The sequence below is a fragment of the Typha latifolia genome, chromosome 8 (assembly GCF_019914945.1).
Source record: "Typha latifolia isolate L0001 chromosome 8, TyphaL0001v2, whole genome shotgun sequence".
Classification (NCBI taxonomy): Eukaryota; Viridiplantae; Streptophyta; class Magnoliopsida; order Poales; family Typhaceae; genus Typha; species Typha latifolia.
Window position 1 is genome coordinate 5,085,180 of NC_133093.1, and position 72,089 is coordinate 5,157,268.

General features: G+C 35.0%; 1 protein-coding gene across 9 annotated transcripts; it reads left to right on the plus strand.

The window, feature by feature from the left end:
• The first annotated feature begins 8,627 nt into the window (after positions 1–8,627).
• LOC140793827 (histone-lysine N-methyltransferase TRX1-like) lies at positions 8,628–52,012 on the plus strand. Of its 9 annotated transcripts, none has more exons than XM_073145554.1 (28): positions 8,628–9,313; positions 9,425–9,476; positions 9,555–9,629; positions 10,022–10,235; positions 11,852–11,975; positions 12,199–12,303; positions 17,799–17,998; positions 18,154–18,246; positions 18,455–18,552; positions 20,237–20,386; positions 26,187–26,312; positions 26,459–26,506; positions 26,578–26,695; positions 26,773–26,838; positions 26,909–26,970; positions 27,253–27,309; positions 27,453–27,521; positions 27,636–27,831; positions 28,174–28,440; positions 34,789–34,850; positions 34,930–35,007; positions 37,800–37,895; positions 45,269–45,372; positions 45,449–45,592; positions 51,066–51,118; positions 51,363–51,405; positions 51,508–51,644; positions 51,749–52,012. In XM_073145554.1, exons 1-24 carry the CDS (start codon positions 8,775–8,777, stop codon positions 45,588–45,590), a joined length of 3,141 nt encoding a protein of 1,046 aa, XP_073001655.1. In that variant the 5' UTR covers positions 8,628–8,774; the 3' UTR covers positions 45,591–45,592; positions 51,066–51,118; positions 51,363–51,405; positions 51,508–51,644; positions 51,749–52,012. The 9 variants fall into 9 exon arrangements, with proteins under 9 accessions (XP_073001655.1, XP_073001651.1, XP_073001650.1 ...); XM_073145550.1 differs by having other exon boundaries at positions 51,566–51,644; XM_073145549.1 differs by having other exon boundaries at positions 51,566–51,640.
• Positions 52,013–72,089: the final 20,077 nt, after the last annotated feature.

Consider the following 72,089-nt stretch of genomic DNA (forward strand, 5'->3'; position numbering starts at 1 on the left):
AGGTGGATCAATTGGTGTTCGTTCGAGCTCAACCGTATCGGCAATCCACATTGAGACCGATTTTGAACCCAAAGTTGGGTTACAAGTACTACGGTCCGTACCGAGTGCTACAATGAATCGGTCCAGTAGCTTACCGATTGGACCTACCTGAAGGAACCAGGATACATCCGGTCTTCCATGTATCAGCATTGAAGACCCAGATCGGGCCTAACCATGTGGTGGGTTCGGCCTTACCCGAACTAATGGAGGAAGATGGCCCCACTTAACCGGTTCGAGTATTAGGCCGCAGGAGAAGACGCCATGGGACCAGATTAGAGACTGAAGTGCTAATTGAGTGGCTGGGCAAACCTACTGACAAGTCTACCTAGGAGCTAGAGTTAGATATTATGGATCGCTTTCCAAACTTCAAACCTTGAGGACAAGGTTGTGGAAGCATGGTGGATTGATACGATTCGGACTTCACCGACGTCGTCTCGAGCATGGATTCACTTTAGGAGAGTTTTTGCTTCATGTTTTAGTGTTTAATTTCCATTAAAATAAGTTTTCTGTAAGTCGCGTTCGAACGTGGGTGGAGTGAGTTCGAACGCGGTTTGTGAACGGGGTTGTGAACGTGGTGAGGAGAATGTACTGTGCGTTCGAACGCACTATGAACGCCTGCATCGCGTTCGCAAATACCGACAGGCGCGTTCGATCACGCGTTCGAACGCCTGCATCGCGTTCGCAAATCCAAAAGAGCTAATTCGGTGCGTTCGAACGCGGTCAGGCGAGTTCGAACGCTGTCGGCGAAAATTGTGTTTTAGGGTTAATGTGAGTTGTTGGTTAGCCTATAAAAGGATGTGTAGGGCAACCAAAATTATTATTGATTATTGAGATTGAGTTTTGCCTTGCCTCCTTCGTCTTCTTCGCTCCCGTTCTCTCAATCCCCGGCGACGCCGCTTCTAACCTCCCTCGTCCGTCTAATCACCATAGTCCCTTAGGGGTGGCCCTCTTCTCCCCCTTCGTCCAATCTATCCAACACTTGCCCTAATCCTTCCATCAACCACAACCGTTCCACCATCAATTTTCACCGGTGCCACCACATTAACGCCGGTCCACCACCATCCACCATTACCCAGGATCTCGTGCCTCCATCCACGAATCCAAAATAAAGCAACCTGACGTTCGTCCACTAAACGAACGATATCTTGAGATCCCCAATTCCGATTCGCCTATAACTAGATTTGTTGGAAAGCTCTTTTATGAGGCTACAACATATCAAAATCTCACGTCGATCCGACGACAGTATATTTTGGGATCTAATTTCAAAGTTCCGTGCCAGATCATATCAAGCTGGTATCAGAGCCTTAGCCTCAAAGAGAAGATCGTATCAAAGATCCCAAAGAAGAGGGAAGACTCGATAGACGAGGGAAATTAGAAGTTAAAAGAGACCTTGCCAACGGTAGAAGTGGTAGGTTGGTGAAGAGGGAGAAGGGAGATTAGGGTAGAGAGAATAGAGGAAAGATAGGAGGCAAGAAATCAATACTCCAAGAGCATAATGAATTTGGCTATCATCCATACCTTTATAGAGGCTAGCCAACAAGCCCTAATAATAATAATTAACCCTAATCCTAATGGAATCCTGTCGATCGCGTTCGAACGTGCCCGATCGCGTTTGAACGCGCCCGATCGCGTTCGAACGCACAAAAGGCGTTCTTTGTATGTGCGAACGTGATGCAAGCGTTCGAATGCGACGTTCGAACCTGCCCGACCGTATTTGAACGCACATTTTACATTCTCTATTTTTGTGAACCTACCTGATGCAGGCGTTCGCAAGGGCATTTGAACGCGACCCCTTCCGCGTTCGAATGCAACCTACATAAGTTTTATTTGAATAAAAATAAACAACTAATGCAATAAGAAAAGACCCTAACTAAATATATCACAAACGCGCATTTCACGTTCTCTATTTTTGCGAACCTAATGCAGGCATTCACAAAGCCATTCGAACACGCCCCCAACCGTGTTAGAGCACGACCTACATAAAATTTATTATAATGAAAATAAATAATTAATACAATAAGAAGAGACTCTAGTTAAGTATATCGGTGGAGATGATGGGTGATGGTGATGATGGTGATAAAGGTGGTGATAATGGTGATGGATTTGGTGGCACGTGGTGTTGAAGGGATAAGAATGAGGGGGGAAGAAGTTGATCATGATCCTAATGAGGAGGGAGGACTCGATAGTCGAGGGGGATTGGAGGTAACCAGCGACAAAATGACACACGGCTAGGGCTTGAACGAGGAGGGAGAAGAGAAGAGTTAGGGTAGAAAAGGAAGGGAAGAAAATTCAATGATAGGGCCTACAAAATGATTCTTTAAGATCTAGATTGATTGTAGAAAACAGTTCGTGCAACTGAGGAAAACTATTCACCAAATATTCTTTCATAGTCAAAAAATTATGAAATTAAGTAGGATCAATCCGTAACTCTCTGATCTATATTTTTGGTATTTACACCCGCTCGTAGATTTGAAAATTAACTAAGACAAAATTATGATATAGTGAGGATGAAGGTAGTGGTGACGGGTGGAGTGGATGTTAGGATTATCGAAGATAATGGAGATGAGGGTGGATGGTTGATGTTGTTTAAGGGATAAAGATGAAGGGGAAGAAGTGGTTGAGATCCCAATGAAGAGGGAGGACTCGATAGACGAGGGAGATTAAAAGTTTGGAGAGACCTTGCCAACGGTAGAGGTAGTGGTTAGTGAAGAGGGAGAGGGGAGATTAGGGTAAAGAGACTAGACAGATGATAGATAAGGCAAGAAACTAATATTCATTAAGCATAATGATTTTGGCTTCCATCCACATCTTTATAGAGGCTAACCAACAAGCCAAAATAATAATTATTAACCCTAATTCTAGTGGATTCCTGCCGATTGCATTCAAACTCACCCGACAGCGTTTGAACGCACAAAAAACATCCACTATCGATGCGACCCTGATAGAGGCGTTCGAATATGCCCGATCGTGTTTGAACGCACATTTCGCGTTCTTTATTTCTGTGAATCTGATGCAGGCGTTCAAACGCGACCTATAGAAAATTTATTTTAATGAAAATAAATAACTAATGCAATAAGAAAAGACTCTAACAATGTGTATCATGATCCCTTAGGTTGCCATCCACATCTTAAGGAGCTAATCTAACCAACCAAACTAATAAGTAATAATCTTAGAAATAGTGTATTCTCGCTGGGCACGTTCGAACAGGGTTGAGCGTGTTCGAACGCGTAATTCATATTCTCTATCATTACGAGCGTATGTAGGCATTCGCACCCATGTGTTCAAATAAGGTCGAGCGCATTCGAACGCACAATTTGCATTCTTTATCGATGCAAATGTATGCATGTATTCGTAAGGTACATCCAGAATTCTTATTTTCTAAAGAAAATAACTAAAACAAAATAAGAAATAGGCCCGACCCATAGTGTAACAACCCAATCCCCCCCCAAAAAAAAAAAAAAAAAAAAAAAAAAAAAAAACCTAGTTACATGGCACGACGTGACCAGCCATAGTGTAGCCGGCCTCATGCCATGCAATGGCAGGAGGGGAGCGTGCCACGCCCCCCTTGCGTCGCTGCAGCCACCGCCAAGACCCCCCCCCCCACCGCCTCTCTTTCTCCCACTCTTTCTTTTTCGGTCTTTCTCTCTCTCTCCTCCTCCCTTCAAACTCTCTCTCTCTCTCTTTCTCTCTCTCAAACTTTCTCTCTCTTTTTCCTCGTGCTGCCGCCGGCCTGCCACCACCGGGGTAAGTTTTCCACTTTCCCTCTCCCTCCCCCTCTCTCTCTCTCTTTCTCTCTCTATCTAGCTCTTTTTCTCTTGCCTTGGGCTCGGGCTCGTCAGAGTCGAACCGCCGGCGAGAGGCCGGCCACTGGATGGCCACCAGCGGCCGGTGCCCTCCCCGCCGGCCCAAGTCCGCAACCCACTCACTCACATCCTCTCTTTCTTCTCTTCCTCTCCTCCTCTTCTTCTTCTTCTTCTTCTTCTTCTTCCTTCTTTCTTTCTTTCTTTCTTTCTTTCTTTTTCTCTTTCTTCCTCAGCTCCTTCTCTTTCTTTCTGCACAGTGCTAGGCTTGGCCCAGCACTGATGGCAGATTTAATTAATTTATTAATTATTTATTTTATTTATGTTATTTATTTAGGTATTTTTCTTCTTAATTAATGCAAATAGATTATTTAGACATTAACTATTTTAATAATATTATATATTCTTCAATATAATTATTATTAATTATAATTTGTATAGCTAATGATTAATTAGGTATAAATATAGGTAATACTTATATTTATTATTTATATCCCTATTAGAGTAATATATAAATATGTAAATTATAATTATCAAATTTATATACTATTATTCTTATGAGATACATTTTAAATAAATCTAATAATCTATTATACATTATTATTTTGTAACAAATAAAATACTAGGCTTATGTTTTTATTTATTATTTTATAAAGTAGTGATTATATAGTTCTAATTAATCAAGATATAATTATAATTAGTTTTTTTTATCTATATTTATAGTTTTATTTTTAAAATCTAGCTAGTTATAAAGATAAGTAGAAATTCTAAAACCTACTAAATCATCTTATATTACATGAACGGATTTTAATTAGATGAACGGCTAACTTCATGCTACTTAAATATTTTCAGACCTCGAACCCCCTTATTTGAGACCCCGTGGATCTTACTAGCGATGAGTTGTCATTCGGTTGATTGGCGGATACGAGGGATACGTGGTTTGCGTCTTCTGATCAAGGGTGAGTAGTCTTATCCCTTAGACGTCTTTCTCAAATTAAGTTATATTATATATTTATGAACATGCATGTTTTGGCCTCCAGCATGATTATATGATTTTATCTAGAGATGATTACAGTCGAGCATATTTTATCATATATTCAATTATGCTAATTTGGGATATGAGTACATTGGTGATATATATAGAGATGATTAGAGATGATTCTATTGTTATGATTATTTACCGAGTTGATTTGTACCATGAGTATGCATGTAATAGATTAGCATGAGTATACATGTGTTGACAATACAGTTGGAGATTATATTGCATCATTTTCTCTTGATTCCTATGCTACCTAAATTCCTGTTATTCATTGACTTGTTATCGTACTGGATATATGCATCTGATCTGTCATTTAGAAGGAAAGCATGAAATGTGATTGATAGGATAATTGATAGAAAGCGTGAGGATACCCGAGTGGACGCGAGGGTTAAGGCATGCCTAGAGATGATTGATTGCTCGACATAGTAGTGATCCTGTTGGCCTTACATCTAAGGTCGTTAGTTTGTGTGCGCTGCAGACATTCGGACACATGCCGTTTGCTAGGGCATACGTGGCGAGTTATCCTCACGATGGATGGATGTTGATACCCTAGCGGGTGGCAGGGTATGGTTATATTAGAGATACTCTCGCGAGTGGCAGAGTATGCTCTGAACCTTTGGACATGATGTTGAGACTGAGTACCGGGTATTGACTATGCAGAGTGGTATAGTATGATGATATTATACCGAGATGTCAGTGATGATCGTGATGTTGAGAAATGCATATGATTTCATTATTATCTAACATACCTGATTATTGAGTGGTCAATATACATCACATATGATTGCATTTGATATCATAGCATTATCATGGTCGGCATGTATCATATATCATATTTGAGAGAGAGTTATGATGATCATATGACGTGGTGACCTGTTTATTCATTGTCGAGGATTATGTATTCTTATCAGTTATGACATGTTATCTATATTTAATTTATGTATTATTGAGGACACATTTATTTATTCATTCATGACATGATACTCTTTCTGGTCCATATTATCCAATACTTGATTTACTCTCTATTTGACATCATTGATTCGGGGTAAAGTCTATTCACTGAGCCTTTTGCTCATGACTCTCTTTATTTATTTTCTAACCCCTCAGATTTGTGGTACGTGATAGCGACCTGAGATATCTTGAGAAGATATTTTAGAGTGATGATGAGGTGAGCTATTGATGCGAGACGATATAGAAGATAGTTTAACCAGACATTGAGTTGTATCGTTGTTTGTTATATTTGTACCTTATTATATCAGATGATGATTTGTGTAGTATATATCAGATTTTATAGCAATCGTGTATCAGCTGTTTAGTTGTATCTTGATGGTTTGTTATGGCCTGTGTGGGTCCTACCAAATTATATAGTAGTCTAGTGTATATTATTATGGACGTGGATATTCATATGTTAACAGATTTATTTGGTTGATAGTATGATTTATTTGGCGATAGATTATGTGATCATGGATATGTTAGCAGGTGTTATTTGATGATGTCATGATTGTATGTGCACATGCGTGTATCTATGCGTGATGGGCCCCGCCCGATCTGTCGCGTGCGCGTGCCGTGCGGGCGTGTGTGCATGCACGTGCCCGTGCCAGGCGGAGGCGTTACACATAGGTTATATCCATGTATGAAATAACTTAGTGTGATCCAAATCACATCATCAGCATGTATCATATGTAGCATATTTACGAGAGTTATGATACATAATTTTATTTATATATTATTGAGGATACATTCATATACTCATTCATAATATGATGCTCCTTTCTATTTCATATTATTCAGTATATGATTTACTTTTTATTTGGCGTCACTGATTCGAGGTAAGGTCTATTTACTGAGCTTTTAGCTCATGACTCTTTTTATTTCTTTTCTAACCCCCTTAGATATGTGGTACATGATAACGACTTAGAATATCCTAAGAAGATATATAGACATAAGACGGTATAAAAGATAGTTTATCTAAATACTAAGTTGTACTATTATTTGATATTTGTACTCCATTGTATTAGATGATAAATTATATAATATATATCAGATTATATTATACTTGTGTATTAGTGGTTTTAGTTATATCATGATGATTTATTATGACTTGTGTGGCCCCTGCCAGATTATGTAGTTGTCTAGTATGATTGATTTAGATTTAGATATGAATATATTAATAAGTTTAACTTGATGATATCATAATTTATTTTTTGATAGATTATGTGAGCCCAAGGGTGTATCAGTCTGTGGCGACCCCACTCATCTTGTCATACGCGTCGTGAGTTATGGTTCTAATGGCTCTAGTTTTACCTAAATCGGAGGTCGGGATGAAAAGTTAAAAATAAAACAGTGGAGATAGATCATAATAAGCCAAAATGGTAAATATCCGACGTTGCGGCAGTCGTCGGAGGATAAGGGATGGCCAAGGGTGGTGGTGGACGGCCGTAGAGTAGGGTGGTTGCTGGAGGAAGGTGGTGGCTAGGGTTTGGAAGTTTTGAATGTTCTACGGCTATGATCTACTCCTAGAAAAATAAAGACGATCTAATATGTACGATAAAACGGTAAATACGATAATAAAAATTAGCTAAACTCAATTAATTCCTCAATACTTAGATGCTTCACAAGGAGCCCAACCCCTCTATATATAGAGGTAGGTTATAACGAGTCCCATTAGAACTAGCTCTAAAGGCTCACATAACTCGAATTAGAATTGCCTTAAAAGGCTTACATGACTTAGTTGGACTTGCCTTAAAAACTTTCTTGACTTAACTAGACTTGCCTTAATGACTATCATAATTTATTTCGACTTGCCTTAATAGCTCACATGATTAAACTAAACTTACCTAAAAAGCTTAAATTATTAAATAATTAAAATATAAATAGACTCGATCAATCTACCTCAATGACTTGTATAATTCTTTGTTTATATAGGATGAATAATTTTGATGGAAAACAATGAAGATAATTTGACGAGGTGTGTTGCTGCTAGAAAATAGGGGAAGAAAGTATTTATTTTTAAGAACTCTATTTTTAATGTTCAGTTACGAAAAATAAAATAAAGAATTAACTTCTTTAGCTACAGAAATAACTTTACTTTCTCTTTTGACTTTATCTGAAAAATTAGTCACTTTGCTGAAGTGAATAATTTACTCTTTTTTTTGACCTTTTTTAAACCCCTATTCACTTTTGTAAAATAGGAATAAGCTTATTTTAAAATAAGTCTCCTTATTATAATATAGCAATTAAACAATTTCCTTATTCTAATTTATACTTTCTAATTTTAAAAACTAATTTAATAATAGCTCATAGTTATTATTTTACCTCTAAACTAGACAATATTTAATTACATCTCAGCTACAATAGAGATTATCTCTTCTCTTACTATCTTTTCTCTTAAATACCTATCATCTTAGTCACTTAGCCACAATTTAGTTTTTCTCTCTCATCTATCTCTTTTTCTAAATATAGTCATTTTACCTATAATTGAGATTCAATCTTTTTTTGTTGAATTAGTAATTCTATAAAAAAATATATTAAGCTGCACATTTTTCTAGCAGCGTGGGCTTATAATTTTATGTTAGGTTAGCAGTGTCAGTTTATAACACCCTATTACTGCAATGTGTCTTTATTTTCTCTAAAAAAGCTTATTCTTATAGCTAAGATATTGTTTAGTTTAGATTTATTTATTAGTTACTAGCTTACTGTACCAGGAGGAATAAGCTTTAATTCTCATTTGATGAAGGGAACTAGGGCCAAGGGAAGAGGGGTTAAAAGAATCCCCCCTCCGGCGGGAAAAAGGGCAAAATTTTGTCCCCTTTCTCAAAAATTTTTCCGCTCCTCGAAACCCTAGGTTACCTTTTCGATCAAAACCCTAGAGATCTCTCTCTCCTTCGATCGCTACTATGGCGCTCGCCATGGAGGGGTTCGTCCACGAGGAGGAGGAGGTCGACCACCCTGTGCGTTACCTCCCCCTCGGTCGTGTCTACTCCTCCACCGCCCCCTACTCTAAGGTAATGGTTAAAGCTCGGATGATCACTGCCGACCAAGGGGATTGCGATGATGGCGACGATGGTGATAAGGAAGGTGAATGCAAGAAGAGATCGTTCGATTGTTATGATTCTGGCCGTTTGGAGCCCCGCATGGACAATGCTGCGAAACCCATCTTAGTTTACCGCAGGAGGAAGAAGAAGGTGCGGTTAGAAGAGCCTCCGCGGCAAAGTTGGGATGGAGATGGTGGTCAGGATGGTAAGGGTATGAGGAAAAAGAATGTTATGAAGTATGAGTTGCTAAGGTTGGGCAACGGATTGGGAGCTGAGAACGGCATTGGCAGGTCGAGACTGAGAGGATTGGAAGGAGTTAAAAAGATAAATTTTGCGGGGGTGAAGAGGAGAGAACGTGGTGCGGCTAAGGATTCTTCATGGGTTGGGAATAGATGGGTTGAGTAAGTATTCTTTGTTGCTTCTTTGCTGTATGGAAAAAAATATCGGTTGCTGTAGGTCAAAATTGGAAAAAAAAATGATTCTTTTTGGTTTTTTGGTTCAATCTGTTGTAGATTGGAAATTGAAGGTGCAGATCCTCAGGCTTTCATTCGCTTGGCATGCAAGGTAAGTGGGGATCCTCTGAAGGTCTTCTTTTTGGGATCGCACGGCTTCTGAACCTAAAATAACGGTGTTGAACTGCAGGTTTTCTGGCCAATGGATGACGACTGGTATAAGGGTTCGGTGACTCAGTACAATTCAGCCAGCAAACAGCACTGCGTATGGCTTCTCATGAACCTTTTAAAAGCTCTAAATATATGCCGATTTCTTCAGCATAGTTTCCAACAGACTGGATTCTACTTTTCTATTTGAGGCCTGAAACAGCTTTCACAACTTATGTGTTGAGTCAATCGTTTGCAATTCTATAGGTGAATCTTGACATGTAATTATGCTAAATTTTTATGAGAAGTGCAAGTATGTCATTTGTTGTAGTAATGATGCATTATGAGTTCCCTTGTGCACACATAATTCAGATGCTTTCTTTGTCAGACCGATTTGGCTCAAGAACGTTGCAAATATATTTTACATAGTCTTCTTTCCAAGCCATTTTTAATATGGACTATTTCCCCTTCCTAAGGTTGGTCACCAAAAAGTTGGTGTCAATATTGCAGGTACAATATGATGACGGTGATATGGAATTTCTGACTCTTGTAGATGAGAGGATAAAATTTCATATTTCTTATGATGAATTGCGAAAATTGAACTTGAAATGTGGTGTTCCCAATGTGGAGAAGAAAGGATACAACGAATTGCTGGCACTGGCTGTCAGTTTTCATGATTGCCAAGATCTTGACCCTGGGGATCTTGTATGGGCGAAACTTACAGGTTGGCTTCCTAATCTAACCAAGATTGGGAGAGTACTGATTGGGTTCTTGGGTTTATCTTTTGTGCCTTCATGCATTTCTTTAGCATAAATTGAATTCTACTAGTATGCTGCATATGAGAACTCTTCTTTATATCTTAGAAATGACTTAGCAGATCAAATAAACGTCTTTTACTGTTGTCAAAGCTGATGTCTAGAGAATATTGTTTTGTCATTTTAGGTAAATTTTATGTTCAAATGACTTTAAAAGTGAAGATGACTTACCTATTTTGTGGTAAGCTGATATCTTTTTTTCCCTTGATACTGATATTCAGAATACAGTGACAGAAATTTGGTGCATAGTCTGACTATCACTATGACTAAAATAATCTGATCTTCTAAATATTCTTTTTGGTACAGATGATTTGTAAATTATTAAACCTAGTCAGAGATTAGCATGTAGGTGCATAATGTTTCATGTTTCATCCATGATTGGATGGGATTCTTATGCCAACACTTGTTACTTTTCTAGTGTTAGATTGTCATGCCATAATTTATGGTATTAAATTTGTAGTACCATTGGTTTCAGGACATTATCCATGATACACTACTGAAGCATACAGAATTTTGGGTGTTGTAATATATTGACATATTATGACCATGCAAAGTTTAATATCTCGAAACCAATCATATTTTCATATTTTTTTAGGGGATTGAACATATGATATTGCATAAACCACCCTATGGAAGTTTTTCTAGTGGCTCTCCTTATGACTGATGTTTAAAATTAAAATTATGGCTCTCTACGTCCGATCTTTTACTCTTGATTTGCTTATAATAGATGATTTTTAAATATGAATATTGACTTTTTTTGTTGACTCGTTTGAAAACTTCCCAACAACCAAATTGCAAACTTAATCCTAGTTCATTGCCATGGGTTGACATTGTCATTTTTGACATAATTTTGGGATTCATGTTTTTGATTTCATGATATGATCAACATGGCCGTAAGCCTTTTGTATTACTTATTTGGATCTTGATCAGGAAAGAATATCAGATTTATATCCATATCATGAATAGAAGTTACCTGTAAATGACAAGTTTCAATGTGATTGTTGACTAACAAGCAGCAATAACGGCAATCAAGCCTTTACTAGGTCAGCTCAATGATCCTTTTCCTCTATTCACCTCTTTTTAGAGGAAGGGTTGAGAATCCATGTTCATAGTTTCCTGTCAAAAGTTTTGCATTGGCTACCAAGCCACCTAACACATCCCTTCTCCTTTATCTGGGTTTGGAACCAACAGTTGAAAGATATCACAGCAAGCTTGGATTGGTGGAGGTAACTGTTAGCAGTTTCTAAATTAAAAGTTTCTGACTTGGAATTCTCTCAGCAATTACGTTACATTGGGCATCCTACCTTGCAGACGTCGCCTTTACATGGAGTTTTCCCTCAGGAATCTATATAAGATCTTTGTATTTTAAAAACTTCAAATCATTCTATATGATGAATTGAAAAAGATGTGTAACATGTAAATTTAGCTTCTAACATTTTCATGTACTTTATTTAGTATATTGTTTGGCACTAGAAATTTTACTTGCTCAACAACTATTTTATTTTTCTGGTGTTATTTTCAACAGGGCATGCAATGTGGCCAGCAGTAGTTGTTGATGAATCAGTTATTGGTACCAGGAGGGGTTTGAAGTCAGTTCGGGTAGATCAATCAGTTCTTGTACAATTTTTCGGAACACATGATTTTGCAAGGTTCAGTGCTTTTATGAGAGATACACTAGGATTGAGTTAAAGTAACTTAAGCCTTTGTTTGGTTCATATAGGATGTAGTTTGATCTTATAAATTCCATTATTAGAATTAATGGATGAAATTTGTGGTCTAGAGATAAATTCTAGCTTATTGTGAACTAACTTCTATTTTTTAGGTAATGAAATATATGTGTCTTCTGTAATCTAAAAGTAACTGGTCTTGCAGGATTAGGTTAAAACAGGCTGTTCCATTTCTCAATGGTTTGCTTTCCTCTTTGCATCTGAAGTGCAAGCAAGCACGGTTTTACCGAAGCTTAGAAGAAGCAAAAATGTATGTCATCCAGAACAATAGTACTTTCTTAACAATATAATGATTGATGATTTATCCTTCATTCCTGCAAGCTGATGCTCTTAAATTACTTTGTTTTGATGTATGTGACCATGATTTTCTCTTGCATCTCTGCTCATTGCTACATGCTCCCTTCTGAACAGTAGTCAAGCTTGCTTTTTGTTCAGTTTTCTTTAACATATATGATATTGTTCCTATTACTATGAAAACGGATTGGATACGAATCAAACAATGCTCAACTCACATCTGGATCCATATTTTTAGTTTGAATATGGATAATTTTCGGATAAACAATCAAATCTTAACCAAATTATGACATTTTTTAGACATAATTAACACAAAATACTGAGTTAATTTTTTCTTACGTGTCAAATACATATAAAATTAGCAAAATCAAACTCTACAAATAGTATATAACACATCATTAGTGACAATTTCAGTATTCACCATTTAAATAAGCAAATTAAACACTATAAATTATTAAAAAATATGCAGTAAATGAATATTTGTATTCGTATTTGTATTTGAAAAATTAGCCGACTTGTATTCATATCCATATCTGAGTTTTAGAAAAAATTTATCCAAATCCGTATCCGCATTTTTTTTCAAAATCTTATCTGTATCCAAATTTGCACTCAATTTAGTAGAAATTTTTTTACTTGAATTCGATTCTGATCGTGTCGGGTAGCGGGTTGGAGTTAATCTAACCTGTTTTCACCCCTAACAATATATGGTGGTCTTACGTCTTACTTATAATCTTTGTTTGTGTTGGTTTTTTGTGCTTTTGTTGCAAGCATATTCATGCTTTTTTTTGAGGTGAGTGCATATGGTGATAATGGTGGTTCTTTGTATGATTGAAGCCATTATACCATACAACATGGTGCTCTGTCATGTATTATCACAAATTCATGTAAAGTGTAACTCTTGTGTTTCACCTCTTCCTATAGTGAACTTTGTTAGATTGTGGTATATTTGCTCGTTGTCATTTAGTTTCTTCAGTATAATGTGAATATCGTATTACGTTGGGCTTTAGTTGATTTGTGCATATTTGATTTTTCTTTTTGTCCCAAGGTTCAAAGGTTTTGTTTTGGCTTTGGTTTCAACCCCCCAAGAAAATGAAACATTTCATTTCAGTCCATTTCCAAGTTTTGATGGGGGGTTCATATTTTGTACATTTTTAGTTTTTCTATCTTCAATCTTTATGTCTCCTTGACTTTCCTCAGCAAATATAGATTTTGATGATCTCACCACTATGTGTATTGTTAGGATTATGACTAGTACTAGTAGATGTACTATCACTTTTTGTAAAGTTTTTTTCTCTGTTACTTCTTTCCTCTCCCTCTCTCCTCTTTAACACCCCCCTCTCTTATCCAAGTTTCAAACTTTTAATACCAGGAGTTTCCTTTCAAATTGTAACGGAGCATTTAGTGATTAGTGTTTACTTGATTGTGATTTTAGTTTCCCTTATTGTTTCTTCCTGCCATAATCATAGATAACCTATTTTCTCCTATTAGTTGGGGTTGACCTAGTTTATAAGATTTGGAGGGCTTCTCACGAAGCTGTCTTTTAGGTGAGCTTCTTAGCAAGAGGTGTTTCTGGAGTTCTTCTCACTAAGTCATCTTTGTGGGAGCTGTCTTTGTCATAGTTCCTCATATTTTTATCATTTTCCAACATTGTTCTCTTAATTTTAGATTCTATATTAAGAAATCTAGATCAAACTCTTTAAGGTAGCTTTTGTGTAGGCTCCTAGGCTCCTTCTACTTTCATGCCTTTTGGTTGTTGAATTGTTTAATGTAATTTTTCTGTGTGTTCAATTGACTTCAATAATTAGCCGATGTGTTTTCAATGTTAGACAATGAATGTCTCTTAAGTAAAGTATGGCTATTACACCACAACTACAAGGCTTATAGTGCTTCATAGTGCTTTATCTGTTCATAGGGCTATTAGAAAAACAATATATTCGTAAAATAAATATAGTTGAGGTGAGAACTTGGAGATTGATGATTGGTGTCACTAGAAGAATAGAATAGAGTGGTTAAGAGCCTAAGATTGATGATTTGACTAGGAACTTTGAGAAAAGCTATGCCATTATGTAACCACCCGATTTAATTGGAACACCCGGACTGTTATTGTTACTTTCATCATAATCTTGAAATTTTGATACATCTATTTTCATTAGTTTTTGTGACACATCTATCAATTGCTTGATACTTGATATTTTGTTGTAAAGTTACATTATTTCTCTCTCATATTGTAATTGTAAACCACTAATATCTTTAATCTCTCCATTGTTAATCGATTATGTGTTTTGGTGTGGATCAATGAGATGGTAATCTAACTTTTTTTTGCACTGTGATGAAAAAACAGTTTGACTTAAAATTTTCTTTGCTATTGGTGTCAAATTTGGTGTCTCCCATCCATAAATGGACTATTATTCAGTTGGATTGTTATAAAATATAGCTGTAGCAACTTTATCAGTACTGAATATGGCAACTTTCAATCTATATTTCTCTATTTGAAATATATTATTGAATACATTTTATAAGAAATTGATTATATTGAAACTTGAAACAAATGATAATAAAATTATTCAATTGAATAATAACTCATTTATCTATTTATTCATCAATAAGACTTCAGTATCATTATTAACATTTGTAGAGAATTGAAATTTTGGATTAAGAAAATATTATGTAAAAATTTATAATTTAAAATTTATGAACATTCAAACTTTAAAATATTTAAATAAAACCAAATTAATAAACTAATGCTTACCAGCAGTGTGTATATGTTTATATGTAGTTGTTTGTTCCATTTAGAGTCAATTCACTTTCACAACTTTTTATAACTTTTATCCAAATGTGTTTTTATTGACTCTTTTGCTGTCTATAGCCTTGTATAGGAAATCCATCTCAGACTTGTTGTCACTGTCTACAAGTTATAATACATTGACAAGAAGCTCATATATACTGCGGTGGCAATTGTAATATTATGTTAAAATGTATTTCTAGGAGCTATATTTTTTAAAACTTCACCTAGATTTTGATATTTAGGTTTTATATTTTTAATTTTTGTAGACCACTCTTGTGATGTAGGTACCCATATAAACTTATCTTTATATCGCATTATGCTCTTCAATGCTAGAAAATAAGTTATAAATCTAGTGAGGCCGGGTTTAATAATCTCTTTACAACCAGTTATTTGCCTAAGTAAATTAAAAATCCAACCATGATTATTTATGAAGTTTGTCAACTTCTAATTTTCATATATGACTGTTAATTTCAAGATCTTTGATAATATCTTCTATATGAGACCAAGACAGTGAGCAGCATATGACGTCCAATATAAATATTATTTTTTATCATAAGTAATTGTCCAGCAGTCTTATAATTTGCTCTATTATTAGTAACAACTTAGACTATATTTTTTCACCAATTTCTTTTATCTATCTTATCTATCAATTGAAAAATAATTTGCAATTTTAAAATGAGCAGTAGCATCTATATACTTTAAAAATATTATCCTCATGCCTAAGTACACCAAGAAAGTAATTATATTTCTTATGTTCTGTGTAGTCCACCCATCACATATCAGTGTGCAATTAAATTCATCGCAATGCTTTATAAATGTCTCAATATAAGTGTGAAACTCATCGACCTCTGACTTAAGATATTTAGTAGCAATATCTTTTGAACTAGGAGGCGGACCAACAAATCCTACTGATTATATAGCATCCACCATTGTGTGATAATAACTATTAATTACATTCAAATAAATATGGTTGTAGAAGAAAAATTTAGAGATATTCTATCAATATGTTTCTTTGTATTTTTCATTCTTTGAGAGCTGTTTTGATAGTAGTATGTGTATGACCTTTTTTTTAAACATACATATTCATCGGTACAATATTTTCAGACTTTACTATAAAGCCTGTAACATCAGGAGTCCTAGAACTACTGCTTCTATATTTTCTTTTTCGTTGCATATGAATTGATTTGGATCTTTGAAAGCTACCATCATTGCTTCTTCTTATCTCCTCAAGTTGTGTATTTCTGCTTTCTTTTATTGTCCTTTTTATTTGTCTTTCCTCATCATTCTCTTCACTCTACACATCGATATCAACATCAATGTTTTCATAGTCAAGCATCAATTGTCGACGAATCATTGATTCTCTTCTTTATGTAGTTTATTTATTTTTCTTTTTTCCTATTAGATGGGTCAATATTTTTCTTTTGACCAAACTAATTTGAGTGCAAGCTGTTACATTTTCTTGTCTTTTAGTTAAATATTCTTTTAGACGGTTGACATTGACACTGCCACTTATTTTCTTTCTATACCAATTACATTTGATACGCTTTTTGCTAAATATTTGCTAAATATTCTTTTAGACGGTTGACACTGACACTGCCACTTATTTTCTTTCTACACCAATTACATTTGATACGCTTTTTGTATAAAGAGGGATGCAATGTTGTCAACCAATGTCAGTATCTTGTAACTTTCTCTTAGAGGTTTTAATTTTAATATAAACACCTAAACAGAGATTAAATTAAAAATATAATTCAGCAAATTTTTAATCTCAAATTCAGAAAATTAAATAGTTTAGCAAATATTTAATCTCAAATCCAGTAAATTAAATAATTTATCAAATATTTAATCTCAATTTTAGTAAATTAAATAATTCAGCAAATATTTAATCTCAATTTTAGTAAATTAAATAATTCAGCAAATATTTTATTGCAATTTCAGCAAATTAAATAATTCAGTAAATTCAGCAAATAACAATTCGGATTTTGGAAAGTTCTTATGTGAAAAGAATATCAGGAAGTGAAGGAGATAGAAGAAAACCAAAAACAAATCCTGCTGACTTTCACAGAACATTTTTATCCCTTAAATTTAATCATCACAACCAAACACTATCTTACCCCATATTTTTATTCCAGCACTTATCTCTCTTTTTGTGAAAAACACCAAATTGGAATTTAAATAAAAATTTCTTTTATTCTAGAATAAGTTCTTATTTTATTCTGATTCCATATGTTGTTTATTCCACAACTAAACGGCCCCTAAATGTGTGTAATCATTTTGCTCTCTATTGGGAGGGTCAACTTTCGTGGTTATTCTAGGTTAAGATCAATAATGTATTCTTTATTTGCATTGCAGAAAATTTGGATTTTTTACTTATCTTTGCATGATAACTTTATTATTTGCTGGCTTTAGTCTTGAATCTTTTGATTTATCGGGAATTTGTCATATGGTCTCTCACTTTAGTTCCTAGCAAGTGCATCCTAAAGTTGCATAATCATCAATCTTTTGAATCCATGGTTGACTTTTGCTTTCGACATGATTTTCTTTTTATTTTTTTTAATTTTATAATACTATTTAGACAAACTTACTTAGATGTTCTCCTTTTGTAATACTGTAATATACGGCATGATCTTCTTAAGTTCTTACTGTTAGGAACATTATTATTACAGGTATCTCAGCACACAACAGCTTCCAAAGAGCATGCTGCTGCTACAGAAAACTATCATTTCTGATGAATGTAGTGTTAATTCTAGAGAGGATGGAGTAGATTCTTGTGATGATCTGTCAGAAGAAGAATTAATGCAAATTTCAGCTGAATGTTCCAAAATATCTCCAATTGAGATAGGAAGTCTTCGTGTAACTAATTTAGGTGATTTTCAACATTTGAAACAAGAAATACTCATTTCTAGATGAGAGACTTGGATAGAGTTTATTTTCTTTCACAGCTCTTTCTTTTTGCAGATCAAATAAAGTATAAATGATTTTCTTATTGTATTGATAAAATTTTGTTATGATACTTTCCAGGAAGGATTATATATGATTCGGATAATTTCCACAACAAAAAGCACATATGGCCTGAAGGGTATACTGCTTTCAGGAATTTTACTTCAGTAAAAGGTAATGGTTTGTTACCCAAGAATTAACTTATACAATATAGATTAGACCGCCTGTCATGTAAGATTTTACCATTCTTTTTCCTCTCCCTCTCTTTCTCTTTCTAAATTTATATATCTATGTAATCTATATATATGCCCTCTGTATATGTATTATAACTTCCTTAGATCGTTCAGGCAACTGTTATTAATTTATCATTCTTTTAGTGCAGATCCAAGTCTTTTAACATCATATAAAATGGAAGTTCTAAGGAATCCCAGATTAAAAACTCGGCCTTTGTTTAGAGTAACATCAGAAGATGGAGAGCAGGTAATAATATTCATAACTCCACTAAACTGGTCTGTGTTTCTTAAGAGAGTCAAGTCAAATCATGCCACTTTTAATTGATTGACATTATTATCGAAAGTTTCATTAACTGCCTTATAATGAAATGCACTAGTCATTTTATGAATTGCAGTTCGACTTTAACTGATCTATGAGGTCGATTACTCTTTGCAGTATCATACCAATAACTGCAAGTCTGAACTGTTGTCCTGCTTTCTGTTCCCATCTTTCTTCTATGTGGGCCCAGACTGCACATTGAGATAGTTCATTTTGCTTATAAGTGAACAATTTTCCTGTAACCTAGGAGTTAATTATTGAACAAAGTCACAGACTACTAGTTTTATCTTCTTCTGCATTCTGTTGTACTTCCCCCTTCTCTCTGCTGAAATTTGATATGTTCTCCAGCTTTTACCAAAATCAGCAGGTCTTTTGTCCTCTTTAATTTTCCTTATGAGTTCAGGTTCAAATGTATACAAGCCTACTGCCTTTTTTGTTTCAAATATGGAATCAACTATGTCTGCCATAGCAATTGAGCTTCATTGCATACAGCTGGGTGCTCTATAAGTACTCAATAACAATCAAGATTCTTTGAGTGCACTAATGATGTACTTCAGCACGTGAATCTATTTGATTATTAGAAATGGAAGGCAGTTTAGTTTGATATGAATTGATTGCAGATACTGTTGTAGCAGGCATCTGGCAATATGTTTGCCAAATCTGCATTTTCATTTAGAACAGTTGGATTGGCAGTTTTTTGCTGAAATCTCATGATTTTTGGGAACGATCATGATTTGCCAATGCACCTTGAGTCAGTGTGCCACTTGGACTCTTTCATCCTTTTTATATTGGTTACTATTTACTGTACTGTGAGTCTGTGACATGAACAATACTGTGATCATAACTTTGCCCTTTGGAGATTTCACTCCTTTAGAGATTGATGAAACTAATTATCTTTCTCCTTTTTTGGTTTAATTCTTATTCTGTTAATCAAATAATCTCTTGAGTTTTGAAAGATTGCTGCGGGTACACTTCCAAGCAGCGATGCTATCCAGTAGCTCTCTTGTTTTCCTGTTTTGATCTTATGGCTTGACAACTTTTTGTCTTCTGTCGGTTTGTTCCATTACTGCTACCGACATTTTTTCAGAATAGTGGCAACAACTGTGATACATTATTCTTGTTACTTCTGTTTAATGTCATAAGAGAATCTTTATTTGTATTCCCATAAAATCATAATTTGCAGGATTTCTGTCAAAGTTGGCGTTTATTAATTTTTATATTGTTTCTATCAACTGAGCTTCAATATATCCTGGGCATGGTTGGCGGGTTTCATTTTTGACTTCTTGATTTTAGACTGGTATTGATTGATGAAATTGCGATCTATTCATCTTTAAATGATATTACAGTTCTCCGATTGGCTCTTTAGTTTACTTGTTTCCTTGCAGTTTTGTAATTAGTTTGCTAACATATTTAAACCATGGAATATCCTGTAAAAGATCATCTTGGGAAAAATGCTTTAAAAATATAAGGTTGATAATTCCTTACCATGAAATGGTGAACTGGTATGTTAGATGTACTAAAAGTTCTCTGTATCATTTCATGAATACAAGTATTGCAACTAATTCACTTTTTTAATGTACTTTTCTCTCCCATGTATCTTTCCATTTATCAGATTGATGGATCTACTCCAAGTGCTTGTTGGAAGGAGATTTACAGCAGAATAAGGAAAAGTCAGTGTAATGGTGTTCATGAAGTGAATGCTCAAAGGTCTGGTTCTTACATGTTTGGCTTTTCAAATCCACAAATCTGCCAACTTATTCAGGTAAGAAGTTAAACATTTCCTCAAGAATGATCAGCATTTTTGTATTCAATAATGCACACTCTCTAGTTAAGAATCCCTAGAGAAGTAACTTGAGAGTCTGTTGATAATTGACATCAATCTTGTCTAATACATAGCTTTTGAATGCATTATGCACAAACTATTCATCTCTTTTATTAGTTCAGCCTTGATATCTACCATCACTTCATCTTTGATCTAGAAAGAAATACAGTTTCCTTATCTGCAACATTAGTTTCTAAAATGTTACTCTTGATTTTAGTGTGGTAAACAACAAGAGGGAGCAACATTGACATGATTTCTCCAACATGTGTGTTGTATTTCTTTTGATAGATTGGTTAATAGCTAATATCAATGTTCAAAAAATCGAGATCGAGATCGGTTTTTCGAAAAATGATACGTATCGGTCGTATTGGTCGAGCAAATCGGATCGGTCATATCGATCGATCGAATTGGATTTTTTTTAATTACATAAAATTCTAAATATTATTTAAAAATATAGAAATTTTTTAAAATTTAAAAAACTCGACAAATATAAGAAAATAATAATTATTCTTATATGAGCCCTAAAAATTAAACAAAAGTACTTACTCAAAAGTTAAAATTTCGATGAATATAGAGCTGACTCTCGTAAATCCCTGTGGTCTTCTTCATCATAATCACCATAAGTTTGTAAATAATGATGCCTAAGGCCTGGTGCTCCAAATAGTGATTGCATCATATTATTCATATCAAATAAATCTTATTATCTCTGAGGGGGATAATAATCAATATGTGGATTTTGTGTCTGAGGATACTAAGGATACTAAGAAGGATAATATCTAGTACATGGATTATGTGATGGTTTCAAACAATGAATACTTAACAAACCATAGTCATAAGAAGCAACATTTTAATAACGACGTTGTTAATGTATATGTACATCCTTAGTTTTTCTGTCTTCAATCTATATGCCTTTTTGACTTTTTCTCAGCAAATGTAGAAGGCATGATCTCACCACTAGGTGTATCTTTATGATCATTGGGATTATCGTTGATACTGGTAGCTATACTATCTATTGCTGTCGAACAATTTGTACCATCCTCTACTCTAATGGTGCCCCCTGATGCCTCATCTAATTATGGGCTATCTCTATCATCTAATAATATATTTTTCACTACTTTGATCCATGGAGTTAAGGGGTCTTTTTCATCAAAAACATGATTTAAATCAATCAGCTGATTATTTTTTGTCTTTTTAAATTTCTCTCCTTTAACAAAACACTAATTTTGCTAATTTTTTCATTGTCAATTTATTACGTATTTTGGTGTGGATCAAGGAAAAGGTAGTCTAATTTCTTTTGACACTGTGATGAAACATAGTTTGATTTAAGATCTTTGCTATAGGTATTAAATTTGGTGCCTCCTCTCATCCATAAGTAGACCACCATTCAGCTGGACTTTTATGAAATATAACTGGAGCAAATTTAGCAATACTGAATTGGCCAACTCTCAATCTATATTTCTCTATTTAAAATATTTTATTGAATACATTTTATAAGAAATTAAATAGATTAAAACTTGAAACAAATAATAATAAAATTATTCAATTGAATAATAAGTCACTACTCTATATCAGGCTCCAGTTTTCTATTTATTTTTCTAACTCCCAACTAGATTTCAATATCATTATTGATATTTGTAGAGAATTGAAATTTTGGATTTAGAAAATATCTTGTAAAAATTTATAATTTAAAATTTGTAAGTATTCAAATTTCAAAATATTTAAATAAAATCAAATTAATAAACTAATGCTTACTAGCAGCGTGTATATCTCTATGTAGTCGTTTGTTACATCTAGAGTCAATCACTTCCTATAACTTTTGCCCAAATGCATTTTTATTGACTATTTTGCTAAGTTCATAGCCTCCTTTAAGAAACACATTTTAGATATGTTGTCACTATTTACAAGTCGTAATATCTTGACAAGAGGCTCAAATATTTTGGTGGCAATTTTAGTATAATGTGAAAATGTATTTTCAAGAGCAATGTTTTTCAAAGCTTCACCTAAAGTTTATTTTTTGAGTTTTATATTCTTAATTTTTGTAGACCACTCTAGTGATGTAGATACCCGTATAATCTCATTTTTATATTGCATTATGCTTTTCAATGCTAGAAAATGAGTGACGAATCTAGTGAGGCTGGGTATAATAATCTCTCTATCATTAGTCATCTCTCTAAGCAATTTAAGAACTCAATTGTGATTATATATGAAGTGTGCCAATTTTTGACCTTCATGTATGACCGTTACTTTTAGGATCTTTAACAATATCTTATAATATGAGATCAAGATAATGTGCAGCGATGATGTCCAATATAATGTTATCTTTTTATTATAATTAATTACCCAACAGTCTTATAATTTGCCCCGTTGTTAGTAACCAGTTGGACTATCCTTTTTTTGCTAAATTTTTTTGCTATCTTATCTATCAATTGAAAATTATAATTTGTATTTTAAAATGAGTAGTAATAGTCACAAACTTCAAAAATATTATCTCCAGTACACCAGGAAACTAATTCTATTTTTTCTGTTTTGTGTAGTCCACCTATCACACATCAGTGTATAAGCAAATTTATTCTAATACTTTTTAAAAGTCAAGATATTTAATAATAATATTTTTTAAACTAGGAGTCAAAGCACTAAGCCTTACTGATTGTATAACATTTATCATGATGTGATAATAAGAGATATTAGCTACATTGAAAATAATATAATTTTAAAAGAAAAATTTAGAGATAGCACAACCAATAGATTCTATGCATTTTTTTTATCTTTTTGAGAGCTGTATTGATAGTAGTCTGTGTACGATCTTTTTTTGAAGATATGTATTCATCAGTTCAATATTTTTACATTCTGCTGTAAAATCCATAACACCAAGAGTCCCTAAACTATTGCCCCTATGTTTTCTCTCTCTACATGTGAATTGATCTAGATTTTTGAAAGTTACCATTAGGTCCATCACCGTTTCCTCTCATGTCTCTTTGTGTATTTCTACTTTTTTTTTATTGCCCTCCCCATCTGTCTCTCCTCATCCTTCCTACTATGATCATTGCTATCATCATCAATATTTTCATAGTCATGCATTAATTCTTGATGAATCATTGACTCTTTTTTTGTGCAGTTGATTTATCTTTTTTTTTGCCTATTAGATGAGTTAACGTTCCTCGTTTGACTTTCAAACTAACTTAAGTGCAAGCTATTACATTTCCTTGTCTTTCGGTCAAATATTTTTTCGGCTTATCCTGGCCAATCCTGATCGGACTTGGATTAGGATCGGATCTGGCCAATTCGACAAACCTTGACTAATATACAACTTACTGACTAAGTCTATCTGTGGAGAAGATAGTGAGAGGCCAGGAGTTGCGCTTGATGAATGCATGCTTAGTTATCTAACCATTCTGCACATAAGTTACTGCCCTCAAATTGTTATGCAGTTCCCTGACCGTCCTCAGAGTGCTCTTTTGTGGAACATAAGAGAGACATCTATGTTAAATGCTCATATAAGTAGATAAGCATGTTAGGTGAGATGCAGATTACTAGCTGCTGGGAGTTGTAACATTGAATTATTGTTTAAGTTATTTATTATCTGATAAATTGGTATTGTTTCTCAAATCCTTACTTGAATGTTGAGCATGATCTTGTTAGATTAGTATGCTATACTATATCACTAAGTCTGGTCCTGAAATAGATTATTAATTAGTATTCCCTGTTCAACTTAATATTTTAATGGCCTATTGGTCTCTCTTTAGTCTTCACTACATATTCTAATGAAGTTGCACATATTCAAAAGTCTAAATAATATTTGAATGAACTTAACATGGATCACATGTGAGCAGCATAACTATCATTTTTGTAATATGCAATATCTTGGCTGCACATGCAACGACATACTTTTAAAACATTGATAGCCCTTTTTCCAATTTGCAACGCTTATGATATATATTATCAAGTTGCTATTGTTGGTAGTTTGTTAATCATGAAATCCAGTTTCGGCCGATCCCAAGTCGGATCGGCTGAAATGGATAGGGATTGGCCATAGCCAATCCAAATCCCAGACTGGTTTCAGCCAGGTATCAGCCAGATTGGCCAATCCCGCCTGATACAGGTGCGCAAGGGAAAGAGAGTGAGAAAAACAGAGAGAGAGAGAGAGAGAGAGAGAGAGGTGGACTGCGACAGTAAGAGGGAGAGAGAAGAAGAGAAGGAGAAGTTGATGATTATATCATTAATACCCAATCTCAGAGAAATTAGTACAAGTTGTCTATATGTGCCAACATGTCTAACATTGATAATTATATCATTATATTCTTAAGACCATTCCAACAACTCTCATTTACTCTCTTTTTGGTTATTTGAGTAGATGAAAATATAGTCAAATACATCCTGAATTTCCTTAAGATATTTGCATTCTCAAGATATGAATGAGGATCATTACTTTTTAAGACCAGTGCCCTTTAGTTCGTTAGGCGAGTGAGATGTCATGCTGAAATTAAGTTATTGTTATGATGGGTGTTGCCTCCCGAAGTACCTGGTATTATCATTCAATTTTGTTGATCGTTTATGAGAATTAGAATTGTTATTATAGTAGCTAGAAAAAACTAAATTTAGACAAGTCAATTGAGCGTTACACTTCATTGCTGAATATTGAACTTAAGATTCTTGCCCAGGCTGGAATATTGCTTTACTTTCCCCTTTTGCTAAGTGGTAACCTATTCCATGCTTATTATTGTGTATAACTACCGTGCTACCAGATGAACCCTTAGTTAACTGGCATAACTTAAACACTGACGCCCATCTCACAATGGCTTCTATATAGGGTTGACTCTTTTTGGAGAACACCAAGCTAGCTAATAATTTTTCATTACAGATGAAATATAGAAAAATATATATAGAGTTGTATGAGTAGACACACACACACACACTCTCTCTCTCTCTCTCTCTCTCTCTCTCTCTTTTTGTGGAACATTCACTTCTTAAAAAGAGGTTGGCTATTTGATGACCTATTTCTAATAGTGTGTTTGGAATTTGCAAGACATTGGTTCAGAAGTTGAAACAAAGACTGATTTCCTAGTTAGTGGCAATGCTCGTTGAATAAAAAAGAAACTCCCTATCACTGTCAGTTATTGGTTATGGATTCCTAAGAATAATCATCATTATCAGATGACTTTCTTGGTAAGATGGGGTTTAGCTAGAGCAAAAACAAAGTTGACATGGTGCATAGTGTGCGAATTGGCTGTCGGTCAATACCTGAACTTGGTGCTGAATTTCTATCTGCAAAAACCATGGTGTATATAAGATATGGAAATTGTCTTAATGTTGGAAAAGGATGTCACATTCACCAAGTAACAAGAGTTTTAGCTGAAACTTCATATCTGATTTTGAAGTGTTCATATATGATATATTCCTGAAGATTATCTGTATTATCATATCTATAAGGTCTCATATGCTTTTCATGTTGCCAATTTGGCATCCTTATGAGGTTGGAACTTAATAATCTCATTTAAAATTTACATGATGAAAAGTCAAAGCTACAGCACTGAGTTTTCTACATTTGTCTAAATAAGTACATCAACAGATGCACTGAAGTCATGGAGAATTTTTTTTTGTCTTCAATCATTCCATAGGAGATTTTATTTTCCCTCTTACATTGTTGAGTTTCACACAGGATTACTTATTGATCTTCCTTGTTCAATACTATATACATCTCAAACTTTTCAGCCTAATTTGAAATCAAATAATTATCTGTTAGGAATTGCCAAATTCTCGGATGTGTTCCAAGTACTTTAAAAATTGTGGGAATCTTCCTGCCGGTTATAGAGCTGTTCGTATTGACTGGAAAGATCTTGACAGATGCAGTGTTTGTGACATGGATGAGGTAAAAACTAATATGTTAGTCAAAAATTGTTGAGAGTTTAGAGGTTGATTGCGTGTTTCACTATAACCTGCATGCGTTTTTGTTGGATTGTGAACCTCTTGTTTTCTCTTACTCTATTTACTGAAATCTTGTCTATGATCTTGCAGGAGTATGAGGACAACCTGTTCCTGCAGTGCGATAAATGTTGCATGATGGTAAGTACATTCTCATTGACTACAATTTTTGATTCACTGATAAGTCATTCAATCTCACATCTCTTTCTCAGGTTCATGCTAGATGCTATGGTGAACTGGAACCTTTGGATGGGGTGCTCTGGCTCTGCAACTTGTGTCGGCCTGGGGCACCCACTATACCGCCACGGTGCTGTCTTTGTCCTGTGACTGGTACTTACCTGTCCATTTCTGTTTCACTACAAACGGTATGGTTCATCTTTCTAATCCACAAACTTCGACTGTCATAGGTGGTGCAATGAAACCTACGGCTGACGGGCGCTGGGCTCACCTGACTTGTGCCATGTGGATTCCTGGTTCGTAAGAAAATAGCACTAATGGTGATATATTTTTCATTTGCTTCATATCTTATCAGATTCTTTGCAGAGACATGCTTGATAGATGTAAAACAAATGGAACCTATTGATGGCATAAGCAGAATTAACAAGGTTTACTCTTTCATTTCTCACATATTTTATGATTTGCTATGGTTCTCTAGAGAATTCTCATTTGATACTTAGTATGACAATAAGGCTTAACTCAAGTGGTCAAGAGTAAGAGTTATAGAGGGTTAAGAATAATGTGAGTAACATTGTGTACTCTTTACCTACCTAGACCCCACAGTGGGAGGAGCCTTATACAATGGCACACCTGTAATTGACATTTTACTATTTTATCTTTGGACATAAAAGTCTGTATATTCTGATCCATGTGTAAAATTACATGTGCAGGATCGGTGGAAACTTTTATGCAGCATTTGTGGGGTTTCTTATGGGGCTTGCATCCAGGTACTTTTTGGAGCCTTACTTTTGTATTTGCGTACCTACTTTTGTGAATCATATGACTTCTCTCCTTCAAGGGATTTAACACTTAATCACGTCTATCATAGTCATTGCGTAATTGGATTCCGTGACATCATTTTATCTTACAGTGCTCTCATAACACGTGTCGTGTAGCATATCATCCTCTTTGTGCTCGTGCTGCTGGACTTTGTGTTGAGGTACTCTTTGGGATTTCAGCCTTTAATGTTCTTTGTCAGTGCTTTTGTTATCCATGATAAATGCCTATTTAATTGCATTTAATTCTTGCCATGCTTTTCTGTTTGATTTTCTAGCTTGAAGATGAGGACAAAATCCATCTTATGTCACTTGATGAGGATGATGACCAATGTATCCGCCTTCTCTCTTTCTGCAAGAAACATAGGCAGCCATCAAATGAACGCCCATCTGCTGAGGAGAACCTTACAGTATCTACTCACATTGGTTCTAGTTGTATAAATTCTGTGAACCCATCTGGCTGTGCAAGAACTGGTACCTATGTTTGATTGTTCAGTACATATGTACTCTTAATAAGTATTCATATAATCGAGCCTCATCTCTGTACTTAATATTTTTAAGGTGTAAACCAAAGCCATCTTAGGGCAAATTATATTTTTGTTTATTTCTTTCAATGTTGATTAGAGTAATTTTACCACTTTCTGATGGTGATCTCAGAGAAGGAAGACCTTTGTTATGAAACTCAATGTCCATTTCTTAAGATGCACCTTTTCTTTCTCACTATGTTCATATGTTAAATCTTCTAGACTTTGTTTATACCTTTTCTGTGCCCTACCATTACTCTTAGATCCTTATCACTTGTGTTTTGTGTGACAGAGCCTTATAATTTTGCTGGAAGAAGGGGTCAGAAACAACCCCAGGATCTTGTTGCTGCATCTGTAAAACGTTTATTTGTGGAGAACAGGCCTTATCTGGTCAGTGGCTGTCGGCAAAATGGAACCAGTTGTAGTTCTTCCTGCAGCAATTATTTGCAAGTTATTGGTGCACTGGATGCTACACAACAAGAGAGCATTGCGAGTATATCTTCAATGGCTGAAAAGTACAAAAATATGAAGACAACATTTAGGAAGAGGCTGGCATTTGGTGAGTGTAAGTTATTTGGATAATATGATTGCTTTGATATCATGTCTAGATGTTGTTAACAATTTTCTCATATATAAGTATCTTAATTCATTAGTGCAAAAGGGAAGGCTTTCTCTTCCTATAATCTCATCTTTTGTTGTATATCTTGTGTTCTTTTCATGCTAACTTTTCTCAACATGAACTTGTACATCATATTGTTTGGCTTTTGGCATATTTAAGAATATAAACCATAAGAAGTAGAAATGAACTGCTTACTCCATTTTTATCTATTAATAAAAGCCTTACTGTCACACTAAGTAACACCCTGTTTGAAAGGGCGTTTGAGTAGGGCTGTCAAAATAATCAAGCTGAAGCCGGTTCGATCAAGCTCATCTGGAAAATGAGTTGGAGCTGAGCTTGATCTTCAAAAATAGGCTTGAAATAATTTTAAGCCAAGCTTGATCATGAGCTCGATCAAAATAAAGCTCGATAAGGCTCGAAATAAATAAATAAATATAATATGAGTAATATTTTCTTTACTATAGTATAATTTTGTTATATTCTAAGATTTATTTAAGTGGATTATTATGTACTCTAATCTTATAGAGTTCAATTCTAAATTTTGATTCTATTAGTGTATATTTTTTAATTAGACCTTATTTTAAGTTTGATTTAATCCTAATTCTAGTTTAATTTAATTCAAACTTGATCGGGCTCGAAATTTAGCTTGAATTGATCAAGGTTTGAAATTGTTTATTGATCGGCTCATTTAGGCTCAAGCTTAAAATTAGCTCGAAATTGGCTCAAATTGAAATGATTTTACTTTAAGATTGATCATTATAGGCTTGAAATTTTTTTTAATTCAAGCTTGATGAGCTAGGCTCGATCAAGGTCCGCTTGATTACACCCTTACATTCGAGTGCAATGAGTAAGTCTTGGGGAGGGCTGATGTACACAACATTACTCTTAGTTCTGTAACGTTTGCAAATTTTAACCATTCTTTTTCACTAGCATATGTTCTCAAATTTTTTTATTTATGTCTTTTTTTTTTTTTTCCTTTTGTTAGGGATGACCGAATGGTAATGCACTAATGCATTTAAAATATATCGACATATTTATCCTTTTTAGCAAACTGCAAGCTTAATGGTGTATGTAATTATAATTTTTAACCATATGTGCCTGATGAAGAGATCTTCTTGGTGTTCTATTCCCATAGTTCGGACTATGCATAATTTGTTGCGAATCACTGCGAAAGGGCTCTTCTAGGCAATTAATTGTTGAGACCATCTCTCACCTTTGTGGTCATTGTTGCCCTTCCATTGCCCTGCTGTCTCTCTTGCGTTTGCCTTCCTCTGGCTGTGTGCCCTAGCATCGGGAAGAAGACAATGTCTAAATAGGTCGAAATAAAAAGGATCTGTAAAGCAGATCTAATTTAAGTAGCGGATCAATAGAAAGGAGGGTGATAGGAAGAGAGAGAGAGTGAACGACATCGAGGCTGATTGTGCTGACGAGGGTGGCATGGTTAGTAGTCTCTCTCTCTCTCTCTCCTCCTTTTCTCTCCCTCTCTTCTCTTTTGCTCTCCCTCTTCTCTTTTTCTCCCCTCCTCTATTGCATGGAGTGTGTGGTGGAGTTTCCATCCTTATGACACTGTCAGCGATTGGCACAGGTTGTGGCCCATAGGCACGACAATCCTTCACATAGACTTTTTTTTTAGAGTAGAGTTGATCTTTTCATTGAAGTTTCTTTTGTACGTGTAATTTCTTCAGCTATCTTGTACATTGAGGGTGCATTTGGTTGTGGCATTTGATAAGGAGGGATTAATATCGTCCCTAGGCCTATCCATAGGGATGATGTATCCTTTCATTAATTGATCCCATCTTCCAATTTTAGTATAATGTTTGATTTCTATATCATATTTAGGGTAACCAATATTTTGAAAGGCGGCTGCGGTATGTGGGCGGTCACCCCACTACATGGCGTCTAGGCGGTATGCAAGCCTCTAGACAAAGCATAGTTAATATATAAGCATAATTATATGTAATATATTATATATAGTATATACTATATAATGTATATCAAATTCTATTACTAATTAACTAGTTCTATGCCATGACTTGATCATAGTTGTTGAAACAATGTGATCATTTAATATACAGCTAGAAATCCTGACAGAGCAAATCCTCAACCTCAACAACCATGTTTTACATGTTAAACAAGTTAAACTTATGATTACAAAAATTAATGCAAGTTAAATTATAGAGTGAAGAATCTATTTCTCAAAAAATGCAAACAAGACATGCAAGAGGATAGGGAGAGACTGTGGTGTCTGTGGGAGGAGAAAACTGAAAGTTGGTGAGCTGGGAGAATGGTGGCAGAGGTAGAGTCACTAGCGATCACCACCATTGTCGTCGAGTTGTCGACCACCATTCACCTCCATTATCATGTGAGAGAGTTGGGAGAGGAAAGTAGGAAATTTCTAATTTGGAGATTTAGGGTACATTTGGATGAGTTTTTTTCTTTATTAGCTAAGAGCTAAACCCGATCTAATTTGTTGAAACCCATATCCGATCCACTAACTAATCCACTCTGTGAACTGCTATTGGCTGCTCCGCCTTATCAAACTGCCAAAAGTCTGCTATGTTGGCCAATCGCTTAGTTGGACATTAAAATGGGCTTGCGGGGCAGTTGGTGATGTCCTATCAAAATTTTGGTCAAAACTGAAGTGCCAAAGATGTCCAAAGGTAAAAACGATGCAATAGTAAAATCAGGTTCAAGGGACACTACAATAATTAGACAAGACTTATGCTTATCCACTGTTGGACAAGCCTTAAGCTTATCTATTGTTGGATAAATAAGAATAAGAATAGCTTCTCTTGATCTTATCTTTAGCCTTCTAAGTATCTTAGAAAGATATTTAGAAATCTTAGTAGTTAAGCTTTCTTTTTGCCCATATAAGGGCGTGAATAATTATTGTAAAAGAGATCTAAAGTTAGTGAATGACAAGTGAGAACTTTATAAAAATGTTTGTTTTTTCTAAGTTATTGAAGCCTTTTACCTTTTTCTTACTTCTACAATATTTTTACTTCGAGGCTTACTTTATTTTGCGAAAAAGGTGAAATGCTGCGAACTAGTCAACTGATTGAAAATGTTAAGTCTGTGATAAGCTGCCCCAAATGCTTTTTATCACAGTAGGTGCTATCTAGAATATTAGTTTACAAGTTGCCTAGAGTAGTATCGTTAAATCTTTTTCTCTATGAGAATTAACCACGGAGCAGCAGAATTGTGTGAAGGCATTAAGAAATTAAGAGTCCTTCAACTTACTATTATTTGAGGATCTAGGAATATTAGCACTTTAAGCATCTATATGAAAGACATTGTTTCGAGAAGCAGTCTATGTGGTTGCATATGCGGAAATCATATGCTTAGTAGCTCCATATGACATATATGGATTATACATAAACATATGCTTGCATTTGTATATGACTATTGTAAGTTGTATTGTTAATTTAATTACACTTGAACTCCTAGAACTATTGCATATTTTCATGTAGACCCTGTAATGTATTTTTTGTGATATTTTCACCTCCTCAACTATTTAATATCTCTCACCTTTTGACGATGTAAATGGAGGACAATTGCCATTTTATCCTCAACTTCTCTTTCTTTCTTAACTCTAAATAAGAGATAAATTCTCTTTAGGACCACTTTAAAATTGATCACGTGATTGTCATGTGACATTTTCTTAACAGAAAAAAAATCAAATGATAACTAACGGAAGAAGAGCATTTAGGAGGTTTTATATAATTGATGGGATTAAAGTATCCCAAAAAATTAATGGGGGGGGGTCAATGTGAAATTGAGCTACAACTCAGGGGTCCAGGTGTTATTAGTGACTGTGTAGTTATTTTGTTGTTACTCGATATTCTATTTTTCTTCTCTAAGTCTTTTGTGATTAATGTTTTGGTGGTTGTTATCAACTTATCATGGTTTGAACTTAGTACTGATTGGTACGTATCATTATCGGCCAACATTGATCCTAAGCCACCGTCAAAACTAGGAATATTGGGTTTTAGTTGTATTAGTCAATACAAGGCCGTATCAACCAAAACAACTACAATACATTTTGTTCTTCTTTTTTTTTCTTTGTGTTTTATTTAAGTCAACTATCGTCGGATCAACCATGGTTCATCGAATCAGCTAATCTTGATACGGATTGGCCGAACCCGATCTCGATCTAGGTCCGATCCTCACTCTCTCTCTCTCTCTCTCTTATTATCTTTCTTTTTTTTCTCTCCTTACCATATAACCATCGTTTCTTTTACGGAGAGATCTAGCTCCAGCGAACTCTGGCAAACTCTGACAAACTCTGATATATAATTTTTTAATTTATTTCTTTATTTCTGTCTTAGTTTTTTATATTTCTTTCACTTATTTTTTCTTCCCTTTTTCTTCTTTTTATTCTTCTTCTTCATTGCACCATGGTTTTTCTTTCTTTTGTTTGATTTTCTTCCACTCACTCTCTTTTTAATCTCTTTTTTTTTCAATTTTTATTTTATCATAGGATTTATTTTTTTATTTTACTAAATATTTAGAAATTTTTCTGCATTTCAAATAGTATTTAGAATATTATGTAATTAAAAAGTCATATCCTATCCAGGTGATCGATACGGCTGATACGTATTATTTTTTTAGAAGGCCGATCCTAATCCTGATCCTGATTTTTCAAATCTTGGGATCAATCTCAATCCTTTAGGAGCTTTGTAGGTTAACTTTGCACTCGCAAAGTTGAGGTCGATTTGACTAATTAGACGGAGATCCGGCGAGTTTGAATCTTTGGCAAGGTGTTCCCCCATTATGTGGGGCTTCTTTTGATTCTTTTTTCTCCTCTCCTTTCCATTTTATTTTTCCTTTATGAGCTGTGTCCACTATTGGCAGTAGTGGTGGTTATGGCCACCTACTTTCTTCACAAATTCGGTACTTTAAGTAAATAACTTTAAATTTAGTTTTCTATCATTTTTAATAAATTTTCAGGATGTTTCCTACATTTCATATCATTTGTTTAGAATTTTATATAATTAAAAAATAGCATGATATGGAAACAACCAACATAGTTGATGCATATCATTTTTCCGGTAGACGATGCTGATATGGATATTAGGAACCATGGTTGTTATCAATCTACAAAAGTAGCTAGAAGCCTAGAAGAATCTAATGTTCATTACTTGGTTATGGTTAATCATAAAAATTGTGAAATACCATACTATTTGTAATATAGGATTTTGATAAAGATGCTTCTCCATATATATTATTTAGATGAATTCTTGCTTGCTTTAGTTGATTTCACCCAAAACAGGCAAAATGGACCTTATCTACTTGAATTCAAGACCAAAGAGGGAGGGAGAGAGGGAGAGGAGTTGGAATTAGGAATTTGGTATGCACTAAGATGAGCGAGATCTATTTGGTCGTATCTCTCCTCACTTTTTTTTTTCCTTTAGGTATAGCATAGAGAAGAATTGTCCATTCTATTGTAGCCCTAATTAGGGTTAAGGTAGCTTATATAAGGTTTTTTTTTCTTCTCTTTTGGAGTCGATCGGATTGAAGAAACTAGATTTGAGATCCTTTCTATTCCTTTTTCTTTTTTTCTTTTGATTATTTTCTCTTCCAAGTCTTCTTACATTGTTAGATAGTAAATTGAGGGTCGGGATTAAAGCTCTAGACCTCTCTATGTCTAGCTGCTACCCTTTTTACAAGAAACTCCCCTGATTTACCATGTAACCCTCAAAATACATAAAAATTCATTAGGTTGCTTGATTCTCACCAAATTCAAGTATGCTAGTGGTAAACTTATTTTTAATTACTCTTCTCCTATTGTTGTTTATTTCTGTGAATTTCCAGAATTTTATAGTATTTTCTAAACTTTTCTTGTAATACAATTTAGAGGTTTTTAAAATAATTTTTAATTATTAAAAGAAGACCAAAACTGAAAAAACTTGAACTGAACTGAAATTCATTTCTTGGGGAACTAAAACTTCAACCATGATTCGAACTTTAATGCCTGGATTGATTTTTGACTACAATATAAAGGGCCTTTCGTAGAAAGAATGAATTGGAGAGATCCAGAAAGGTGAAGCGGATAGTTTTCATATGAAGGGGCTTGTGCCTCAGCTAAATATTTTTGCAGTAGCATTAGGATTAGAAGATCTTTCTAACCCTTGATAGTATATGAGAAATATGAATTGTGCATCATCATTATTTGACCTATTGATGTTTATTTTTGTACTGCCTATATGCTTGTGAAACTCTTGGTGTCCATCCTTGTTAAACACTTCCTTTAAGAAATCTAAACATGTTGACTGTATTATTTTCTAGGGAAATCAAGAATTCATGGATTTGGTGTCTTTGCAAAGCTCACACACAAGGCAGGGGACATGGTATGTTGAATAATTTTAGTTGCTAGTCTTTTTGTTTTGAGAAATAGTGGACTTACTGCTTATTCATTCTTTGGTATAGGTAATTGAATATATTGGTGAGCTTGTTAGGCCAACAATAGCAGATATAAGGGAACGACGTATATATAACTCTTTAGTGGTAAGTTATCTATCCCAATGTTGTTATATTTAGACCTAGGAAACACGAATACCTTTATACTCTTGCTGTATCTGTATTGGATATGATATTCAATGGATACTTTAAGATATGTATCAGATACTTCCTGCATCCATAACAAAACCAAAACATGATTGACAAGTTGGAGGAGATTCTATTATAGAATATTGTTTTACTATATTTGAGTAGATTAACCTATGGTTAAACAATATATTTTGTTTATTTCTCTCTGGTCATTGTTTTGTTTGGATTAAAGAATAAGGTTTTCTTTGGATTTCGACTTGTTAGAACAAAAAAGATAACACCACTGCCCATTTAGTCAAGTATACTTCTTGGGCCCATCAAAATTTCTCAAGCCCAGAAAAGTTATGAAGTACTAGAATATAAAATATAAAAATACTGTTCTCTAACAAAATCTTTTATAGTTGGTTTGTTAACAGGACTAAACAATGTTGTAATGTGAATAAATCCGCATTTTGATTTGCTTGTTTTTTTCTTTTTCTCTATCATATTGCTCCATGATTGGATTGAGCCATGCCATTCAAAGAAAGATTAACCCAGTCTACTTGGAGATCTGATGCAATTTGTACAGCCCAATATTTGTTTTCTTTGTATGTCAAACATCAGCTGACAACTCATTCATTTAGAGGCAGACAGATTATTTGAAATTAATTTCCATATACTTTCAGAACAAGTGATGTGGCATGGGATGTAAGCCGGGATATAAGATGTGCCTGGATAGACAAAGATAATGAGGTACATAGGTCGGCACCCAAGGAGAGACAAGATACTGCATAATGATACCATTTTTTCGCCTACAAGTGCCTTTAATATATTACCACAAGGAAAAAGAAAAATAGATTGAAGATAGCTCACCAAGCCACGTGAGAAAGAAATCAAATCCACTTAGTTTGTTTGGGAAAATGAAAACCTCACCTAGATTGTTAGGGGATAAGAGAAAGCATGTAATCTACCACAAAGAAAAGAGAGAAAAGAGAAGAGAGAAGAGGTACATGATCGTCCCCAAGAATAAAAATGATTCAATTTTCCATGATAAATCCTCTTATTACCAGAATTCCCCTTAATCCTGTATCAAGAGATAACATCAAATCACAATATAAACTAATCAGAACTTTCTTAATCGGCTAATCCTATCTAACCAAACTAGGCATTTTTCAACTTCAAAATCAACCAAATTCCAACAAGACATCTCCTAATTAACTAACAATCCTTCTAGATCTTAGCAATTTTAGACTAAATAAGATATGATAGAAACAAATATAAGTTTTAACTGAAAATACATATGAAAAAAATAGAATGAGAAACTAAGTTCCATCAACAAGACACGTACAACATGTTATTGCCAATCAAATTAAATATCAGTGGAACACACACAGAAAGTTTATAGTGTATGTCGACATCTCTCTATATCTATGTAATGTCAATAAATGTATGTATGTGTCTGTGTATTAGGTTGTGTACATTTGGTTCTTTTTCTTGTTTATAACTCAAAATAAAAAATAAAGTGCACCCAAGTTATTGTGGTTGTCTTTTGTCCAGGTTTTCTGATCCTAAACTGCAAATAATAAACTGGATAACTATAACCTTTCAATGGCATAAAGGTTTTATGGCAAGTCTTCCAGTTTCATTTTTCTTTGGCTACAAACTTGATAGTGAGGTCTGGTATCCATGTTTCTGAAGGTCATAAAAGTACTGGTATTGAACGTTCTTCCTGCTCTGATGGTCTTGAGTGCAATTGCTTAATTAAGATACTATATGTGCACGCTTTTGTTCTACACTTGATACTCAATTAGACAACTGGTATGGGTCCTAATATTGAGCCCAGTTGGAAGAACACTTTGGATTAAGCTAAGTCAGGACAACATAGTCCCACAATTTGTGTTCTTTCTGATGCCCTGTGCAGTAGAATAGATTCCTAATCTAAGATGTTGCATTAAGCATTTTGTTTCGAGTTTATTGAAGCCTATCAGCATAGAAGCTTTTGTAATGATGTTTATGACTTTATGTACACTTTCATCAATCTAAATTGAGCTTGAATGCTGCCATTGATCCTCTATTTTTCCTTAAAGCATTCTGTTTTCTTTGTGTGCTTCTTTTGCGCGCTCTTCTGTAGTACCTAGACATGGACGAAAAATGTGATAATGTACTATGACTTTCCCCTGAAGTGTAAAATCTCAAGTATGGGACCAGCAAAAAGAAGAGGAAAGAGCAAACAAAGAAGAAATAGAAGCTTTAAACGAATTAGATTACATGAATAACTTTGACATTAAGTTTCTGTTTATTTCTGTTCAATCTTAATATCTAAGTTGTCAACATTTACCATAAGTGGACAAATATATAAATTGAGGCACTGTTGACTAGAGAAAGCAATAGAACGTATCTATTATATATTATCTGAATCAATCTGATCCTAGAATAATGCTGATAACTTATTATGCATACTGCATATAACAAATATGTTGTATGCTGTATGCATGATAGAATAATATACCCTGTTACTAACTTTCTTTCTAGATGTGCGATGCAATATTAATATATCTGTTCTCAGCATTTCTTTTCGTACTTTTCATATTGAACTATTGTAGTGAATCTCCATTTTTATCAGTACTATGCACTTTTTTTCTTTTTCAGAAATTGGGAGATCCGTATTAGTATATTAAATATGGAACAGTACTATTTACAGTTACTAGCGAAATGTTTGGAAATGTCTGATGCATGCGCATATCCAAAAGTAATGTTAACAACTTATGCAGGGTGCTGGGACATATATGTTCAGGATAGATGATGAACGAGTTGTTGATGCTACTAGAGCAGGAAGCATAGCTCATTTAATCAACCACTCTTGTGAAGTAAGAAATATCATCTTCTTATTTTTGTGGAAATTTATTTTCTATGCATTATGCTACTCTTGTGAAGTTAGCAACATCGTGTTTCCTACAAGGATTACCATGACAAAAGCATGTGCCATGCCAATGCTTAGTTGGCATGGGGCTGCTAGTCAACATGCCCCAGTACTCTATTGGGTGCCATTGGTATATATTTTTTACTATATTTGGAGGTGTTTTATATTTGAATATATCTATTTATCCTTAGATTATTTTTGTAAATGGTTCTATTTTATTAAAGATAAAGAAATAGTAAAGTATAAATTTTATTCAACACATAATATGATTAAATACATTTATTAATTGATAGTAATTCAATAATTAAAACCATAATTTAGTTGAATGTAGAATAACCAAGATAATCAAAAACTTTATTTGTTAGCACAAAAATAATATGAGGATGTTGCGTCAAATATCGTCAATAATTTTTTTTTTTGAAAAATTTAATTGTTATGTTAAAAAATTTTGGCTAAAAATTATAAAATTTGGGTTCAAATCAATTCATATAGAGTTAATTTAACATGTTCCTATCCCAATTTTGTTCAAACGTTAAAGAATGACATTTTTTGCCTTTTTTGATATTTGGGAGAAATCTAATTATTTTGAAATTTTAGCTTTACCTCCAAACATGTTCTATCCAATTTCAATGAATTTGACAAATTAATTTTAATTTTCTGAAATTTGGGGAAAACTTTGTGGGAAGTTTAATTTTCCTTTTGATTCCCATATTTTGAGTAGTATCTTTTATAGATCTAGCATCAAAATGCTAGATCTATGAAGAAAGACCCTTACAAATGATAGATTTAGCAAAATTAAGCTAGATCTAGTATTTGTACACCGCAAACTAGTTTTTAAAATATAAAATTTTTTTTAAGAGAGAAAAATATTTGATGGTATTTGAAGAAGAAATCTCGTATCTTCCTTAATTTCTTCTCTTTCCCCTCTTATTGACCTTCTCTCACCTTATGTCATTTTCACTTATTATTTTAGTGAAATGGCTTCCAAACAATTAGACAAAATGTCTCTTGCTAACCGACAAGACCATCTTTGCCATTCAATAATAGAATGGAGGTGTGGGATGATTGTAGTTAATTTTGGGCAAATTTTAATTTCCTAGCATTGGATTTTGATTTAGCCCTTAAAACCTAGTTTAAGGCCTTAGAAAGGTTTTTAGCATGTCAAGACTATCTAGTATCCTAACAGCACATTGGAATGGACAGTATGTTCTAGATACATCCTTTGCCGAGCTTGGGTTGGCACTCCCTATGCCATTAAAATGATAATCCTTGTTGGATGATAAATTTAGGAGGAAAATTCAAATCATTAAGGGCATGCATGAACTCTTAGTAGCATGGTTTGCCGGATTAGCCAATCCGAATCGGGATCGGTCGAACCCCGATCCCAATTTAGGTTCGATCCGAACTCTCTTTCTTACTCTCTTTCTTTCTTTCAATCTTTCTTTCTTTTTTTTTCCTCTCGTTACCATATAACCATTGTTTTTCTTATGGAGAGATCTAGCTTCGACAAATTTGGACGTATTGAATATATATAATTTTTTAATTTATTTCTTTATTTCTCTCCTAGTTTTTTATTTATTTCTTCCACTCTCTCCCTTCTTCTTTTTCTTCACTACATTATAGTTTTTCTTTCTCTTGTTTGATTTTCTTCTACTCACTCCTTTTCTAATCTCTTCTTCTTTTTAATTTTTATTGCACCATAGTTTCTTTCTTTATTTCTTATTTTTGTTAAACTTTTTTCTAAATTTTTAGAAGTTTTCCTACATTTTTAAAATAATATTTAGAATTTTACGTAATGAAAAAGTTTGATCCAGTCAATACTTATTGTTTTTTCGGAAGGCTGATCTCGATCCCGATTTTTTGAACCTTGCTTAGTAGTTGACGATCATGCTGAATTTGTTTCTTATAAAAAAAACTTTTATGCGAAAAAAAATTTGTTCAAAGTTAACCCAATGATACATTGATACCATACCTCTATTCTATTGAATGGTTGTTTTGGAGCAAAATTAAACAAATCTATTGCACGGACAAGCTTGTAGTAGTTCACGTCGAATCAATTCCTTGCGAACAAACTTTTACGGGAAAAAGAAAATTTTCACAAAATTAAACCACAATGATCCCACATCTCTATTCTGTCCTAGATATTAGTGTAACATACGCAATTAGATTCTGATCTTATAATTTTCCCAAATTCTTCCCTGATCTCCTAGGTTGGTGCACATAACTAGGGGAAACCCTTTGATTTCTAAAATTTGAAGTATAATTTGTATATATCAAACATCAAAAGACAAAGAGGTATCATAAGGAATGAAAACAACCCCAAATTAGGTTTGTTTAAAGTAAACTTTGCTCAATTCCGTAGCCATAAAGGAGTATCTAGATACTCCCCCCGTATTGATGTATATAGTTTACTGGCACAATATGTATCAAGTATCGACTTGTGCCAACTTGCATGATAATCCATGACTTCTTCCATCTTAACCTGCCCATCATTTCCTAGTTAGATCGCTCATCCATCTCTCTTCTAGTCTTATCTTTTACCCACTAAAAATTAACCCCAATTGGTTTTTTTAGAAAAATAATTTATAAATCTAGCAATGGAAATTTAAGGTCATGAGTCTTATAGCAGATTAAGAAACAATTTAGACCAAGAATTTAAGACTCGCGTGGAACATTGTGCAATGATCCTGCTGGCATGATACATGCTGAGTGGCATAGAGCATGAAGTTGATGACAAAGTTAAAAGGGAGGTGAAATAAGTAGGGAGAATTAGAGGTAGGCATAGTAATGATGGTGAGGTCGATGACGCAAGTCAATGAGAGCAAAGAGGTATTCTCCGGCAAAACACTAATTAGAATAGCACTACTACGAGAGGGTAAGGGTACAATTAATGATCTACTTAACTAGATAGTCAGATCATTCACTTGGTTGACTATATGCTTAAGCATATTGTAGTTTTCTCATTACCCTTCCAGCATCCAAAATGGGAGAAAGTCCTGTTGGCATGCACTCTTGACACATGTCATCATCTAGCTCTTCCGCTATGACACCAGGGTCAGCCCTAATGTAAGGCGACTTGAGCCATTACCTAAGGGAAGGGCCTAATAAAAATATTATAATCCTTAACCCCTTATGCGCTATAGTTTACGATGGTCCCACCATCAAAAAACTGATGCATTTGCATGTGCCTACTTAGAAGTGAAGCCACTTATTTTGTAGAAGAGATTTAACCCACTGCATTTATTGTTTTAAGGGGCTCGCCAGCAAAACTTAGGAATCCTGCATCTACATTAATGTATGAGGAAGGTTGTATCGGACAAGTAGTTGTGTATATCGAATGAATTTTTCGCTTTTTGATAAGTGCCCCTTGAGCACTGACTAGTTTCTCCTCCTTCTATTGTCAATATATATATATATATATATATTTTTTTTTTTTAATTTTAATTTTAGGTTTTCCTTAAATCTATAATGTTCATATAACATTCCCCACTGCATTTGCTTCTGAGTTTTGAGATTCAATCAGATCCAGAATTTTCCTTCTCGCCAAAGATTCAACAACCAGAGAAAAACATAATAGTTAATCAGTAATCTATGAAAAGGGGGCTTGATGTGAAAATTTTATTATTAATTTTACATCTCAAAAAACAAAAAAATTACAACTTACAACTAAAATAAAGTGTCATACTTTAGGTGTTAATCATATAACACTGTTCACAATGTTAAGCTTGAATTTTGAAAGTTCTATTGGAAGTTTGAAACAAAGTCATGGTAAACTGCTTAGGTGGTGACAGTTGGTAACCATCCCCACATGAAAATGTGGCCCAACCATAATACAAGGGCGTCTTTAAGTAGAAGATACATATGTGCCTGAGCCTAGTTTCATATGCATATGCATATGCTTCATCTTAATAATAGCAATGATGACTATACCACAGGCACGGACTGTGCCGACCACCGGTCAGCAAGGCAAGACACGTGCTGTAAAAGGAGAGAAAAAGGTAAGGGATATTCACCTTCGCCTTTGCAGTTGTTGTCGCCATTGCTCGTCGCTCGTTGTCGCTTAGATTCGAATTCAGACCCGTAACTTAAGTTTTTAACCCCCTCCCTCTCTCTCTCTCTCTCTCAATCTCTCTCTCTTGATCTCTCTTCTCTTTCGGGCGGGCTAGGGCACCTGACGAAGTGACGGCGATCGACGACGGGTAGCTCAATGACGAGGTCGATGGTGAGCAGCGAAGCTATTAGGAGGGGGTGCGGCACCCCTCGTGCCACGTGCCGATATGATGTCGGCACGGCAAGTGTCGATCGGCACGCCCCATGTCGGTCGGCACAGCCATCCATGAATAATATATAGGATAGATAGATGCATTCTCGTTATGATAGCTGCGAGCTTTATAGTGTTTTTTCTTCTTTTGACTAATTAAAATATGAACAATATATTCAAGTGTGTCTAGTGTATCCTTTTATTACTTGTCTTGTGTTTCTAGTTCATATTGTCTCGTGTTTCCTTAATATATCTATTGTTCTTTATCAACTTGTATTTGTAATATGTTATATTGCTTGTAAAGCAATGAAGCATGGACATGGACACGGGACACGGACACGACACGATACGGACACAATGGCATAGCAAATTTTGAAAATATAGGACACGGACATGGCATAGGACACGACGAAATAAATAAATAAAAATATATATATTATTGATACATCTAAAGTAAAAGTTTGCAATCTAGTAGTGTTAAATACACATACATTAAGCTATAAGAACTAAGAAGTGTCATTCAAAGAATTAAGAAGTATACATCAAGTAAGAACTAATTTAAATATAAGAACAAATTGAAAGACAATCAAAAGTGTACAAAATTCTAAAAAGGTATCAGATTATCATTACAAGCCTCAAAAGTGTAAAACATGTCCAACTGTCCAAGTAACTAAGTTCCACAGAAGTTTAAAAACTAACAATCATTATAAAATAGCAATATAAGGTAGATCATTCATCTTCAGCTGCCTTATTGCCTTCATCAACAAACATTATAGTCTCCAAATCCAGTTCATCAATTGAGAGATCAGTAAACTCTAACATTCCCGCACCATTAAAGGAATCATAAGAATCTCCTTCGACATTCCACATCTTAGTCTCCTCTCTCAAATAATCTGGAGACCTCTTTGATAGGAGGCGAAGATTAGTATGCACATATACTAAATCTTCAGCTCTCTGTGGAGTTATCTTGTTCCTTTTCAATGAATGGATGAAAGAATAGGTGCTCCAGTTCTTCTCACAACTTAAGGTTGCCTAATTAACCTAAGTGCTAAATTTTGAAGAATAGAAGCAGAAGCACCATGAGCAACCCACCACATGTTTGGATCAAGTTCCTATCTATAATATGATCCCTTGTAGACTTGTTGACAATAATTGCATCTAAAATTATGATTTCCTCCACCTTCTTCTAGTTTCTCTTCTTAGTAACATATTTCCACAAAGGGGCATTATCATCCACAGAAGATGCAGTATTTTAACTAGAATCGGGACTATTTTCGTATTCATTTTTCTTCAACTTGCAATAAAACTACATTAGTAAAGAGATATATGACATTAGTAAAGAGATATGTATTAGCAGATTAACAATTTAACAGATAGAAAAGCTTTAATATAATTTAACAATTTAATAACAGGAGATTAAAATAACTAACGAAATTAAAATAATTTAACAAAGAGAAAATGAGAGTGAGACAGCGAGAGAGAATGAGAGAAATGGAGGAAGGAAGAGACAGAGAGAGAGAGAAAGTGACATAGTGAGATAAAGAGAAAGACAGCGAGAGAGAGACAGAGAGAGACAGCGAGAGAGAGGGAGGGAGGGAGGAAGAGACAGAGGCAGAGATAGAGAAGAACCTGTTGTCCTCGTCGTGCTCAGCCCGTCGTGCTCGCTCAGCAGCCCGTCGATCGTTGCGCTCGCTTAGTAGCCCGTCGATCGTTGCGCTCGCTCAGTAGCCCGCCGATCGTTGCGCTCGCTTAGTAGCCCGTCGCGCCTTGGATCGTCGCTCGGCAGCCACTAGAGGTTTTTAGGGCTTCGATCATCTGATTCGTCGCTCAACAGTGAAGGTGAGGACAACGATTTGGGTTTTAGTTTTTATTATTAGGTTTGGATCCGGGTTAACAACATTTGACTGAACCCGACTAGACCAGTTAAACATTATCTAAAATACCGGCTATGTCCTAATAGTGTCCGTAATTTTTTTTTTGGAATACTCTAGACATGTGTCCCATGCGTGTCGGACACGAACACTTCCTCCTAGGAGAGGTGTCCGTGCTTCATTATTGTAGAGTGAGTCTTACTTCCAGTGTCCTTCAGTTCGGTAACAATGAGAAATTTTAGGACTAACAAAATTTGAGCTAAGATGTAAGATTAAAGTCTTAAATCAATATATCTCTGAAAAGAGTGTTTGCTGATGGAGTATACTTAAGCACATAATTAACTTGTTCATCAACAAAGTCAATCACTAATAACAAATTTTTAGACTTATATTTTGAAAGAACATTGATCTGTCAATCATGAGTTAATTATGCATTTGTAGCAAGAAATCCTAATAGTGATTCTTCAAATTCATATATCATGCACAATAAAATTATGTATATAGTCAACTTATTACAAATAGAACCTTCTTGACCTAATAGAAGCCTCTAAGAAGTACCCTAGAAGTACAAAGGCTCCAAGAGTAGCCATATTTAATTTTATTTTTGATTTTTAAAAAATCGGTTACGTGAAGGAAGCATTCAATGCATATCCTTGAGGTATTCAATGAGTATCTTGTACGATATCTGATATGTTAGACTAGAGTTTTGAAGTATCTTTCCAAGGATATAGTAGGCATTTACAAGATAATATGAGGGCTGACAACACATCAAACCAACGATGGCTGTGCTACAGACACGGACTGTGCCGACCACTGGCCGACACAGAATGGCATGGCACGTGCCGTGACACTTGCTGGCTGTGCCGTAAGAGGAGAGAAAAAAAAAGAGATACCCACCTTCGCCTCCGCCGTCGTCGATTGCATATTGTCTTATATAACGATGCACGTGCCTATGGCACGGCCATTGTTGCTGATGATATTGACTTTAATTTGTAGTATAAACACCTGGTCTGAAAACAGAGGACAGATGGAATTGTTGTTTTAAGCAGAGTTATATAAGACAGTTTCTGTTTAACTAATTTTACATAATTCTCTTTGCATACGTATTGCTTGTTGTCCTTACTAATTTCCTCTTGTACATTTGTCTTTTGTCCTTACTAACAAAACTTACTTTCTTTTATTATGCAGCCTAACTGTTATTCAAGAGTCATAAGTGTTAATGGTGATGATCATATTATTATATTTGCAAAACGGGACATTAACAAATGGGAGGAGCTGACATATGATTATAGGTTTGATATGAAAATTGTCTTTCTAGCTATTAGTTTTCCTGTTAATTTTCTATTGACAATGATTTTTCTTAATCAGATTCTTTTCCATCGATGAGCAACTTTCTTGTTATTGTGGATTTCCAAGATGTCGTGGAATCGTTAATGACGCTGAAGCAGAGCAGCAAGCAGCGAAAGTTAGGGTGCATCAAAGTGATTTAATTCATTGGAAAGGTGAATGAAGGTTAGTAGATTGAAGGCATAATTTGGTATGTATCTTATAGGTTGCACATTTATTTGGAGGTTGTCTCTTAGCCATTTGATGCTTGCTTACAGATTGTCTTATTTTCTTATCTTGCTTGAAATATTGCTTACTCTAAAATTTATTATGAGTTTATGCTTTTGTAGCCATTCTTATCTGAATTACAGATGATTCATATGCACGAGTGGTGCTCTAAAAAGGATTATGGAAGCTTGTAATAAGCCTTTTAGTACTTGTTAGTTATGGAAAAGGAATAATTACCTATCTATGCTTAGTTATAATATTTTTGAGTTATAAGTAATAGATAAATCATAGGTAAATGAAAGAGTCATATATCGTCTAGCTAAGGTTTGACAAATTACCACTAGTTGTGAAATACAAATAATATGTAGAATTAGGAGTGAGATTTTGAAGTCAGCTCTTTAAGTCATGTCAAGTACTGGGCAGCTGGAATAACAATTGTTGGTAGGCATTGTGTCCTATATTGACATTTCTTTGTTATACTTGAAATTAGATAGATTTGTGATACACCTTACGGGAGTCTTTTTTTATTATGCTAGTTATTTATTTCAGAAAAAAAAATAAGGATTCTATATATTGCGTTCGAACGCGGGAGGGGGTGTGTTCGAATGCCCTTGCGAATGCCTGTAGGCGTTCACATCGACAGAGAACACAATTTGTGCTTTCGAATGCGCTTGACCCCATTCGAACGCCTGCGTTCGATGCTTGCATATGTTCGTATCGATAGAGAATGTAATTTGTGCATTCGAACGCGTTCGACCCTGTTCAAATGTAATCAGCGGGAGGGTTAATAATTGTCATTTTTGGCTTGTTTAGTTAGCCTATTAAGGTGTGGATGGTAACTAAAAATATTATGATGAATGAATATTGAGTTTTATCTTCCCCCTTGTCTCTCTACCCTAATCTCCTTTTCTCTCCGTTTAAGCCCTCACCATGCGCCATCTCGATATCAGTGATCTAACCTCCCTCGTCTGTCAAGTTCTTCCTCCTTTGGATCTCGATCCTTTCTCTCCCTTCATCTTTTAAACTCTACAACCCATCCACCCTCATCTTTATTATCATCACTAACCTTATCATCACCACCACCCGTAACCACCACTATCACCCCCACTTTTGTGTATTTTTGTCCCAGTTGCACTTAGAATCTACGAAGGGCATAAATACGAAAAACGTAGATCAGGAAGTTTTGGATCGACCGCCTTTGGTTTCGTAATATTCCGACTATGGTAGAATATCTGGTGAATATTTTTCCTCACCTGCGCTGGCTGCTTTCCTACAACCGATCCAAATCGCGAAGAGGATGTTCCGTTCATAACAAGTGGTATTAGAGCCCGGCAGACCTCGGACCTCCATTAATGGTCGAGACAAGGTTGATGGCATTAAGGAGAAGTCTCGACCCACGAAAATCCTAACCGAGAAGTCAAGCCCCTTGGTACAGTCGCGGTAGGGCTGAGTTAATCGACGTCGGTGGGTATGAGCATGGGCTTGGCAAATGAACTTAGGGGCATGTTCCGAACATTGTTGTAGCTGGTAGACACGATGCAGAACGATCATAATGCCTTGAAGGAGTACGGCATGAACCAGTCGGCTTCGTCATCTCCTCGACGAAGATCAGTGCTGCAAGAAAGACTAGCGGTTGAACCTCACTAAACCGACGCCCACAGGTCTAGGTACGACATATTAATGTCAATAAGCCGCTTTTATCTATTCCTACACAACATACTCCACCTCCTGTACACAACCTGAGGCTGGCGGTGGTGGAACCTGAGAGGAGCGCAGCTCCAGTGCACTTAGTCAGGGAAGAAGATTGGAACTTTGACGATTATGTTGATCCCTTTGGAGATGGTGTTGGACGTGTTCGAGGATTCCGAGAAAGAGAGCAGCAACAACAGTGGTTCAGACTTGAACTAAGGACCTTTCGCGAGCCCGACAATGCTATCTGGGGGAAAACCGCACGCTTGGACTTTTCAAGATTCCAAGTTGGGGATCCGACGAATTGGTTGTTTCAAATGGAGCAATATTTTGATTGTCAAGGGACAGTAGAGGACGCAAAGCTGGCGATGGCAAGCTTTCACCTCCAGGGGACGTCATTGCATTGGTACCGATCAGCCGTTCAAGGTGGAGGATTTATCGGTTGGGCAGAATTTTATAAAAGGATAACACGCAGATTTGGGACAGCAGTGTATAAAGATTTTGCTGCCACGTTAAGCAAAATAGTTCAGAGGATAACAATGTCGGAGTACCAAGCAAAATTCGAAAGAGAGTAGTTGGTGCGAGCCACCTTGGCCCGAACCGACATTGATGAGTATTTTTATTTTAGGGCTGCGGGGGAAGATCTAGGCGGACGTTTGTGCTCTCTGTCCTACCACCCTCGAGGAAGCCTTCGAGAAGGCTGTGAGGATGGAACAAAAGCACAAGACTTTGAAAATGGCAACGAAGGCAAGTTAGGGCAGCCGAGATGGGCAGTTTGCATCGAGAAAGCTGGTTGAAAATTCTGCGGGTTTAAGAGTAGCGGCTACTAGTACAGGAGCACGACCACCTTTGAGACCATCTTTCGATGTTAGAGGAGGCACAAGAACCCCCATTTGAACTCTCACACCTGCTCAGGTGGAGGAGCGAAAGGTGAAGCTTTGCTTTCGATGTGATGAGCGTTTCACCCCTTGTCATCGGTGTTCCAAACCGATCGAGTGTATGATGCTCATCGACGGTTTCAAGGAGGACGATAAGGTTGTTGGTGATGAAGAGTATGCAGAGGAGGTCTATGGGAAGGACGTGGAGGAGGGCGTGGAGGAAGATATCCAAGCTGAGATATCAGTGCATGCATATTTGGGTATTTTGGCACTGAGGACATTGCGGGTTGACAGACTTGTTAGAAAGCATTGTGTACACATCCTTATCGATTTTGGAAGTACACAATTTTTTAGACGAGAAGTTAGTGAGGAAGATGGGCTTGGACGCTGAACCGACCGTAGGGTTTGAGGTTGCTATTGGAGATGGCACGAAGCTTCAGGCGGAGAGCTTGTGCCGTCGGGTCGGTATATCGGTGCAAGGACACTATTTTTATGGATTTGTATTCTTTGGCGCTGCGAGAAGCGAACATTATCCTTAGCACTCAGTGGTTGCAGAGCTTGACACCCGTCACATTTGATTTTCGGAGTATGTGAATAAAATTTCAGCAAGGAAACAAAGAGCTGCGGCTTAATGGCGTTCGGTCCCTATCGAGTTCAGCAATGCAGCTGATGGTGGGGTTGCCTTGTGCGATTGATTGTGCCTATCTTCTTTAGGTAGGATCAGCATGAGCCTTAAATGAGTCTAGGTACTACAATTAATTTGTCTAATTTATTGGATAAATTTGCTGGACCGTTTGAGGAACCAAAGGAGTTGCTACCGACACGAACGGCGGATCATCGCATAGAGATTATGCCCGGGGCTGCACCGGCGAACGTGAGTCTTTATCAGTATCTACATGTGTAGAAGGAAGTTATCTCCAAAGTGGTGGTCGAGATGTTGGAGCAAGGCCTCATACAACTAAGTCATAGTTCTTACTCATCGCCCGTGTTATTGGTGCGAAAGGACGGGTCGTGGCGTTTTTGTGTCGACTACTGAGCATTAAACGCTATCACCGTTAAGGACCGGTATCTCATTCCGGTCATACAGGAGCTGTTGGACGAGTTTGTAGGGGGCAACCATATTCAGCAAGCTTGACTTGAGGGTCGGGTATCATCAAATTAGAGTTCACCCGGCGGATGTGCACAAAATCGCATTTTGGTCTCCGAATGGGCACTACGAGTTCCAGGTGATGTTGTTCGGTCTCACCAATGCTCCAACAACTTTCCAAAGCCTCATGAATGATATTTTTCAGCCTATGCTATAATGGTATGTCTTGGTATTTTTTGATGACATTTTGGTATACAGCAGAACCAAAATGGAGTATTTGTGGCATTTAGAGGATGTGCTGGAATTGTTGAAGCAAAACCAGTTGAAAGTTAAGAAGTCTAAGTGCATATGGGGAGTACCACAAGTGGAATATTTAGGCTAGGATTTATGTTGCGTTCAAACACGGGAGGGAGTGCGCTCAAACACCCTTGCGAACGCCTGCATGCGTTCACATCGACAAATAACGCAATTTGTGCGTTCGAACACGCTTGACCCCGTTCGAACGCCCGCCTGCATACGTTCGCATTGACAGAGAACGCAATTTGTGCATTCGAACACAATCGGCGGGAATTCACTATTTCTAGGGTTAATAATTATTATTTTTTATTTGTTTGGTTAGCCTCTTGAGGTGTGGATGGCAACCAAAAATATTATGATAAATGAATATTGAGTTCTATCTTCCCTTTTGTTTCTCTACCCTAATCTCCCTTTCTCTTCGTTTAAGCCCTCACCATACGCCATCTCGACGTCGGTGATCTTCTAACCTCCCTCGTCTGTCAAGTCCTCCCTCCTCCTTGGGATCTCGGCTCTTTCTTCCCCTTCATCCTTATCCTCTAAACTCCACAACCCATCCATCCTCATCTCCATTACCATCCCTAACCTTATCATCACCACCACCCGTAACCACCACCATTACCCTCATTTTTGCGTATTTTTGTCCCAGTTTTAGTCAAAATCTACGAAGGGCGTAAATACAAAAAACGTAGATCAGGAAGTTTTGGATCGACCACCCCTGGTTTTGTAATATTCCGACTATGGTAGAATATTTGGTGAATATTTTTCCTCGCCTGTGCTGGCTGCTTTCCTACAACCGATCCAGATCGCGAAGAGGATGTTCCGTTCATAAGAAGTGGTATCAGAGCCCGACGGACCTCATACCTCAATTAATGGTGGAGACAAGGTTGATGGCATTAAGGAGATCAGCGAAAGACTCGACCCACGAAAATCCTAACCAAGAGGCCGAGCCTCTTAGTGCAGCTAAGGTAGGACCGAGTCAACCGATGCTAGTGGGTATGAGCATGGATTTGGCGGATGAACTTAGGGACATGTTCCAAACATTGCTGTAGTGGGTGGACGCAATGCAGAACGATCATAATGCTATGAAGGAGTACGTCATGAACTGGTCGGCTTCGTCATCTCCTCGACGAAGATCGGTGCCATAAGAAGGACTAGCGGTGGGACCTCACTAAACCGACGCCTCACAAGTCCAGGTATGACATGTTAATGTCAATGAGCCGCTTTTACCTATTCCTACACAATAGAATGATTGAAGAACTTGTGTAGGTGAGGACGTAGAATGGATTTGGTTCTTCTTGAAGACAAAAAGGATATGCTTATTACATTGAATGCTGCATTTTATTGAACATGATTCTTTTAATTGTTCTATTTATATTCCCCTTAAATTATCTGAAAGACAGCTCCATTACTTTTCTCTGTAAACTAATTATTGATGCCATAATAACGTGTATAGGAATAATCATTCCTTTAATACTTGCAGGTATAGTTAATGGTGCATTGGCCTACTAGATGTCATTTAACTTTTGTAAAGAAGTGAGTTCTTTATTCTTGAATGACCATTGTAAATTGCAATCTGCTCGTGTTGGCTTATCTTGTTATCCAAGCTTGCTATAGAAATTCAAGTTGCAGTATATAACTGTTACTGAACTCTTAGGCAGCAGTTTTACTTTCTTTTTCTAATTTTTAGTTTCCATTTGTCAAAGTACTTTGTAATTTGTCTTTGAATTGATCAGTGACTACAAATGTCTAACAGCAAATTGCTATGCTGATTTTGCAGCTAGCACTTGAATTAAGCTCTAATCCTTCAATTTTGATGCGAGGTATTGATAGACATTTATTAATTGACTGCTCTATTTCATTCTTATTGATGTTCACTGATGTAATAAGTCTTCTCTTTATTTGTGATGACATTGAATTTCAAGAATATCTTCATTCACCCTGAGCTGTGTAGAGGTTACTGTTTTTGCTTTCTGCATTCAGGGAAAGTTACATTTGTCTTCAGTCCCCGCTACTTATACAACACAAGCAAACTGTACGTTTCCTGCGGTATGAAATGTAGGTACTAATTCAATCTCTCCTTGTCTACTCAAGAGTTTTAGAATTATGTACTTGAGCTAGTAGCTCATCTATTACTAATTGTAACGTGGACTCACTGCTCATCAGGATAGTTGGCGGGATCATCTGGACATTTTTCTATTGGATTGCCATCTTAGTCGTTATGCTTGTTTATTTATTGTTACAAGAGCAGGTACTCTCTTTTTTCCTCATTCTGGAAGAACGCAAATGTAAAGCATCTGTAAAATGTAACAGCTCTTTCCAGAAATATTCATGAATTATTGGATGAGTCCAATTAGCCTAATCGACTTGTATAGAAGAGATCTTTTAAACTAATACAATCTAATTTGTGTTCGCTTTTCTTAATGTCAATTCAAATGTTATATTAAACACTAGAATGCTCTTTGATAGTTATTTAATATACCAGTCATTCAATCAAATTATTTTGATTTAGAATATGATAAATGCATGAATTGCCTTGAACGTTACTCACAAAATGAGTCTCAACTCTGGCATTATTGCTTTCATTTCGCTCAAATAACTGGTGGATAGTTGGTGGAAATATTAAAATAGATGAACATATATGTTTTGTTATAATAATGACAATGAATCAGTAATCGAGGGGGCAATTTGCATTAAAAAGTCCATCAATTATTAAATTGACAGCAATAGGTCTCATAGTTATCCAAAATTTCAGGCCTTTTTTACCGGTTTACCTTTAATAAATTTTAAAAAGAGAGTCGTGTTCTAAAACAGTAGAATTAATACTCACTAAATTGTCTTATTATCTTATTTACTTAGATCTAACAAACTAAGAAAGATTGCCTTGTTGCCATTTTCTTCCTCTCATTATTCTCTCATTTTTCTTCCATCTTTTATTTTTATCACTAACAATTCAAATACTATTTCTCCTCTAAAATGTTGTATAGCAATCCTAGAAGATAGTTTCTCTATTAAACATCTCTTTCATCTTGTTTGTTCATCTCTTTCAATGATTGAAGTATTTTGAAAAACAATCCAGAGATTAGATGCAATGTAATACATATATTCTAAAAATCTTTGATATATATTTATAAAAATATGCGTAGATTATAAAGGTAGGTGATGCACATATAAAATGTGTACTATATTGTGTCTATGTGAGACTATAATTTGCAGAAAAACACTCTTATTTTTAGTAATAAAATTAAATGCGTTTATTTTATATGCTAGATGCACATCTGTTTGTCATAAGATACAAATAAATTATATAAGAGATGAGTAGAAGGACCCATTGTTGATATTTAGAAAATTAGAGAGTTGTTATACAAATGACTTCTATTTCTTACAATGGCAAATTTACATTTTCTTACAATTAAATACACATAATTTATGAAATTTTGTGCACATCCCTAAAGTAAGCAGTGTGCATTTTATCATAAAAAAATGTGTACCCAGTATAAAAAATGAACGCATTTAAAAGCATAATCTTGATTTTTTTTTAAAATTAGATAGTTATGCAAATGACTTCTATATCCCACAACAACAAATGTACATCTTCTTACAATTAAATACACATTATTTATGAAACTTTGTGCATATATCTTATGTAAGTGGTATTCAGTATAAAAACATATTTTATCATAAAAAAAGTTGTGCATTTTATCATATAAAAAGTGTGTATTCAGTATAAAAATATATTTAAAAGCCTAATTATCTTGATTTTTAGAAAATTGGAGAGTTATGCAAATGACTTTTATTTCCTATAATGACGGATGCGTATCTTCTTACAATTAAATACACATAATTTATGAAATTTTGTGTGCATCTTTTATTTAAATAGTGTGCATTTTGTCATACAAATGTGTGTATCCAGTATAAAAAAAGTGAATGCATTTAAAAACCTAATCTTCATTTTTTAGAAAATTAGAAAGTTGTTATGCAAATGACTTCTATTTCCTACAATGATAGATGCATATCTTCTTACAACTAAATACACATAATTTATGAAACTTTATGCACATTCCTTATGTAAGTAGTGTGCATTTTGTCATAAAAGTATCCAGTATAAAAAATGAATGCATTTAAAAGCCTAATCTTGATTTTTATATTTTGTCGTTGATGCTCAAATATTCTTTTTTTAGCAAATAATGATGTATATTATTTTATTTTAGGTATGATATTCTGAAACAAAGTTTAGAGGAAATAAGAGATATTAAATTGTCTCTTGCAAATGTGTATATCCCTACACATGACGAAATTAATAATTATGGTGTAGTAGAAGGTATTGTTTGTAAAGATGGACCACCCCATAGGATGACAAAATTGAAAATTACGGAATAGTAGAAGACGTTGTTTTTGAAAATGGACCATCTACTTCAAACACATAATGAATTGATCATAGGCTTTAAAGAAGGAATGCACATGTAATGAATGGAAGGTACTTGGTTTTCTCTGTTAGCATGCCCTTGCTGCCATCAAATTCATGTCACGTTCAAAATATGATTATTGTGATAAATAGTTTATTGTAAATTTATTTAGAAGCACTTATTCATATTACATGCTAGTACCACATTTAAAGTAAAGGCTCGATGTAGCTCCCTAGACTGCCCATGATGATAATGACAAGAAAATTGAATAGAGTTACAGTTTTTGAGATAAAACAAGTTTATTGATAAGCACACATGCAATAAATCGATAGTTGATCAAGGCCATAGACAGGTGACAACTAATTTCATTTTGAATGAACGTCGAGAGCAAGTTGTTAGAAATGAAGAATTTAGACCGAAGTCAATTCAAACATTTATGTAAACAAAGTATGACATGTATATCCTATTGGAAAGTATATCATTCATGGATAAAGACAATTGAGAAAGTCCGCGGAAATTTTGACGAATCGTATAATTTACTAATTTTATACATGAGGGAGTTAACATTGAGACCCAATGAACATAAGTGTACTAAAATATGAGTTAGACGGTCACTTTCACATATTTTTTGGGACTTTTGGAGCTTGTTTAAGGGCATTCAAGGGTAACATGCGATTATTTTTTTTGCTATTGATGGCATATTTCTCACAAGCAAATATACAAGGTCATTGTTAATTGCAATTGCAGTGGATGGTAATAATAGCATGCTCCATATTAGTTTTGTTGTAGTCGAGAGAGAGAATGAAAACTCTTAGACTTAGTTTCTTACATACCTTCATGATTGCATTTCACCAATTCCAGAACTTACAATTATGTCCATCCGACAAAAGGGGTTAATCAATGCAGTACAAAAAAATCTTTCCAAATGTAGTACATGATTTTCGCATGATCCATCTTTTAAGAAATCTTCCAAATGCTCCTAAAAATTTTGCACCTTATAATCAATTTTGGGCTAGTGCTCGTGCTTTTACACTCTGAATTTGCAAGCTATATCGATATATTAAAAGAGTTTTACCTAGAGTATTATAAATATATTGAAAGAATTCTAAAGGAAAGCTGGGCAAATAATTATTTTCCTAGATGTAGATATAATATTATTCCAACTAATATTGCAAAAAGTTGTAGTGAATCTTTGAAAGAGAAAATATTTCTCTATACAATATATGGTCAAGAGAACTAGAAAGAAAGTAGTCAGTGTATTTTTAGAAGCGTCATAATATTGTAACAAAGATGAATACTATGCTGACAATATGGGCAGAAAAAGTAATCATGAATACAAGAGAAAGAGAAAGACAACATGTAGTAGAGTCGTCCAACATGTTTGAATTTTAAGTGACAAATATTGAAAAGCCTTATCTAGTCAATCTAGAAAAGAGGGAATGCATATGTAATGCATGGAAGGTACTTGGTTTTCTTTGTGAGCATGCCCTTGCTGCCATCAAATTCACGTCACGTTCAGAATATGATTATTATGATAAATAATTTACTGTAAATTTATTTAGAAGCACTTATTCAGATTACATGCCAATTACCATATTAAAAGAATTTTGGCCTACAGATGATACTTTTTATCTTTCAGTTCTATCCCCTATAGTAAAGGTAAAGACTGGATGTAAATAGAAAAAGAAGCGGCCATCAGTTGGCAACGCTCAAACTAATAGCAACAAGAAAAAACATAAACAATGTTCAATTTGTCATAGAAATGGACATAATAAAAGAAGTTGCAGCCAAACTACGCTCGTTTAAGGATTGACATAGTCACACTTTAATATTTTATCAATATTTTGTAAAGAAAGAAATATTTGAAGTATCACCCATATAAATGTTGTCAACGTTTGCATATCATTTTGTCAATATTTTCTTCTAATTTTGCAGAGGTATCTCTAATTGAAATTAGTGAACAACTATGTAATTTTAGATAAGGTAAACATCAAAATCTAAATAAACAAACGCACGCATCAATTATGTAATTTATATGTATCGTCAATTCAAAATGTATACTCCAACAAGGTATGCATCGAGATTTAAAAAAGTCATGCATGACATATGTAATTTGTACGCATCGCCTATGCAAAATGTACGCTCCAATTTAAAAAAAGATAAGCATCGAGACTTTAAAAAAAATATCATACATCACCTATGTAATTTATAAGTATCGCCTATGCAAAATATACACTTTAATTTTAAAGAAAGCAAGCATCGAGACTTTAAAATAATGTCACGCATCACTTATGTAATTTATATAAATTATCTATACAAAATATATGCTCCAATTTTAAAAAAAAGGAAGCATCGAGACTTAAAAAAAATGTCATGTATCAGTTATGTAATTTGTACGCATCGCCTATGCATAATGTACGCTCCAAGTTTCAAAAAAATATAATCCAAAAAAATGTCACGCATCACCTATGTTATATACGCATTATCTATGCAATAAATACGCTCTAGTTATAAATAATGTACGCATCAAGATTTTAAAAAAAACGTGACGCATCACTTATGTAATTTACGCGTATCGTCTATATAAAAGGTGTGCTTCGTAATTAGGTAAAGTATGCATTTATCATGATGAAAAAGTCTTACCCATCACCTATGTAAACTAATGAAAAAATCTTTTAGGTATTAAAATATGTAGCTGTATATAATGGTCAAATATTAAGAAAATAAAATTTAAGATAAAAATATCATCCTTAGCTTCTTCACTAGACACCAAGGAGATAAGGCGATAATGTAAGATTGCATATAATTTACGATCTAACACAATTATATTAACTAGATATGCATCCAAACTTATTACAAAATCATGCACATCATGTATGTAAAGTACTCCCAAAAATTATACAATGTTTGCATAGAAATTGTAGCTAAGGTAAGCATCAAAAGCTAAATAAAGAAACTCTTTTTTTCTTTTACTAAGAAATAAAAAAATTACTAAGAAAAGATTAACATGATATTAAATAGAAAAAGAAGTCCATCATTTTGATAAATTAACAATCACATAAATATATGGGATAGGTAACTTACATGCATCACTTATGTAATTTGTATGCATTGCCTATACAAAACGTACGCTCTAATGTTAAACAATGTACGCATTGAGATTTGGAAAAACAACGTCACGTATCACCTATGTTATTTGTGTGCATCGCCTATGCAAAATGTACGCTCTAATGTTAAACAATATACACATCGAGATTTAAAAAAAATTGTCACGCATCACCTATGTTATTTGTACGCATCGCTCATGCAAAATGTATGCTCTAAGTTTAACAAATGTACGCATCGATATTTTTAAAAAAACTTCATGCATTACAAATATTATTTGTACACATTGCCTATGTCAAATGTTCACTCTAGTTTTCAAGAAGGTATGCATTGAGATTTAAAATTTAAAAAAATGTCACGCATCACCTATGTTATAGATACGCATCATCTATGCAAAATATATGCTATAATGTTAAAAAATATACGCATCGAGATTTAAAAAAAAAACGTCACGCATCACTTGTATTATTTGTACACATCGCCTATACAAAATGTACGCTTTATTTTTAACAAATGCACCCATCAAGATTTTTTAAAAAACGTCACGCATCACTTATGTTATTTGTACACATCGCCTATGCGAAATATACACTATAATTTTAACATATGTATGCATCGAGATTTTTAAAAAAATATATCACACATCACCTATGTTATTTATATGCATCATATATATAAAATATATGCTCTAATATTTAAGAAAGTATGCGTCGAGATTTAAAAAAAATGCTATGCATTACTTATGTTATTTGTACGATCATCTATGTTAAATGTATGCTTTAATGTATAAGAAAGTACGCATCAATAATAATAAAAATACGTCATGCTTCACTTATGTAATTTGTACACATTAACTATGGAATAAGTACGCTCTCATTTTAAACAATGTATACATCGAGATTTTAAAAATAATGTCACGCATCACTTATGTAATTTATTCGTATTGCCTATATAATTTATATGCTCAAATTCAAACAAGATACGCATCACATATGTAATTTATATGTATCGGATATTTAAAATGTATACCACAGTTTTCAATAAAGTACACATCGAGACTTAAAAGAAAACAAAAATATTACTATAATATCCATCCAACACAAATTTAGACAAATTAAAAGATTTGCATCTGCTTAACAAATTGAATGCACTCATCTTACAAAAATTAGAAAATAACTAACATAAGACCAAAATATAAGGCACTCATCTTTTAAAAATTAATGCATTGAGATTGGACAAACTAGATTATAGAAATCTACATCCATTCCCTTAACCACAAATAATTTAATAACAACACAATATTATGTCCCAAATTAAAAGTTTGTATCTATTTAACAAACTGAATGCATTCATCTTATAGAAATTAAAAAACAACTAACAGAAGACTACAATATAATGCACCTATCTTTCAAAAATTAATGCACTGAGATTGGACAAATTAGATTGTAGAAATTTGCATCCATTCCCTTAACAACAAAAATTTAAGAAAAACACAATATCATGACCCAAATTAAAAGTATGCATCTATTTAACAAATTGAATGCATTCATCTTCTAGAAAGTAAAAGAAAAATTCAGAGCAAAAACTAAAATTATCACCAAGTATGTTAACACCATAAACACCACAATAATACTAAATGATCACTGGAATAATAATAAATTATCATTAGAATTTGTATCAATTTGCAGAACAAAATATTATAACCATCATTGAGTATGCTACACTATGAATCATCACTAAAGTCATCAATAATATAAAATATTAATTCATAACAACACAACCATACAAACTAACTGTAGTAACAATCAACTATCAGTGAGTATATTACACCATAAATATTACATCATAAATATGACAATTACATTTAATTACATGGTATAGTTTTATAACTTCTAGCTACTGCCTCTTCTATGCACCAAGTCATCATAGGCAATCTCAACAGCTAGCTTTGTCCCGATTTTCATAATATCTCGCTGGTGAAAATCACACTATGAACGTTGTTGTATGCAATCTTCATATTATAAGACAAATACGCTACAATCTTGCCTATTAATGTAAGATGATATTATTAATTAATTCATAGTAAGGAATAATAAGAACTTCGAATAAAAAGGAAAACAAATAAAAACGCATACACTCTTCGTTGTTGTGGGACATTTTCAGTAGAAATCATATTCCAATTGCTTTTTTCATCAATTTCACATCGATTATATATCTCTTTGTACTAATTAGAAAGATAATTCTTTCTAATATGTGCCTGTGCAGATAAATATGTCATAAATAATTTAATATACTCAGGTTACATTGTAGGTTACTATGTTGTTGGCCTCTTTTGTGTACTTATCACCGGGTAGAGAAGTATAATAAACCATTTTTGCTTCTCTCAAATCAACAAGGAGAAAGGAGAAGGTACCAATGCATATCTGTGTGTAGTGGAAAGAACTAATAATCCTTCTCATCAAGACTTTGATCTTCATTAATTGGCTGCATAAAAGTTGCAAGCACTTTAAAATTTTTGCCCTTTGCTACCCTCTACAAAAAATAATATTTATTGTAAATAAACTAGAAATAGTAAATATAATTATTTACCATGAAAATAACTTACATATACTTTAGTACTCAAATAAACAAAGGGCATATGTAGCCGAATATGCTAACCACCTATTGTATAGCATTTGTTAACGAACACATATGACATCTCTTCCAATCATATGGTGAGTGAGAAGACTAACTAACTATCCTCTATTGACAGTAGTATAATCATTGCACCATATGATCGCCGCACTGCAAGAAAAAATATTAATAAGATTTAAAAAACGTTAAAGGAGTATAGTGTACCAAAATGTGAATAAGATTTATGAGTGATGCACTCATCTTGTATCTCTAGCATCCTTCGAATGTTGTTGTACTCATCGTTAGTGACAAACTTTCTCTAAGAGTATCTTGAAACCTTAGTCACTTGTTTGAAGGGACATTTCAGTAGAGCTTACTAAAATTAATCCCAAATTTGTTTCTTTTTCCAAACTTTTTTTCTTCTCCAATTTTTTTTCCATTTTAGAAAGATCCCATATTTGCTCGTCTTTTTTACTTCTAATTCTCTTGTACTTGGCTATTACTGTATTCTCTAATTGCCTTGCTCTAAATTCATATGGACTTCGATGCAAAGTAATAGTATCTATTTGCACTATTGGATCAAAGAATTTCAAATGTTTGATAATGCCATTTTTTCAGCTAATAAGTCATCTACCACATTACCAACTGATAAGTTAGCCACTACCAGCAACATTAGATACAACATGAGAAGCTTCTGCATGCTTTTCGGTGGTTGATTTACAAAATTTCACTGGTTCTTTTTCTAGTATTACAACTAGTGAAGTTTGTGTGTCTTGTTTGTAGTTTTTAGTTGTTGAGTAAGGTATTGACAAAGTATCTATTTTATCTTTTAGCATCTTTATAGTAACCTCAATATAAATCACATGTCATGTCAATTCAACTTGCCCAGCTATAAGTTCGTTCACATCAAATCAATAGTTGGATATAATTATTTGAAGATTGCCCCACCTTTTTTGATTTATCCTACATTCCAAAATGAATAAAATATTTGTTAGCATATAATAAGAATTGCATATAACTAAAAACACACTTGTTATATACCATTCCTTTTTTCACACTCATCTTCTTTTGCTCATTCTCTTCACCCCCTTTCAAAGTTACCTCTTCACCTTCCATGTCTCCTGACCACCATTCGGAATAATCACTACACACTAGTTTCTCCATTTCATTCGATGCACCATACTCATCCATAAGTAAATGCATCTCTTCTTGTGCATCATGCTCATCCACAAGTAAATGCATCTCTTCAATGTCTTCTTAACCTACGGGAAAGAATTTTGAAAAAGAAATTAAGATTAGAAAAGGTTGAAAATATCTATATAAAATTGAGAAAGATAAATATTAAACATTACCAAGCTTGGTCTTATTCTCTCTAAGTTCTTCTTTATTGTGGATCAATATAACATCTAATTTTTTACCCACTTGAACAATCGAGAAAACATGTTTAAGTTTAACGGTTTCACAAAGTCAACATGCTCATAAAGCCAACAAGTGAGCAAAACGATTGAACCATTTAAATATCATACTTTTCCTTCCCTTTTCCTTTTTCATCTCTTTTACTCTCTTATGTGTCTCAATTATAGACCATATTAAGAAGTCATGAACAGCAGATATCCATGAATACTTAGAAAGGCCTTCAATATCTTGTAAATAATATGTAAGGCCTAGTGGCCATGTGTAGTTACTTCTTTGGAAAAGTATGCTATTGAATATGAAAAGCATTAAAAAGTGAACAAAATTTTCGATATCACTCTCCACATTCTAGGTGATAGCTTCTCCAACACCCTAAGAATGACAAAATGATCTAATTTCTGATTATCTTCATCCAAATACTTCATAACAAATTTAGGAAAATAGTTCAATTTCATTGTAAGCTATCTTAGTAGAAAGACTAATAATCAGCATACCAATCATAACCGCTACATCCTCCTTTATTAGTGGTAGAACGAGATGCCCAATCTTGAAAGGCTCTTGTGTAGCCAACAAGAGACTAACTCTTGCACCAACAACATGTTGACATCAACATGAGAAAATTTTACCAATCTTACAAAGGGCGTATGCATCAGGATATTATTATGTGACTCCCTCACAAATTTTTGTATAGCTTCTATGATGATACGAGTGTATCATCTAGAGTATAAATGTATCGTGTATTCATTTTACTCATCTTCTAATTTTTTTCTTCTTACTCACATTTGCCAAAATTTTTAGACTTTAATGTTGCTCAGGATTTTGTATTGCTCGCTTAGATTTTCTAGGGACTGTATTACTTTTAGGGTTATCTACAAAAGGTGCACATTCATATTAGTCAAGGTGTGCATTATATTGTAGAAATGTATGCATCTAGTGTACAACATATATGCAGTTAGAACAAAATATATTATATAATTAATAACTAAATAAGTCATTGCCATTACAGGTAGAACATAGCTTGTAGAACAAATTACAAACTTATGAAGTAAGTCTAAGAGAATTGTTCTAAAAATAGAAAACACTTTTAAATGAATTTCAACCCAAAATAATGGACATTAGTAAAATTAGAAGAGATTGTCTTAAAGGAAGATAAAATATCACTAGTCAATTAAAAAATAGAGATATTTCGCCTGATAAGAGATCCAGTCATTTTTGAAATTAATTCATGTACAAAATGATTTCTAAGTGACCATGAATTGCATCTACTGTAGGAGCTTTTCCTTTTGTAATGTATATTTTTAACTAGATTTCTAAAATCTGATAATTTGGACAAAATAATATTTTGGTTAAATTTCATATGAAACTTGAGCTACAACTATACCAACTTAGAAGGAAATGTTGAAATCATGGTACTTTCGAGTTCCTAACCAGTATTTGTGGATTGAAGAAGCTTTCAGTCTTTATTAAATATTTTTATTGCTTCTAAGACTCCAAATTTTAGCTTTAGTTTAGTCTGAAATTGACATGTATAACTCAGAGAGAACTTTCTAAATTCAAGTATGAGAGAAACTAATAAAGATGCACAACTGATTACTTTATATAGTTGCAGAATTATTGATATTAAATAACAATTTACTAAAATGATCAAAATTAAAATAAGAGAAAATAAATAAGGAAGAACAAACAATGATAAACAAAATAATTCAGAAATATAGAAAAAAATAAATATTTCATACTACTCAAAACACTAATTACCTACAATAACCTCTTGATTTTCTTACATCTTTATCGAGGAGCCATAAGATCAACCAAAAATACTGAAAATGGTGAACAAGAGAAGAATAGAGCAAGAATTGAACAAAGATACATGCTTGAAGGTTTGATGCAAATAACTTTAAAGCAAAATATTATGGTCAATGCGTGCGTTAGGGTTTGATACGTGAGAATGGAAGGACAATGAAGAGAGTTGTGATGAAGAAGAGAAAGCAAAGGAAGAAGATGAAGAAGAGAAAGTCGTGCGTGAGAGAAGAAGTTGGGGTTGATGGTGAGGTTGATGTGTGAGGAGAGAAAACTAAAAGAAGAAGAAAAGGAAGGGGTTTGGGCGGTTAAAGATTTAATTAATTATATATATTAGATTAAATGGTTGGGTTGGGTTAGAGAAAGGAAAATTAGTCTAAATTGATAAAAAGGGCTTAAAATTGCAATTAGATAACTAGGGGGCCTATTGCTGCCAATTTGATAATTGATGGGCTTTTTGGTGCAAATTGCTCTTAACCGAAGTTCATTGTATACTTTTTTTTGGAAAAAGGGACTAGTCCTTTTTTAAGAAAAAATATTATACCGATTATACTGGAGTTTTTGACCAAAATAGATTATATTTTTAAACTTAATATCAAAAATCCTAAAAAGGTCTATAAAATGTTAAATTTTTAAGAATTCTACTTAGGTAAAAGTAAACTATTGATTACATCAGTGTTTTTATTTAAAGAAAAAATGTTAAACATGCTTTACTATAAGTTAAATATTTATTATTAAAATACTAAATGAGAAAGATATAAGTAAAATATAAAGAAAAAAGTTTATAACAGTATAATTTTATGCTTTGATATTTATTTTAGCTATAAAATATATTATTGTGAATATATCAAAAATTTTATAAATTGGAATCACGTAATCATTCTCAAAACCAACTACGCTTAGAATTGTAAAAAATAAGATCGTAGCTTCTTCAAGTATTACTTTTATTTTTATTTTCAGCTTTCTGATAAAATGCTCAATTTTTTAATATTTTCTTATATAAAATGCTGATATGATTAGTATTTTACTTTTGGTTAGATAAACCACTAAATTTATTAGCATTTTATGTGGGGCTACCATGCTAAAGATTCATTTTGGTATTAAGTTTGAGTTCAGATCTATTTTGAAAAATAAGTTATAAAAGAGGCTAGTTAGGTTAAAAACATTTATATTAAGGTGAATAGAAACATACCTAGCTGGCGAATTTCGTCGACAAAGATGAAACAAAAAATGTGGTAAATTTCATCGACAAGGATGAAACACAAAAGGGTGGCGAAATATTTCATTTAGGCTTAGGGTTTGTACCCAGTTTATTTTGAGCTGCGGGCCCCGCTTAGGTTTTTGTTTGTTTTGTATTTTTTTTTAAGCAACCCAAACTAGCTGATTTAGCCATGATTTCGATCCTGGTTTTTCCCTTCCTTTCAGAGATTAGGGCTGCATGTTTAGAAGATCTAGAGGTGAAGGAACTCATGAAAAAAGTAGAGGAAGAATGAGCAAGCTATACTCATGATCTACTACTAGACCGAGGGTGAGCGCGAGAATTGGCCAAACCCGAGCTGCGGTTGACTTTGATTTCCCACTTCCACGACACTCCTATGGCAGGGCATGAGGAACATTCAGAACCTATAAGACGTTAACACAAAATTGTGTATCAGTAGGAGTGAAATCTGTCAACGTGCCAAGGCAGACATGACGAAACTGGTAGGGTTGCTGCAACCCCTACCAATTCCAGACTAGATTTGGGAAGATGTGGTGATGGATTTCATTGTAGGACTTCCCCAGGTCAATGGACATACAGTGATAATGGTGGTGGTCGACCAATTGATGAGTGTGAACTTTTTAGCTCTAGCACATCTGTACACTACAAAGAAGGTAGCAGAAAATTTTGTGAAAGAAGTAGCCAGTTAAAGGCATGCCAAGATCTATAGTTTTGGACCATGATCCAATCTTTATGAGCCACAAGAGTACTTCAAGCAGCAAGGTACTGAACTCAAAATGAGCTCGGCATATCATTCGCAAACCGATGGGCAAACCAAAATAGTTAATCATTGCCTTGAGCAATATTTGCGGTGCTTTGCCGGAGACCAACCCAAGAAAAGGCTAGCTTATCTACCCTGGGTGGAGTACTCATACAACACGGCTTACCACGCTGCTATTAGGATGACACCCTTTGAGGTGGTCTTATGACCGACCGAGCGCACCAGACTGTTTTGACATAGATGAGGTGCTATCGGAACGAGATGAAGTGCTCAAGCGGCTCAAGCTTCACCTAGCAGTGGCACAGAACTAAATGAAGCAAGTATATGATCACAAACACCAAGATAGAAGCGATGAAGTTGGCAATTGGGTCTATGTTCGACTCCAATCATATCAGCAAGTCTTGGTATATGATCACAAACACCAGGATAAAAGCTATGAAGTTGGCGATTGGGTCTATGTTCAACTCCAATCATATCAGCAAGTCTTAGTACGACCCATTTGAAACCAAAAATTAGCCCATCGCTTCTTTGGTCTATTTCAGATTCTAGGGAAGGTGTGAGCTATCACTTATAAGCTAGACTTACTTACCCAAGTCATCTCGAGTTCCTGGTCTTCCATGTATCTAGCTTGAGAGAATAGATTGGTCTAGTTGAGCAGGTTGCAGCAAAACTACTCGAGCCTGAAACATAAGTGATTGAGCTCACTCTAGAAAAGGTCCTAGCACAAAGGAGGGTTAGACGCGATGGACGAATAGTTACAAAGGTGTTGGTGAGCTAGACAGGTCAGACATAGGATCGAGCCACATGGGAAATCGAGTTGACATTGATGGAAAGCCAGTCTTTAGTAGGTACTCCACGAACTCCGGCTCATTCAGTAGGTTTCCATGAACGCGGGCCTCGGGGTGTGCCGCACCCAGCTCGACACACGGGCCCCGGGTTGGGCCACCCTGGCTTGGAATGCAGGCGGGCCCCAAGCTAGGTCCACACCTAGTCAGGCCTAGAGCACGGGCTAGGCCACCTCAACCCAATCCGGAGCTCGGGTTGGCTGCCAACAAACCTGGCCACTATAACCCGGCCGACCGTATTGACATGCTCCCCTTGGCAAGAAGAAGTCAGCCGAGGGGAAGCCAAGCCGTTAGAGCCGGTGAGGGGCAACCCGAAGGCACATGCCACGAAGGCAGTTGAAAAAACCCTAGACACAAGTATGTATCTAAATACTAGGCAATGATATCACTCGTTCACTTAAGTAAAAGTCCGTAGAAATATTAAGAACAAAAGCAGAGATGAATGCCAATATTTTAACGTGGAAAAACCCAAAAGGGAAAAACCACGGATCCAAACTCAGATTAAAACCAATCACTAGAATAGTAGCAGTTACAAGACTGACTCACAAAACAACCCGTCGATCCAAACGACTTTGTTCCTCTTAGTCTTGCTCGCTAGAACTCACGATTCACTACTTCTCGTGATTAAAGTCCAACCTCAATAGCCCTCGAGATTGATCTTTCGTCTAGATAGCCCTTAAGACGAAAGATTAAGATTTATAGATGAGAAAGACCTTGATAGTTGAAGAACCGATGTAGCCTCAAGAAATCTCTTTCGATAATGCTTCTTCAACCGCCCTGAAGATAGGGCATCATAATCCTTATATATGATCTCCAAGATAGAGTCAAATCCAAGTCTTATCTGTACTCACGAAAGTCCAATTTTATCAAACTTCGTTGGTGCATTCGAACGTGGCCCGGGTGTGTTCGAACGGCATGACTTGAACTCAGGTGCGTTCGAACGGGCCCGAGTGTGTTCAAACGCGACAACTTGAATTCTTCAGGTTGCGTTCGAATGCGTTTGTGAACGCAGCTCTCGGTCTGTGTGAACGCAGTACCCGCATTTGAACGCGTTTGTGAACGCGGCTCTCTGTCTGTGTGAACGTAGTACCCGCGTTCGAACGTGTTTGTGAACGTAGTACCCGCGTTCGAACGCGTTTGTGAACGCGGCTCTCTGTCTGTGTGAATGCAGTACCCGCGTTCGAACGCGTTTGTGAACGCGGCTCTCTGTCTGTGTGAATGCAGTACCCACGTTCGAACGCGTTTGTGAACGCGGCTCTCTGTCTGTGTGAACGTAGTACTCGCGTTCGAACGCGTTTGTGAACGCGGCTCTCTATCTGTGTGAACGCAGTACCCGCATTCGAATGCGTTTGTGAACGCGGCTCTCTGTCTGTGTGAATGCAGTACCCGCGTTCAAACGCGTTTGTGAACGCGGTGTGAACTCGACGGCTTTTCTCCAATAATCTTGCAATTCTTCAAACCAGAGATATTCTAGACTTGTGTAAAGCTCATATACATGAAAAAATACACTTAGACTATTTTGTACACAATTGCCAACAAATAAAGACCTAACAATCTCCCCCTTTGGCAATTTGTGACAAAACACCTAGGTTACAAGATATTACAAAGACTTCAAATTGAGCAATCAACAAGACTAGAATATTTTGCACATCAATCCCTGCAAATAAACATATACCAATCCAAGATCAAGTGAAAATAACTTGAAATGAATAAACAATCCAAACACAAGTTATCAATGGAGCATAAGTTCAAAAGTACTTAAACATACAAAGTTCACAATTTCTCTAAGCAAAGTTATAAGCAATATTAGAAAGACAGAAAAACTTTAATAAACTCCCCCTATTACCATGCTCCCCCTACACACCTAGACACCTAGACACTCTCCCCCTTTTTGCCACAAATGCCAAAGACTAGGATCTCGGAGGAAACTGACGCTAAAGAATCGTCAACACAGAGTCAAGGACAGTCCCCTGACGAGCTTGCTGAGCTTGTAAATCATTCATGGCCGAATGGAGATCCTGCACTTGAGTACTAAGCTGACCAAAACGGTCAGAGTACTGTGGTAACTCCCCCTCAGAGTGAGATGTGTTACCGTCAGAGCTATCATCAGAACTGTCGAGGTGCGAGGAGCGACCAGCGGCGGAAGAGGACGGCTTGAGAGGAGACGACTAGTCGTGAGCTTGACTCTGCTTAAGAGTAATCCGATCCAACGGCTTGTGCGAAGTAAGAGAAGGTTCCAAAGCATCCACACGCACCCCATTCTGAGTGCACAAATTTGTAATAAAGATGCCAAATGGTAAACCCTCATGAGGTGCTTCTTTCTGGGCAGCTGTGAGAATCGAATCATATATCACCGCAGCCAAATCAACAGAAACTCTAGTTAACATTGCATGAAGAAGGAATGCACGATCCAGACTAATACTGGAATGTCGAGTCTTGGCGGTGTCGTTGTACAGACAAAATAGGTGAAGCATGCGAGCCACTGGTGTCAGCTTCGCATACGGCGTCATGTTTCCCTTCCAATGTTCCCCTTTGATCAGTACAGTGCCAGCATATTCATCGACATCAGGAAGTGGAGCAGACGTGGGGTACTGGAACTCACCATCAGGAAGACGAAGTTCAGCGCGAATAACATCTGAGTCCAAGTATACAGACACCCCCACGAACAGTAGAACGAATACAGCGTTCTAAAACTGTGGCATTACAAAAAATTCTCGAACAACTTCCACATAAGTAGTCCCGCTCATCCGACACACCGATAACCATCATCGCTCAGTAAATATCTGTTCTATCCCCAAAGTAGAAAAATTGGAAATGACCATGGGTCGTTCACAGATAACAGGATGGGTGCCAAAGTTATGTTTGTATCACCCTGCAGCCGTTGAAGTAGAAAACTTTGGAGCCGAAGTAGGTGAGGAAGGTGGCCTAGGTTTCTTCAAAACTACAGCTTTTCTAGACATTCTTGAGAAAGAAACAAGATGCAAGTTCAATACATGCCCAAAGCAACCAAAAAAAATTCAAGAAACCATGAAGGCCCTAAATGAAATCCATCTTTCACTTGAAAACTCTAAGATATCACGTTCAATCACACAAGAAACATCAAGATAGTAACTTTAACGTGATCAAAACTCAAAAACACACGAAATCAATCAAGATCAAAAGACTTAATTGAATAAAAAAATTGGAAAATTGATGGATGATCATACCTCGAAAAAGTGAAGAAAAACTCAGAAATTCGGCCGAAAGACGCTAGATCCGGAGGAGAACTACCCTCTAAAAGGGTTTGTAGTGAGAAATTTGATGAAAAATACCAAGATCTTGAAGATTTGAGAGGGAGAAAATGAAGGGTTTCTAAGGTTTGGAAGATGGAAGATGAAAACCCTTGGGTTCGGACGCAATATATAAAGAATCCTCGAGTGTGTTCAAACGCACCAGTCTGCGCGTTCGAACGCGCCAGTCATCGCGTTCGAACTTAAAAATTTGCGTTCGAACGCCCCCTTTTTTTTAAGTAAAAAATCTAAGAAAAAAATATAAAAAGAACTTTTTGGAGATGCACCTCAAAAATTTCAAAATAGATTCAAGACATAGAATATGACAATCGAATGAATAAGTGATACACAAATCAATCAAATCATCAAAAGCATATTATAATCAATTCTAATGCGTCACTCAAAATTAAATTAATCGTGATTGATCATAACAATATACATATGCAAGGTGAGCATAGATAACATGAAACATTTTTCTTAAATAAACTTTCCTATTTATACAATGATACAACACAGTAGTCAAATCGACTTAGTATTTAAATTTGCACTTTTCGACTTATTCTCCATAACCAAACAGGAATTTTTCCTGTATTATTTTTTTTATATATTAACTATATAGGTGCAATGATGGCTTTCACACATGAGTAGGTAGCCCTTTTCTTGTAGTACATATCAAACAATGTGCAAGAAGATATTCACAAACATTAAAAAAAATTTATTTAATTTGCAAGCAATGTACTGAGTCAAACTGGACTCTAAACAAAATGGCTTTCACACAAACTCATTGTAGCCCTTTTCATTGATCTTTTATGAACACATTTGTGATGACTAAGCATGAGGTCAAACTGTGCAAATCAACGTCAATAGTGAGCTATTTAAAAAAAATTTCATGATGACATGCTCACTCAAGAATATACACGCATTATGAGTGCATTAAATTTAGTTTAATTATCATAGAAGTCGAGAGAGTGAACAAATCAGAAATGATATAATATACTGCAAGATGACAGAATTGACTATCATAACTCATAATCAAGAGAAAAATCATATTTATACGTCAAGAGTATATTATTGAATCTAGGAGTGCATCAAATTTTTTTTTAATATGACAAAAACTCTCGACAAATCTGAAACTAAAACCAAAGAAAATTTCAGAGTAAAGAAAACCTAAAAAGAAATGAAAAGAAATAATAAAAATGAAACATGTAAACCAAAACACGCAAACCAAAACAAAAAAAAAAATCAATCCAAAGCACAAATCCCTAAAGAAGTACGAAGATACTCAAATCTCTATAAATCCAAAGGTTTTGTAAATAGATCACCCAACTGTTTCTCCGTCTCAACATGTTCTAGTGCTATTATTTTGTCTTCAACTAACTTGCGTATAAAATGATGTCGGATATCAATATGTTTTGTACGCGAGTGTTGAACATGATTTTTCGATATATTAATAGCACTCATGTTGTCACAATAATGCACCATAGTATCTTGTTCATTGCCGTAATATTTGACCATCTGTTTCATCCATAGTAACTGAGAACAACAACTTCCTGCTGCAATGTACTCGGCCTCCGCAGTAGATAAAGATATCGAGTTTTGTTTCTTACTGTGCCAAGCAACCAGATTGTTTCCAATATAAAAACATCCACCTGAGATACTTTTTCTATCATCACATGAACCTGCCCAATCAGAATCCGTGTATCCAGATATAATATCTCCCGAGTCATAAGTAAACTAGATACTTAAATCAACTGTGCCACCGACATATTTTATGATACATTTCACAGCAAACAAATATGTCTATTTAGGTTCAGACTGAAACTTAGCACACACACCGACGCTAAATGCAATGTCTGGTCTACTAGGAGTTAAGTACAGAAGACTACCAATCATGCTCCTATATAGTGTCTGATCAACATTTTTTCCTAAAATATCCTTACTTAGTTTGGTAGTAGTACTCATAGGAGTTCTAGCATGTTTTGCATTTTCTAAACCGAATTAAGTCACAAGATCCTTAGCATACTTGGTTTGAGCAATAAATATCCCTCTTTCCAAGTGAGTAATTTGAAGTCGCAAAAAGAACTTCAATTCACCCATCATGCTCATCTCAAAATGACTGTGCATGAGATCTGCAAACTCCTTAATTAAAGATTGACTCGTTGCTCCGAAGACACTGTCATCCACATATATTTGTGCCACAACTAAAGTCTTGTTCAACCGTCTAATGAACAATATCTTGTCCACTCCCCCTCGAGTGAACCCTGCATCCACTAAAAAAGTGGTCAACTTCTCATACCAAGCTCTTGGAGCTTGTTTTAGCCCGTAGAGGGCCTTTTTCAGTTTATACACATGAGAAGGAAACTTTTGATCTTCGAACCCTTTCGGTTGTTCTACATAAACATCTTCATTCAGAGTACCATTCAAGAAAGCACTTTTCACTTTCATTTAAAACAATTTAAATTTTAAGTGACAAGCAATAGCAAGCAGTATACGAATAGATTCTAATCTAGCAACAGGAGCAAATGTCTCATCAAAATCTATACCCTCAACCTCAGTATATCCCTGTGCTATGAGTCTAGCTTTATTTCGAACTATATTGCCATGTTCATCACTTTTATTCTTGTAAATCCATTTTGTTCCAATGACGTTCACATTCTTAGGTCTAGGAACTAAATACCAAACATCATTCCTAGAAAATTGCTCTAATTCCTCATGCATAGCATTAACCCAAGAATCGTCTAACAATGCTTCCTTCACATTTTTAGGTTCAAAAGAAGATGTATAACAAGTAAATGATACCTCACTTTGGATTTGTCGTCTTGTCTTAATTGGTTCATTTACGTCTCCGATCATTTGTGACAGTTGATGATCTGATTTCACTCTGGCAGATAGTTCCGGTACGTTGCAGTCATCTTTGTTCATTTCAACTTTGTCCTCGTCCTGATTCTTAATTTCTAGATCAAACTCCTTTCCTATTTCTTCGTCATATGTATCTGCAGAAATAGAAATAGGAGTAGCTTCAGTTAAATCAGTAGTGGATTCATCTATCATAACATTAGCAGATTTCATAACCATAGAAG

Excerpts from the sequence above, each read along its gene's own strand:
- LOC140793827 (XM_073145554.1), top strand. The coding sequence starts at position 8,775 with ATGGCGCTCGCCATGGAGGGGTTCGTCCACGAGGAGGAGGAGGTCGAC. Across the intron at positions 20,387-26,186 it reads AAATCTGCCAACTTATTCAG|GAATTGCCAAATTCTCGGAT; the intron begins GTAAGAAGTTAA and ends ATTATCTGTTAG. Across the intron at positions 34,851-34,929 it reads CACACAAGGCAGGGGACATG|GTAATTGAATATATTGGTGA; the intron begins GTATGTTGAATA and ends TCTTTGGTATAG.